The sequence below is a fragment of the Molothrus ater genome, chromosome Z, assembly GCF_012460135.2.
Source record: "Molothrus ater isolate BHLD 08-10-18 breed brown headed cowbird chromosome Z, BPBGC_Mater_1.1, whole genome shotgun sequence".
Classification (NCBI taxonomy): Eukaryota; Metazoa; Chordata; class Aves; order Passeriformes; family Icteridae; genus Molothrus; species Molothrus ater.
In genome coordinates this window covers 15,458,003-15,530,091 of record NC_050511.2, presented here as the reverse complement: position 1 = coordinate 15,530,091, position 72,089 = coordinate 15,458,003, and the positions used below count along the sequence as shown (strand labels likewise).

General features: G+C 38.3%; 1 protein-coding gene across 1 annotated transcript; it reads left to right on the top strand.

Moving 5' to 3' along the window:
* Positions 1-29,727: 29,727 nt before the first annotated feature.
* Positions 29,728-71,626, top strand: LOC118699633 (uncharacterized). Its single transcript, XM_036403731.1, is given in 5 exon segments — positions 29,728-29,902; positions 30,146-30,166; positions 30,169-30,337; positions 59,951-59,959; positions 71,218-71,626. Coding segments are annotated over 5 exon segments (783 nt in total).
* Positions 71,627-72,089: the final 463 nt, after the last annotated feature.

Here is a 72,089-nt window from a genome sequence, read left to right as displayed (position 1 = left end):
TTAAACTAAGAAATTAATACCACAATATTACTCCAAGAATACTGGAGTCATATGTAAAATCAAGGACAATTTTCTGACAGGCTTTTGCTTGACTGTGACTACTGTTGAAAACATCATAGATTGCTATATTGTGTTTAACTATGCCAAGTAGTAGTTAAAAAAATAAAACTGCTTTTGTATCTATGCAAATAGAATTTAAAATGGAATATTATGCATCATAATATCAATGAAGACTGATGAAGAAATATTTTATTGTCTTAAATTACAACAGCATTTTCACACCTGTCATTTGGCTTTGGTAGTTTCTTGAGATTCTTCTTGAAGGCTTTGATTCATGATTCAAATTAAAATCAAGCTTCTTATACAGAACATAATTCAAAAAAACATATTTCTTGTTATCCTATGGTTTTCAGAAGATAACATGAGTTGTCACAGCTAGAATTTCACAGATTTAAACTCTGTTTTAAAAATATGCGGATGTGTCTTACACATGCTTGACCTATAAGGGAGCAGTAGTAGAAATTGTTCCAATGCAGTACCATCCATTGAGAAAGCTGTGTTCCTTTAAAGCACACAATTAAGTAAGGAAAAGAGAAGTAATATGAATCAGTAGAATTGTAGTTCTTCCATTGACATCATAAATGGCTCCTCTGAGTGTTTTGATGTTGTTTTGACATAGAAATCTTACTACCCATTGTCACTTTTTTCTATTTGCAGTTGTTTTGCGTAGTATCCTTTGTGTGCCAAATCATGGTAAAAGATTGGTTGGCATTATAAAAGCTAAAATTTTTTATCATCTCTTGTGCCTACCTGTCCATATCCATTAGGACCTGATCATACAGATGTTTACAAATATGAATCATTCTGTCTTATTCTTTGAGAATGTCTCACATGTGTAAATTTAAGTGACTGAAGACTGAAAGCTGAACTTGTATTAATGAAAAAAAGAAAAAAATCTTTCAAATTTTTTAAATCATCCTAATGATCTAAGTAAATTATGGTTCTTTTGTGGCCAATTCATTCTCTTACATATATATTGTATGTAACAACACCATTCTTCTGAATGGCTGACGAAGCAATTTGTCAAAGTCTTTGTATTCATTTTCCTTAAAATACTAAAATTTTAGAGACCTATTTACCAGGGACTTAAGTGGACTGTTACATGCACATTTATACATTTTCCTACAAAAACTGATACTTTCATGGATGCACGTCCCCCGTTTAGAGCAGTGCTGCATTACTGCCTGATACTTCATTGGTTATGGTGATGTAGAGTGGTTTATATAGCCTAATAGATTTCCAAATATTAGCAAAGCAATTACCATGGAGACACACAAACTTTACTTGAAAAGAACTTCTGGAGGTCCAGACTCCTGTGTGGAGCTGGACTACGATAATTTTCTCCATATGAATCTCAAAAAAACTTGACATTCTTCATTATTTTCTAAAATATTACTCTTCATTATTCTAAACAGACTTCATTGTTTTCCTGGTAAATTTTTTAGTGAAAAGTCCACCATTGCCCATTCTTCTTACTGTTTTCCTCTAGAAGAAGAGCTTGGTTCATCACTGGGAACATTCTGGGTAACAGTAAAATGCTATTAGCTGTCTCCTCAGTCTTCTCTTCACCAGACTAGTAATCCCAGTGGTTTAAACCCCCTCCTCTACAGGCCTTTAGCCACACTGGCTGCTCTCTGCTGGATTTTTTTCCATTTTTCAAAACACTTCTTGAACCAGTAGTCCCAAAAGTGGATTCATTATTCCTGGAGTGGCCTCACTGATGGTGAACACAGACCAACACCTGCCTTTATTCTGTTAGCTCATTCCTACTCTTTATCTATGCAATTTGCCATTGATTACCGTGCACATCCTTGTTCTACTGTAGCTGTGGATAGGGAACCAAACAACTCACAATTTTTTTCTAGAATCTGTTCTGTAGGCCTTCTCTAAATGAATCAACTGAATAACCCATCTCACCTTACCATCCCTCACCATGAAAAGTATGAAAGATAATGATTGAGTTTTATTCATAATTTGTGTTAAAATAATAGTCCTATAAAGCTGAAGTCCAAGGGGACTAATACATCATTTGGACTGACCTCCAATATGTCAGAGGCTAATAATTTTCACTCAGTGATATACTCTGGGCACTATCACCGGAATCTCCTTTTTAACAGGGCTGCTCCCTTGCAACTGGTTCATGAAGGTAAAAAAAGCCACACTTTCCTCAAAAAGAGGAGAGAGAAAGAAAAAAAAGAAAAAAAAAAGAAGAAAGGTACATCACTTGCAAATGAGGCCTTGCAAGTAGACAGTGAAAACTCCTGATAAAATGAACTCAAAGACCTTTTCCCATTCTGACTCTTCCTTTGAGGAAAGAGGATACAATCTACCTGAGAGACAATTGAAGAGAGATTCATAATGTCAGAATGCTGAAAAAAAGGAAACAGTGAGAGGCAAGCTCAGCTGACGGCTGGAGAATGAAAAAGGAGCAATTATCCCTGTTTGCTGTGAAACTAGGTATGAGCCAAAAAAATTTTATTCAGCTGAAGCATAATTTCTAATTATACTGAACAATTGCTTACATAAGTGGAAAAGAAATGAAGGAATAGTGTGTTATTTCACTAAAAATGACACAAGAAAACAGGGTCAAATATCAAGGTGAAGTTCTATATATAAATAAGCCAAAATATGGAGTATTTATAGAAACTATTTTTCTTGTTGTTACTAGACTAGTATTTTGTTTCCAGAAATAGAAACGCTTCATCATCACCAAATGAGAGAATGCCCTTGGGAAAAGACTAATTGTAGAACTATAAAATGTCATGACTTCATAGGGAAGCAATTAACTGGACTCAGGTGAATTTCTAATAAAATCCCGAACTTAACTTTTAAATATAACTTACATCCATCTAAACTGAGGCACCATTTCACTGAAAAGATGGGAAACCACCCAGGATGGACCATTAGAGACAAAAAAGTCAGTGTTAGATGTTTCTTTTTCCAGTGTTATTTTGTGAAATGAATTTTCACAATTGTCTTAGATGACTAAATTTAATATAAGCACTCTTTCCCCATATTTCAGTTGTGTCATACCTAAAGACCCATAGCTGCTTTACATTATTAGTTGCTTTAAAACAAAACTCATTATAGTTGGGGCCCGAACTGAGTATCCAAGGTGTTCTCACATTCAGCACATTTTACAAGCAATAAGCCACACTAAAAAGTAATGTTAATGATCTTTTAAGAGATTTCAGTTTTGCTAAACAATTATGTTTATTCATAGAATAACATATTTTTTCCGAATGTACCAAAGCATGTGTCTGTTTTTTTACAGATTCACAGGGCTTTAGCTGTGAAATAATAAAATAACTAGACGCACTTATTATCTTTTTCATGCAGAGACAGATTAGTCTGGCTTTTCTAAGAAACTGGCAGTCCTCACCACCAGCCAGGACACTGCTTTGATTTTCACTTGTGCACAGCTGCCTTTAAAAGTGACCTTGATGGAATATGACAGGTATGAAAGCATGAAGGAAAAGGCTCCAATGGTGATTTTTTAAAATTTTAAAGCTTAAAAGACAGAAGGAGAGAGAAGTCTGTGATTCAATCCTGACAGAGGCTGGATGTTACATCCCATGGCTGTACAGTTTCATGTGAAAGTGGCTAATGATCAGTACTGGGTTCCCTGTTAATTAAATCATATAGTAAAACTGAGTAAAACCACTTTGACTTATAAAACAATAGTTACAGACATTTAAAGATGTGAATCTATCTGAGTGTTTTGAACTTAGAAAAAACAATTTAGTTGTCAAAAGAATGAGTATATGTCATAGGACAGTCTAAAGACCAGACTGAAAGATTCTGTATCCTACAAAATGAGGTCATAAATATTTGAATGCTGTTATCATTCAAAGAAGAATGAGTAAAAAAATGCAGGCATGTCCTGCATATAAAATTATTGACAATTTGCATATCTAAACAAACTATAAGGTTCAGAGTCTGAGCTTTTCACATTTCATATATGGGTACATATATATTTATTTTAGTGTCTAACAACCACTTCTTTTTACAGGTAAGTAGACAGAAGAGTAGGGAAACAGCTGAACCCTCCAGGTTTGAACAAGAAAATGAACATGCTTTTCTTTTCCTTTTGCCATCTATGTCTGCCTCATCTGGTCAGCACCTTTTTAGCAAGTATTAAGAGTGATTTTCATGGAATAGACTGAAAGAGTGATCTACTTCCTTGTTACAATGATTGGTAAAAAACGGAATTTCCAAACTTCTCTGGACTGCAGATTTACATAATAGGCTGTGTTTCTATTTAACTGTACATAATGACTTGAAAGCTGATAATGACTGATAGCTGATAGTAGTATCAGAAAGTGTGTTCTGGTGGCAACAATCAGCCAGGAAATCTTTCTGCACAAACCATGCTAACAAGGATGAACTTGAGTAGTTACAGTTTCCATATTTAGTGCTGTCAGATTAAACAAGCAAACAATGCTGCAGCAACACCCTAGCACAGTTTTTTTTTTTTTGTGTGTGTAAATATATTACAGGTTTCAGAGCTTTGTTCCTAAAGCAGTGATTTTCAGGTTTTCAAAACTTTGAAAAATTCTACACAATAAAGGTTAAAATGGTATGTTAAACCAAATGTTTAAAAATATATTAGCATAGATGCTTAATGCTAGTTGAAATCTATTTCAGACAAGAACGCATCAACTTGTAAGCCTTGTACTAAGTCTTAAAGTATTAAAAAAAAAGCTTTTATCCATCTCATTGTCAGTTTGCAATGTTACTTCCAGGAAAACTTATAAAAATCTTGGATCCTGAGTACTTTCTGTAGATTTCTTATTTCTTTGAACATGCAAAAGAAATTAGCATCTGTCCCTTTCTGAAGACATGAAATTTTGTCTTTCATTCCCTAATTAATACAGAAAGTGTCAAAAAAATTGCTAACTTATCCCTTCCTTTAATTCACCTGCTAGACAAGCACTTCAAAGGCAATTAAAAGATGGGTAATTAGGCAATTTCTCAGGGCTTATGTGTTATGATATGAAGTAAATAATCAAAATTAAACAAAATTTGAAATTTGAAAGTGTGGCCAAAGAGCAATTATGATCAAAAAACTTTTTCTAGCTTTGAAAGTAACTGTTCCCCAGCTTTGCCTTAGTCTCACTGGTAGCAATATTTTAACATCCCAAAACCCAGAAATGATTGATTCTTAGTCTGAACTAGACTACCAATAACAATGCTTATGAACCATGATAGAGATTTGGAGAAAAAATCAGTGAACACATGATGAGGGCAGACTGTTAGTGACTCTCCTTTATTTATCATTGCACAGGAAGATTTCTAATAACTTTTCCATTTATATCTTTACAATGAAAAATAATTCCTAGCCTTGAATGTACAAACCTATAAACGTGCAAAACTCAACCATAACCCAGTAGCATGTTTTATGTATAGCAAAGCTGGTTTTGGCCAAGTGTCTAGTTTCGCACCTTTCCCTGTATTTTATTTTATTCCTTCTCTATCTATGCACAGTGGCATTCACGAGAACTAATTCACTTGACAATAGAGAAGGAGACAAACAAAAATAGTCATTTTAACATTCTAGCATTTCCCCGAAATATTTCTGAAAGAATCACAATAACTATGTCATTATATATACAAAATACATGATTGTATGGGGCGCTAGAAAGGTTTTCCTGGCATGCGTATGTACTGACCTACATAATTCATGAATGGTGAAGAATAGGACCATTATATGCAGCAAAATGAAGACAGCATTGAATAATACCAAACTTCACAAGATGTCTGCAGCAAGCTTAGCTTTTCAGTGAATCAAATAGATTTTATTCAAAGCTTAGAAAGTACAAGGTCAAACAGTTTATTAAAATGGAGATATAATAAATAGATAGATTCATGCCCCGTACTGAAATTCATGCGAACTTCATTGGGTTAAGTGGTAGGTCCAGCTGTGTGAAAAATATCAGCATTTGGCCCCTTGCCACAAGTCATTTTAGTAACATCTCTATTATTTTTCCAAAGGCTGCCACGGCAGTTCACAATGCAAAGCCAAATGATCCACCTCTTCCACTTCATGTTGTGCACCAGATGTTGATACTTTTGTAGACACTAAGTGCCCTTTATTCCATAAGGATATACTTTTACAGCAATGTGGCCCTTAGTGATCTTTCCTGTTGTGCATCTATTTACTCCAGATAATGTCTAAAGAATCAAACTTCCTAATTTACTTCTTAGATAACAAATTGCTGTACTTTGGTGCCTGCAGCTGAAGAGTCTGCCTGTGTGAAGACATTAATAACAGGTTAGTAAAAAACCTAAGTCAATTACTGTGTTTGAAAAACCAGGGTCCAGATGTATTTCTCTTTAGTGTACCTTTACATTCTAGCAGAATAAAGTTGGATATTTAAAAATGGTTTGGGTGAAAACCATGCCATTTTAGTTGTCATCCCAAAATATTTGTCTGTCAACAGGCAGAATCTCAGTCAGCAGCAAATCATAAACTATATCAAATAAGCTTGTTTAGCAGTTTGAATTATGCTTAACTTTACTGTACAGATTTTTGTAGTGGGTTCACAACAGAACTGAAGAATGTCAAATTGACACTACAGATAGTGGGAAGTCTTACACTCTGTATAAACAGGGAGTTATTTAATAACTGCTGAAGTACATGTAGGGGTGTGCTGGGAAGAAAACCATTTTCATTAATAGAGGAAGGAAAAAGCCTTATGTTAATTCAAAACCAGACTCCAAATAAAACAGTGAATTTCAAAAGAAATTCAGAAAGAAAGATTCGATGGGTCTTAGAGCTCCTAAAAACCAAGCAAAAAGTTTGGTTGTAAGAATATCTTTGGTTAGGATGCTCGTCTAAGACCCTTTGTTAAAACATGAAAAATGTTGTTGCCAGGCTGATGTAAAAACAGACCTGAACTAATATTTGTTTACTTTATATGCAATAACCCTTTACATTCACTCGTTTATTTTCTAAAAAAATATCTTCTTGATGCCTTGAGAGGCTACCTAGAACAGAGGCTAGGCAGTTTTAAAGGAATAAAGTAGGTATTTATTAAAAAGGCTACACCTTGGGCAGTACAAGAGCCTGGCCAACGATACACCTAAGATGGATGAAATGCCACGAGTTTTCACACTTTTATAAGTTTGATCCATTTGCATATTGAGGTTAATTGTTAATTGTCCAGGACAATTTACTGGGAGATTATGAAATCCCATCCTCCCAGATTGTTCTCCTCAATTTGCTGTTTATACTTTGTGGCCCTGAAGCTGAAATAGTGTTCTTGGTTCTCAAGCTGGAAAAGGATTATTCTGTCTGACTAAACTGTGACGAGAACTTGCCAGCACTTTATATGAAGTTCAGAGTTACACACTAATGCAGTACAGTGTATGGAAAACATGAGAGCTAAATCTTAAGGTATCATTCTGCATATGACAAATGAGTAGTTGTATGTGCTCAGGTTTTGCTTTGTCAACCACAATTCAAGGTAACAGAATAATAGTTACCAGCAAGCATTCCTTGACTTAAATGCAGCAAATTCAGATGCTGGGAAAGCTGAGACACCATAACGAGTTCCTTAGCTCCTCTGTCTGTCTTCTGCTCTTAGACAGTGAGAGTTTCTTTGAGGTGGGTGGGCCAAGTGCAGGCAAAGCACGTGCCAGAGTTAATTAACAAAGGGCAGAAATGTTTTGAAAAGACAATTTATGAAATTAATGGCTTTCTAGCATGCAGTAAGGTACTGGGGTACATGACTGAACTACAAGAGTCATAGGAAGAATATCATAGTAACAGTCCTTGTGAATCTTTCCCCCCACTATTTCTAAGCAAAGTAGGTTTTATTTTTTGAATAATCTGATCAATTTTTATATAAAGACTTCAGAAAACAATGGATGATTTTACCCTAATGAATGATTTTCACATCAAATCATTATCATCAAAAGTGGAAAAATGTATGTAACCAAATTAGAGAGATATGATCTTCACAGGTAAGATCTAAAGGATCTGTTACATATTGCAATATTCTACTATTCAATGAAACAGAATTAAATTCTCTTTTGTGGAAGTGTACCTGGGAGAAAATCATATATCATGGATCTGAAAACATCAGATAGAGAGGTTGTGGCAATGAAGGCAAAAATTTCCACTTAGAATTTGTGTAAATTAACATTCATCTACCAGAAAGTTCTCGGTGTGGCTTCAGAAGATCAGAAATTCTTCATAGCAATGTTAAAATCATCTCGAAGAAGTAAGCATTTATTTTAGAAATATAGAGCTTAGCTCATAGGTACATGAACAAGGTATGCTTCAGACTGCTGGAAACAAAAGACTCCAGCTTGTAGTTGTACTACTCTTCCTAGCTTTAGCAAAGTGACAATTAAGTGCAGACTATGGGTGCAAATAAAAAGTTCCCTAGAAATAAATAAAGTACATGGCCCTAAAAGTAAAATGGTACCTTGTATTCATTAACAAAATTCTCTATTATCACTCAGCTGCATAGAGAGTATTTTTTATAGTGGTAGGGTCAGAAGATCCAGCATTCCAAAGGTGATACATCTGTGAACGCCTTTCAAGCACTCAGATAAAGCATGCAACAAGCCTTCTAACATGACCACAAGTCTATTTTCTTTCTATCCCTAACTTGTTTTATTATCAGAGCAGGTGTGTTATAACAATTAGAGCTTCTGATGCAACCTTATCTCAGAGAAATAAGCAAATAGAGCAACTATGCTATTAATTCAAAGATATTTTTTCTCTCTTAGAAGAACCACCTGATAAGTCAAAGGAAAATGTGGCTGAATGCTTACACATTTCTCTGAACAGAGTGACAGAATTAGCACCAACCCTTTGAAGGTATTACTGTTATAGTAAGTGGGTTTTCTGTACCTTCCTTTCTTTTGTGGGTCTGGAAGAGCACTTTGACATTTCACCATATGCACAGTGTATTATGTGTCAAGGAACTAGTGGATATAACAACAGTTTTAGCTCATTTTGTTTTTCATAAGAAAGAAAGCTTTGCTGTGATGCTGGTTCCTTTTATACATATTTACTCCTATATTATTTTATTCTCCTTTTACCTAGGAACAAAACCTTAATTTCATATCTCAGTGAAAATTAATTCGTTGGCATCACTAGCCTAGAAAGCCCTCTGGGGCCAGCTATTTTCAGCGCTGCCATTTTACAAGCATTGCAATCACAGATATATGACTAGGTAAACTGATAAATTGTGGTAGATGTAAGAAGATTGAATATTTTTTGTTCTTTACATGTCACATATATTTTGCACAAATATTGTCTCATCTTTCTTTGTTTCTACTCTTCATCACTGTAGAACTGATTAATTAATTGATTGATTGATTGTGTTAATTCACAGCAATTTTTTTTATTTATAGCAATATTCATTGTCCATTGTCTTGCCAGGATCAGCAAAACAGCCCTATAAAAAGTAGAAATCCTGGCAGGAACTATACTTCTCTGATAATTACTGGAATACTCCTATATGTCTGTCTTTCTTTTAGTGCAGATACTAGAGCTGTAAAATCACAAAAACTTTCAATCTGGGGATCTTGGGAAGGCATCTTGAACAACCTGTAGCCCAAAACATGGTCAATACTGATTCCAGGCCAGAATGTTTAGGACATTTTATAGTCCAGACTTAAAATTTTCAAAGATGGAGATTCCCCAGCCACTCTGGATATCTTGTTCCAAGATGTAAGATGATATGGCATTAACAGGATTCTGTGTGTGGTATTTGACAGGAGAATATAAATTCATTCATTCAAACCTGATTTCCTGGCTTCAGGAAATCTCCTTTCTGGCAGACTAAGGCCAGCAGTTTGTACTGATGTACTTCTGGTCACTGAATTCTGCAGGAATGATGAGCTCCATCATTAGAATACTTATTTTCTCCAACAAATGTCCATCAGGGCTAAAGGAGACAAGAAATACATTTCATTGCTTTCCATCCAGGATTTTTATTCTTACTGAAAATACTTACAAGATCATGGCTATACTATCTAAATAATTTCCTGTCTCTTCAAGACTACATAATCTTAGAATTGTTTGGAGTGGATCCATTCTTCTGTGTTTCTCTGAAATATGTCTGTGTGGGATAAAAAGGTTAGAACGCCACAAACACAGTTTATGCCTAATATCCAGGTGATATTGCTAACCTGAGTTTTAGTTTTACTACAGGCAGAGTGCAATGTGTCTGGAGACTACCTTGCTTGGAAACAAAGTAAAAAATTAAGAACTTTAGCAGCTGTTTCTCTAACACTGATTTAATCTACATTACATTAGGAATTCACTGAATGGTTTGACTGATGAACCTGCACATCCTGAGCTCCACCTATAGCAAGTGAAAACACCACTAAAAAATTGTCCAGATTTATGTAGGCTTAGAAATTACCTTTGGAAGGTAAGTGTGATTATTGTTCAAAACTAGGAAACCCTGTTGAGGGCCATGAATGAACACTGCAATTGAATCAGTTTTTACCTTTTGCCATCAAGTCAAGAGCCATCTTCTGTGTTGCAGCAGCAGTGTTGGAGATGATAATGCATAATTTTTCAGGAGAAAGTTGCTTTTTTGCAGTGGAAGATGTACACTTCAAAGAACTCAGCCTCTAAATTCAAGTCGAAATTTCCTGAGTATTAGGTTCTCAGACAAGTACAGCTGGTTGGTTTATTGGAACAAAATGTTTTACATCAGTGCAGTAAATAAACATGACAAGTTTGTTTCAGCTGATCCAAAACAAAATTTTTTTTTGAATTTGTTCATGGAGAAAATTGTCAAAACTGAGTCTAAACTGCAAGTCGAACAAAAATGATCGATTTATTTAGACATCTGATTCAGCAAGGCTTCAGCCTAGATTTTTGAGCACAGTTCTGTTGTAATCACTAATAGTTGTTATAAATCAGATCTGAGGCCCTACTTAGTAAATCTCAGGTTGTGTACACAGAAAAGCAAGAGTATGCCCAGCAGCCATGTGTGACCATGCATCCGCTTTATGCGCAGGATATCTGTGTGTCAGAAATAGCAACTGGCTGTAGTCATGCGGGGGAGGGTTTCCATCAAAGGCCATCCTCTCTCCACTTTTTCTGAATCCTTTGAACATAGCTTCCAACCTGCACAGCAGAAGCAGCTCAAAGGCACCAGCTCTATTTCACTTAAAACCAATCTTTTTCCTCAGAACATTGACATGTAAAATATATGTCAAAAGTATTTTGCAAGTAGCAGTCAGTATACAACAGCACAAAATTTGAAACTTAAGATCAACATGTATCTCTCGATCAGGACATCACCTCCCATATTAAGACAAAAAAGGCTCCTTCTTTGACATGTCGTTGATGAAAATGAGCATTACCAGTATGTATGTGTTTTTAAAGAGCCACATACCCATCCGTTCCCCAGAAAATTAAAATCCAGTTAATCAAAACATTTTAGTGAGTAGCCAGTTTACACACTAAAGAAAAGTGATGATAATATTAAACTGGTAAATGAATAGAATAGAATAGAATAGAATAGAATAGAATAGAATAGAATAGAATAGAATAGGAGTGAATATTGGTCTCTCTGTTGATTTTTGTTTCATACCATGAGAAATCTCAGGAACACATTTGAACATCAATAAACCAAAAAATCCTCAAGGATAAAAAATACCCTTATATGTTCTAATACCTGGTACTTCCTCCAGGAGATAAACCAATAAAAGATAATTTTTTTTCATTCACACCATTTCATTTCATTTCATTTCATTTCATTTCATTTCATTTCATTTCATTTCATTTCATTTCATTCCTTTCTGATTTTGTGTCCTTAATAGCCAAAGCAATGCAAATTAATTTCTTGTTCCTTTCTATATCTAGATAAATTAAGTAGTTTTTATTTTTCTCATAAGTATATAAATTTCCCGTATTGAAATAGGCACTAAAGAGGGGAATACTCTAGATTTAACTGGAATAAAAAATAAATCTCTTTCTCTTTGCAGCACACAAAACAAAACAAAAAGGAAAAAGAGAGAGAGTTCAACCTAGTAAAGTCCCTTTCTATAACTATGGTGCACTGATGCACTTCTGGTTTTCTGTATTGTGATCCTCCTGAAAATAGAAACTTTATGTTTAATTGATTTATTTGTAATGATTCTGGCTTAGGGAAGAGACTCTTTGAAGCTGATTGATTACTGCAACAAGCTTAAGATTTCATACCACAAGAAACCTTTTTGTACTAATAAACAGTGGGACAATAAAGCTCTGGGGCATGGTGTTTCCCTTCACATTAAAGTGAGGATTTGCAACATAAGTATGTGAGGGACATAGTTTATGTGCTCCCAAGAAGCAGACATAATGAACTATTTCTTTTAATGGCAGATTATCCCTGTTTCTATTTCCTGGAGTGAAGACCTCGCAAATTGATGTATCTGTCCTCTGAGGTTTTCAGAGAGGCATTATGGCATTTTAAAATATTAATATGAGAGTACATTTAGCTGAAAGTAGCTAGCCTGGTAGTCTCTTGTGGCTGCCATACAGGTCACCAGAGACCTCCTGTCTCTCAAGGCAAATGATTTACTCTAAGTGTATCATTAAGATATACTTTTTTTGAATTTATGATAGTGCTTTCTTACAAAGTTATACCTTTTCTATAAAATTTTAAGCATTTTTATGCTATTTTCTCCCTTCACTCACTGTTCCTTAAAAACCTGGTCAGTGTCACGGGCAAATTGAAACTGCCACCCCCTGCACTGCAGTAGTGGGTCTGTGTTGAACACTGATTAGCTAGGACTGGATGTCACATCTTGTTATAACTTTACATAGCTGAAAAATTTCCTAGGAGATTTGAAAAGAACTGCAATTATTCCTCCAATGTAAAAAAAAAAAAGAAGGAGAAGAAGGAGAAAGAAAGAGAGGGAAAGAGAGAAGAAGAGAGAAAAAGAAAGAGAGGAAGAGAGGAAGAGACAAAGAGACAAAGAGAGAAAAGGAATGAGAGAATGAAAGAGTGAGAAAAGGAATGAGAGGGAGAAAGAAAGAGACAAAGTAGAGAGAGAAAGAGGGAAGGAAATAAAGAAAGAGAGAGAGAAAGAAAGGGAGAAAAGAGACAGGGAGAAAGAAAGAGTGGGAGAAAAAATAGAGAGAGAAAGACAGAAGGAAAGAAAGAGAAAGAAAAAGAGAAAGAGAAAGAGAAAGAGAAAGAGAAAGAGAAAGAGAAAGAGAAAGAGAAAGAGAAAGAGAAAGAGAAAGAGAAAGAGAAAGGGAGAAAAGAGAGAGGGAGAAAGAAAAGAAAGAAAGAAAGAAAGAAAGAAAGAAAGAAAGAAAGAAAGAAAGAAAGAAAGAAAGAAAGAAAGAAAGAAAGAAAGAAAGAAAGAAAGAAAGAATCTCAAATGTAATAAATTTCTAGATTAAAGAAATGGAAAAGTAGTAATTAAAGACATAGCAACATATCAGCTGAAAAAGTTTCCTCTAATGGGAAATATGGTTGCCTATTTCACATTTTCTTCTCCATGATATATAATATTAAGGGTGAGTCTGTGACCTTCAGAACTTCTAGAGGAGTATCATCCGCTCAGCTTAGAGTTATTAAAAAAAAGGAAAGCAGACAATTTATATTTGCTGAAATTGTATTGGGTTTGGTACTTTCCCCTTCATGTATCAACACACACAGATTTTGTCTTTTTACAAGTGGCAGAGTGTGATCCTTCCCACATATCTGTTCTTAGAAGATCATAGATATGGTTAAGGAGATGAAGGCTTCTCAAAGAGGTGGTTTTCTGAAAAGCAATCCAAGGCTAGCTTGGATTTAGTTTAACACTAAAATCAGTGTTAAGCTCCAGCAGTGTAGGATCATGACCCAGAATATTAGAGGTTAATTTAAATACTGGTCTTTGTTTTCTGTCTTGATTTATTTAATCCTAAACTGATTAAAGTAACATACTATTATAATGTAATAGCTGAAATGTAGTTTTTCTACATTTATAGTACTACATTTGAAGCATACCTGCTAGATTTCTCCTCTCTGTTGTTAGTCTGTTTTGGTTCAGTCATCCACAGAAGGAGAAAAATACAGAGTTTACATCTGAATTTGGTCCAAAACTGAAGCCTCAGAGAGAACGGCATAATGCTTGAATATACAATGCATTTCCAAGAAAATCATCAAAAGATAAATTAAATAATAATTTTAAATCTTTAAATTCTAGCACAGTTGAAAACCATGTTCAGAACCTGGGACAGACACTGAAATTTTTGAGAAAGAGCACAGCCCCCACAACTTTATGTCAGCTGATGCTTTGGTCCCAGGTATGTGTGCCACAGTGTTATTGCCCATTTCTTTAAGCACTAGTATCCTCTACAACATGTGCATCAGAGAGCAGCAGATGGGCCTCTGCTAAAGGCAGAAGACCCTGGGGTGTCTGCATGCGGGAAAAATGTGTCCATGTGGCTTCCAAGCAAGACATTAGATAGCTGCCACCTGCTCCTCCACACCACTGCCTGGGTTAGCTCCGTGCTGCAGAGCAGGATGCAGAGGGAGGTGGGGAATAGGTACAGCCAGCCATCCCAGATGATGCGCTCCCTTTCCAAAGCTGTGGGATTTTAGATAGCTGTACAGCCACTGCCAAAAGGCAACATCAACTCAGAATCCCCTGTTCAGCCCTGGGGAGCTTGCCATGGGCACAGCTGTGGACGCATGCTCGGCCCTGCTGGGCACCCGCGGCAGAGGTGGCGCAGCACAAGCAGCCTGAGTCTTGCAGAGTGGCAGCTTGTGAGTCCATGTGCTGGTTTCCTGATGGTTTTCCCAGCTGGAAAACCCACCTGTGCTTGGCTCTGTGTGCTTTTTCCTCTGTACATAAGGCAGATTGTGTTGCACTTCGCATCTGCAGAGGAAAACTGGGTAAATTTTTGGAACTGCCTGTTTTGAGCTCTAAGACATGGTCAATGTTCATTTCAAGTTAATCTACACAAAGGTGCTTCCACTTTTCTGTTGTCAGCTTTACATTCATGTGTGTAAGCAGTATGATAAAATTTGCAAACATAAAATAACAGTATGATACTATTTGCAAATAGAAAATAATTATTTTTTTAACACTTAGCTATCAATTTTGACATTTTGAATTTTTGACAGAATTCCTACCAAAAAGTGGAATATTGTCTAAAAATCATGTCCACAAGAAGAGAAAAAAAAAATAGGTATTTATAAAACAGACTTTTGGCCTAATTATAAATTTTTGAGGCTTTTCTATTTTTTTAAGAATTGCATGTTCTTTTTTTTTGCTTTTGGTTTCACATTATTTTGACCCTTATAACTTGCAAAGAAACAAATATTTTCCATTTTCTACATGACAAAACATATTTAAGAAACAAAAAACACTTCTCAGAGGGAGGACGGTAGAAGAGGTAGAAGAAAAATACAAGGAAAATAAGAAGCTTAAAAGTCCTCAAAAAAGGATGGAATACTGATTAATGAATAAACTCTTCATACATTCATCCTTATCTAAGTTATCAAATAAAGCAAAAATTATGAACTCTCTAGACTTACACAGAATGATTTTCTAGTTTTCTAATTCTTGAGCAATTCCATTGATAAAAAAACATATTTCAGATGGTTAAATAGCATTTTAGATAAGTGCTTTACGAGTGCCTTTAGAGAAACTGTAAGAGACAGAATACTTCACTTTTGAGATTTTTTTATACATAATTACATTTGCCTAGACACATCTATATTTCTGTGTTAATTCAAATGGTTGGAAAATACCAGCAAGGAACATAAATGTAATAGAAAGTCCTGAATAACACAGACAACCCTACTCTTTCATTCACACTTATTCTGTTTTTTCTTGAAACTATTCTGAGAATGGTATTATTAAATGTATCTTAAGCAGCATAATTCCATTTTATATTACTAGAGAATTCACATCACAGGAAGTGCAAAGACTGATGGGTACTCTTGTGATTCTTTTCCTCCATTTTTCATGTACATATTTTTGGTGGGTTTTCTTTTTTCTTTCATGATGTTCTGTTCCAAATGTGGCTAACTATATATGTATGTATATAGTTATATAAACTTATAAATATAAATAAGGGTACATAAAGGATTATATAAATAAGGGTACGGAACCTGATGATGTTGCTGCTCAGTGAATCACAAAATTATTCTGTTGGCAAATAGTAAAAATAATTTCTCTTTCTGTATTTCAGCTATGTCAATTGTGAGTACAAATACCCATATTTAACATCACATTTGAATTGCAGGAAGAAGAAGACAGCTTAAGAAGGCTCCTTAAATATGATATGAGGAAAAGTAACAGTGATAGCTTCTGCAATGATAAGTATGAGTGCTCCACTTGCAGAACAGATAATACAGGGATCTTGTCAACTGTAGCCTGTGGGACAGCAACTTCAGAGCACAGCCAGTCTCTTCTCATTATGGTGAGGGAGCACTTGTATCTTCTGCCCATCGAGTGTTTAGAGTGCATACTAAGTGATATTGAAAGGTTTTTTATCAGCAATCAGTTCAAAAAAAGTTAAGCACTTTACTTTCCTAATAATTAATCTTAAATGCATCCTTAAATTTAACTCTAGCCAGAAGATTGAATGCTATCTTGGAAAAAAAGAAAAAGTTAAAACTGAAAAAAAGGAAAAAGGTAAAACCAGTGCAATGGGAACTAAAGGGACTATTAAAACTTGGTTTTGCTGTTTATTTGCCTCATACTTTCAAAATATTGGCCAAAAAGCTTACAAGTAACATATTTAATATATGTTACTGATTCTTCTGTCATGTTTTGATGCAAAATAAGAGAAAATGCACTGACCACAACTAAATCTAGACCAGATTTTGATTGATATATTTGTAATAATAGACCCAATATTTGAGAATATTTAACAGGACCAGTTACAATTTTAAAATAGGTACATAACTGTCTCATAGGCCATGCATATGTAACATATTTAATAACATATTTAATATTCATAAGTATAAGCATAAGTAACATATTTAATATTTAAGAAGAAAAAGCAAATAATTTTTTCTTTCATTTACAAGGGGAATTATGCCTATGTACATGTAAAAACTCTTTACTTTTCATCAAATCCCTATTAGTGACTTTTGTTTATCAAAGGAATAGTGATGTTCAGTATCTGTAAGCAAGACTTCTCCTTCAATATGAGTCTTATCTTGAATCTGCCTTTGATGGTTTAGCCCATAAAAGATGGTGCTATTGTAGAGCTTCTTGACATTCCTCAGGTGGAGCAGCCAGCTTCCTCTGGACTTTCAGGGAGCTCTACATGTTCACCTTAGAGCTAATCCTGCTCTATAGATGACATCAGCCATGTCTGTACTTACAGACTTGGACTATTATAATGGGAATATTGTATGTTTCATAAGTCATCTTTGGTCCATTCTTGCATTATTTGTTAGTGTTCCATCAGTGACATGAGCATAATTCCTCTACTGGAATGGTAAGAGCCCAAAGCTCCAGAGTGGTTTCAATATTCAGGTGGTTTAGGGCTGGATTCATCACCTAGTTTTAGTTATCTTAAGCTGATATAATCAGTATAAGACATCCGTTTGTGCTCTTTCATAGTCAGTGCGGGGACTCAAGCATCTGAAGAGCAATCTATCCATGTAACTTTGACACTGACATGAAATATGAAACTCTGTCCAGGCATATCCATTTGATTTCTCTGATGACTGTAGAAGAAAGCAAAACTACCTTAGAACAACTTGCAGGAACTGAAGTAGGATGAAGGTGAGTCTTGCCTATCACAAAGACGTTTTTTGAGCATAAACACTTACTTTTGGATTCTCATGACCGTGTTTCAATTGCCAGTTTTTTCTTCCTTTAAAAAAATCCCTGGAAAATATAAACCAACACTACATGTTGAAGTGAGATTGACAGTGACTGAAACAAAAAGGAATATGTTGGTATAGGTTCTACTAGTGCAAAATTAAACAATTTTTGTAAAATTACAAATTTAAACATCCTTTATAGATAAGGAGACATGAAATGCATGGCCTATGAGACAGTTACGTACCTATTTTTAAAATTGTAACTGGTCCTGTTAAATATTCTCAAATGTTGGGTCTATTATTACAAATATATCAATCAAAATCTGGTCTAGATTTAGTTGTGGTCAGTGCATTTTCTCTTATTTTGCACCAAAACATGACAGAAGAATCAGTAAATCTCAATACTATGCACCTACGTAGTCTCATATTGTGCAAAATGAAATTTCTCAATATAGCTGCTTGGAGTTCTTATTTATGATATAAGGACTTTTCTCATTATATATGTAAAATTAATGTTTAATGTTATGAGATAGTGAAAATTTTGATATGGGTTTATCGAATTCAGGATCCGTCGCACTTAAGCACTTGACATATCTTTTCTATGCAAATTATCTGAGAGGAACATAAGTCATTTTTAATAAATGTGGGGAAAGGGTCTGAGGTGAAATGAGGTTGGTGGTTGGGGCTCAGATTCTAATAAGATAAATTAAGGCTACTCACTCAGCTAACACTCAGTGCAGTTGTCAGCACTCCTGGTTTTAAAAAGGAAAGAAGATCGAAGAAAAGATTTAAAGATGAATGAGCCATGTGGGCTAAAAGCCCCTCTCCTTTCAGTGGGTAGTGATTCTACAGGGTCAAAGTTGAGGAGTGATGGGAAGAGTATTAAGAAATCTAGCAATTTAGAATGGAGATATATTCTCAAAGACATGAATTATATCTTCAGAAGGTATAAATTTGGATTCAAAAGGGCTACTTTTTCTGGACATTAGCAGAGAAAGTGGCCTGATCCTTGAACCTAAGTCCGGGTTTTCAATTTTCCAATAAGTTTCCAAATTTTGATGGAGAGCAATTAACTTGTGTAGTCCTGTATCCCATTCTCACACAGTCTTCCACATCACTTCAGAGAGCTACATACATGATAGCACCATACAACAGGATCTTAAATTTTCAGATTGCATATTTGATAAATTACACCACTGAAACCAGAGTGTTAATTCTCTACAGTGATGTTTATAGAGTAGCTGGTATAACATATATAGAGCACTGTAAATAGGTCAGGTTTTATTGTTTATTTTAACAAATGGATAGGGTTGCATTAGCATTGCAGAAAATGTATAAATATTGATTTGAAAACCTGGTGTGCACAATAGAAGAGCAACCCTTGTAACCCTTTTAGAGAAACCCAGCCATAAATAAAGTTCATCTCCATTTTTCAACAAAACAATTAATACATAATTCATCCCAAAAGTATTATCATGCCTATTGGTACCAACGGCAACTAAAGGATTCTAACACTGCTAACACTACTCTGTGAAGACTATATTTATTTGTATATCTGAAGAAAGGACATAATAGTATGTACTGCAACAGCATTTTATTTGTGGTAGGATCTATAAGGGTAATTTTTAACAGCTCTGCATGGGCTGAGTGCTAAAGGATGCAGCTGACAAATGTTTGTATTATTCTGACCATGTGAAAACAAAATCAATAAATGCATTTTTGGAACTAAGGAGACAGTTATGTATTGTCTTAGGTCATGTCTTGTTCATTTAATTTATATCTTCCTGTATGCAAAAAGCTCTCTACAAAAATATTACTGGTATACAGCTGTATATAATTAGAGCCTTTTTTTTTATTAAGTAAACTTTACCTAAGTAGGATATTAACTGACTACAGCACATATGTATTCACAATAACCAAAACTAACCAAAACTTTAGGAGATTCATTTCATTTTAGATGGACACCAGACATTATCTAAGCATTCTGCTCTGGGAGTTGGGTTTGAAATCTCACAATCAGGACTTCTAGATATATTTCCAGTACCCTCCTGCTCTACCAGGACTGAAAGCAAGAAAGAAGTAGCAAGCATCTCATTATATAGTGTGAATAAAAGAGGAAAAGGGTACAGGGAATTTTTTCAAAGCTTGCTCCCAGCCATGAGATGGATCTAACCTCAGGTACCTGTCATATCACAGCCCAGGGGAGAACAATGAAGAGAACAGCATCCACATTAGTAAATCTTCAGGGCCAGCAACTGCCTTCTACATATGGATGGCAACATGTCTTGGTTGGAAGATAAAAACAACAGAGAAATATCAAAAGATAAAAATTGGATTCAGCTAGGGCTAAAAGCAAAACACTCTAATTATTGGATGTCCTAACATCATTTGCAATAGCTTGGATACCATTTTAAAAATAGTAAAATGTTTGTGAAAATAGACATTTTGATACCATTTAAAAACAGAAAACTTTGATGCCAAAAGCCCCACTAAAGTTTTAAACTGACAAATTTCTTCACTGAAAGAACACTTTGTTTTACTGAAAAATATTAGCAGAACAATTCTTTTAGAAAGCCTTTTTGACTTTGTTGGACAAAGGTTTCAGTACCTGACTGTATTTTATCTTCTGTTCATTTTATGACTAAAAGTTCACATGCAGAGCAAGTAAATCAGAATTTTCTTTTCAACCATCACAAAACAGAAGAGAACAACATTTGCCGTTCAGTGAACCTCAAAGTGTCAAACTGGCTATAATAGGAGGGTTTACTCTGCATTCACCAAACTCTAAAAAACTGTATGCTCCGTTTTAATGGATATTCTTTATACTTTCATACCATACACAGATTTGAGAAGACATGTACAAAGGACAGATGATTCCCTTGTAAAATCTATAAATTTAATAAAAAGTCCCATTTTGACATATTTAGGGTGAAGAGATGTTAACACACTTCTATGCAAGCACATACAAAAAATCTCACATTCTGAATAATTAACTAAAGAAGAAGTAAAAATCACATGTACTAGCAAGAGAATTTGATGTAGTTACAGGTTTAGATTAAAATTCATAGAGTTTTAGCATGATTGAAGTGTTGAAAAGTTGACACAGAAATGTGAGTTAATTTTTGGAAATTAATCTTAACTTTATCCTTCTCAGTTTATATTTTGAGAAGATATCCTTAAAAATAGTACAAACTAAAAAAGTAGTTGGATGTCAACTCTTTGTTTATTTAGGAGCATAACCATTAGATTTGGCTTGAATTCATGGAGGTCTACAAGCCTGAATGTTGAAGAAGAATTGGACAAGTAAGCTGCTTCTATATGGCAAATTGTGTGAATATTTGAAGGGTAGCTGTCTGGCATCTGAGATCATTCCAAGCCTAGGGTAATAAAACTTCAGTGACATGAGGAATTTTATTTTAGATTACTTTATTTATTCTTACCTCTATCTCTAATACTTGAACTTCAGTGGTTTGTAGTGTAAAAATAAATAGTGCAATTTCCTGCATATGTGTGGTATATCCTAAGTAAAGATTTTTTTAAAGTTCTGAAGGCTCCTCTTTTATTAATTTAATAATTTAATTTTTTGAGGTATTTTAAAAAAGAACAATAAATGTCATAAGTAAACCAAATATATGGGCACCTAACATGTAATGCAAGATAGATGTATGTGTTTTAAAAATTTTCTGTGGGATGGCGTGAGATTATTTGCTTTTATCCTATGATGAAATGAATAATAAATATCTTTGAAACATGGGATGCTTTAATTTTATATATAAATAAAGGCAGAAGAATTTTACCCAAGACTATAATTTCAGAGAGGAATTAAATGAATCAAGAGGGAAATGAAAATAAATATGATGAGAAAACGGTCATGACTCAGTAAGAATTTTAAAAGTTTAAAAATTTCATTTTATTTGAAGAATCTAAAAACGACTTTTCCTGGATGAGAGCTTCTCTTGGAGAGATATCTGAATTCTCACCACATATTCTACTTCTTGATTTTGGAAGAGGTCTTCTAGATATATATCTGAAGGAAAATTATATAAATAAAATACAATAGCATTTTTCTCACCACAGGGTGGTCTTTCCTATACAAAGCACTCTGTTCATTACCAGCACTGTTCCCCTCCTTTTAAATTGATTTTTAAATGTTTCTAACTTCTGCTAAAGTGATATAATTTTCCCTGAGATGCTGTACCTTCAGTTTTCTTATCTATACTGCCTAAATAGTGGTATGAGAGACAAACAGTTTTAAAAACAGTGTTCTTTCCTACCAGAACAGCAACCACTGCTGAAATTGTTCTGCACCCTCATGCATAGACCAGTTCAGTGATTTGATGTTCTCAGTCCTTGTGGTGATGGTGTAGGAGGAAATTCAGTGCTCTGAAAACCCAACTCAGGCAATCTGATTTCCTAGATAAATTTTAAAACACGTGTTCTCCATATAAACATGACTTTTACCTTTTGTGAAGCAGTGACTGGATAGTCCCCTTCTTCTTCAGAGAGGCACAGACATATGATTCCTCTGTTCCCATTCCAGAAACCAGTGCTGAATTTCTCTATGGCAGAAATTTCAAATACTGCATTTATTTTCCCATAAACACTTTATTTACCTGAAATTTCACTGGACTTCTAGTACAGAAATTTTTTAGAAAGAAGCCAAATATTCAGAATTACTTTTTATTTCTTGTAGGATTTTTATACTGAACACATCAAGATGTCCTGCAAGTTATTACAGCTTAATCTTCTGTGTTTGAATAATATTCACAGTTTGCAACAGAAAAAAAATTATCCTCGTCCAATTTTGATAAGAAATATCAATTTGATGTTATTCTAAAGTCCAACCTAGAAGTAAAAGAACAAAACTGAGAAAATATGTAATTAAAAAAAGATATATTCTCATGTTTCAAGGTCTGTCAGGTATGAAAAAGACTCTTTGGAGATGTGATTTGAATGATCTAAATCTCATCTTGAGGGAACATGGGAATATTTTACTACAGAGAATGATGCAAAGAGATAGCTAAATGACATTATTGGTCTTCTCATCTAAATTTTCTCTTTCTTTAAATGGACATTTCTATCCAGCCATCTCTGTGAGAGTTTTTTGTGATTAAGATAAAAGTTTATCCTCATATTTGTTCCTGGCCATTCACAATGAAACCAGGATACTGTTAGACAATATATAGGCAGTTTCTGTGAAGCCATTGTAGGGGATATGACATCAAAAAGTAACTTAACCAGTAAGGTTAAGCTAAAACTGAAACTAAAATTTAGCTGGAAATTTTCAGATGAAAGTATTTCTTATACAACACATCACAGAATCAGAACTAAATGTAAATGCTCCAATAAGTGTGTATGAAATTTCTGGACAGCAGCTCTTCAGGTACAATGAAATCTCATGGAGTGATTTGAATTGTTGACATTTTTATAGTCAAAGGAAATATTTGCATGTGTGTGTGTACACAGTTTTCCCATTACAGTCAATAACAACAGCTACTTTTTATGTGACTGCAATCATCTCTGTCTATGTGTTTAGTATTTTTGTCAGTAATCTATCTTCTCCCAAGCAGAAAAGAGAAATAAGCTAACCAAAATATCCCAAAATTATAAGCATGAAAAATATCACATTAAACCATGAAACATTAAGGACTATTAATGTAGTTGATTTAGGGTTCCAGTTCAGTAGGCTTTTACTTTTTGTTTAGCAAATTGCAGAAGATATATTTAAATACTAAGTTTCCTCTTCAAAAAATAACTTAAATTGGCTATTAAGAAAAAAATTATTCCAGTATAATTTGAAATCTGTGTTACCTAGTACTCAGATTCACTATAGAAGGATAACTAATACAACTTTCTGTTAATCATTTTTCAAAATTCTCATATAGGTACTGTGTCTCCTGTATAGATGTCACATAAAAGGAACATATGCACTCTTCGAGGTAGATTCTCTTTTTATTATTTTTAATCTCTGAACAGTTTCTGAATTTGCAGTGACTGCATTCTTTTGTAATTGAAAGGTTCCTAAAGATTTATCCTGTCAGCTTCAATCTTCCTTTTGGAAGCATTACCATCATAACTTAAAATAACATTTCCTCAGTGATTTTCTCTAGTAAGAGCCTGTGTGCATGTCAAATCAAGTATGTCAAAGCAGGTTTCCATAGGATAAATTTCAGTCATTTTCAGCATCTCCAAAAAGGTGCTCATACAGACTTTGCTATTATTAATGCACTTCAATAATGAAAACAGAGATATGGCCATAAAGATTTCTTATATGTTGTACAAAACATAAATGAGTGGATGAAGTACTATTTCCTTCATCTACTGGAAATAAATAGAAAACAGCAGTGGGTGTAATGACTACATACTGATTTAGAAAACAACATTAATAGCTTGCATGCATAAAATTTTGCATAAATAAATGAGTAACAAAAGAGTGGGTGACTGAATTTCGAACTACCCTGCAGCCCAGAAACATAAATGAAGAAAATGGAAATGGGTTAATGGGACAAATACATATGAACAAATTTAAAATTCATTCCAAAATTTAGCATAAATAATTTTAATTTTATCTGGAACTCTAATGATGTTCGAATATACATTCAAGCAGGAGAACCATTTTTACATTTTGCAATAAGCCATTACATTACATTGCAAAGAGAGCAATGGAGACACCACTTCTTCGGAATTCCTGGTGCTTTTCTGCATTACACTGTAAGTATTTTACACTGGGTTTCCTAAATTATGACTATCTATGCAGGAGTCAGTATGACACAACATTTCATTTCATATTCTGAAACAAAATTTAAAATGATCATAAACCAAAAATAGGTCGTATATACTTGAAATTGTTGAGAAACAGTAGTTAAAAAGAATTATCTGAAGGGCTTTATATTTACGTAGTAAGTTAAATGTATGATGAGGGAAGAACCCTCCCAGCTGTTCCTGTTTCACAATGTGAATATTGAATAATCTGACATTTCTTTGTTTGGATCATGAAGTTTGAATAATTAAACAATAGGTCGTTTGAGCTCTGTTGTGTCATCAACTAATTACTACATTTATGCTTGTCAATAGCAAACCCACAGTAGTATTTTAAATTCCATTTATTGTGCTTTAGCTTAATGCTTACTGTTACTTTTCCTCCACATTTTTTCCCATCATGAAAATTAACCCACAATATATCTTTCTGGAAAGAAAATAAACAGCTCTCTTGCCAAGCCTTTCATTACACTGTTGCTTTCCATTATGAATTGTGGTCTAACAGTAGCCTAGTAAAAAGCCGGGGCCTTTGAAGTGTTGTGCTAATTTGATTAATACGTAGTTACATCCTGTTATGATGCACTTTGCCTTATGCATTTTAAATGGAAAATGCAGAGTGGATTACATTTGTGTTAAAAACACAGCATACTAAATGAACAGCATTGAAAGTGGTCTATAATAACAAGAACTGCAACCACTTTAAACATGTAAAAGGTTATTGCTCGCAAGTTAATGATAATTGTACCAAAATACATGATTTTATAACAATTAAAAGGTCAATATAAATACTAGTGAGATTCACACAGCTGCAGTGGAAAATGCTTGATTTAAATTCCATGAATAAAACAAAATAAAATATTCAGAAAAATCCTCTGAACTGTGTGTCCTTCCACTCATCCCCATAAATATTTTGGGACTTGAAGTCATGGTTAATTCACCTTCTGTCCTAAAAGAAAAAAATTTTATGTGCTTTCCCCTTCTGTTTACATGAAGACTTAAACTCAGCTTCCATGTTGGTTCATATAAATTTTCTGCCTCCTAAGAAAGGAGAAACACACTATTATACTGTGCTATTGCTTATATTTGATTTGGTTTTTTTCACTTATCTTTTCAATAAATTAAATATATTGTTTTATCATAATATTTTGGGATACCAATAATCACCTCAGAATAAGAATTAGATTTAACTTCAAGTCTACTGATAGCCAAAGATATAAGCAAATCTAACTTGGTGCTTCAAGTGTGCATCAATATGGTTTCATTATTCTTGCACCTACTAAATTTTCACCATGTTAGTACAGCAAAATTTTTTCCAGAGCCAGGAGGAAGCATCTCATCAGAACACTGTCCTCTTATTTACTCATGCTAAAACAGATAAAATGTCAACAACCAATGATGACCCCAAAAACCTAAGTATACTTTTAAAAATTACAGATATTGATTATGATTTGCACAGGAACTGCACACAGATTTGTTTCACTTTTTACAGCTCTGTTTGAAGACAGAAAGTAACCATTCTATTAACTCACTGTTTCAATATATTTCAGTTTTTGATGTCATTATGTTTCTTACTTGCCTAATCTTCGAAGCTAATCTGACACTTCTTTTTTTATATGTATTCTAGCTGGAAAAAAGAGGCACTGTGGACTACAGCATCCTTGTTATTGAAGAAGAAGTCCAGCAAAAGACAAAGAATTGAATTAAAAAGCATTAAATCACTGAGCAGTAAAATAAAATGTGGAGCTTATTTCTGCCTGTTGTATGGATTTGTTGGCAAATTCAAGGTGGCAGACACTTGTTATTCCATCTACCTCCCTCCAGGGAGAGACAGCATGTCTGCATGTGTTTCTAATTTATTTTTAAACAGTTTAATTAATGCTTCTTACCTATTCATTTGAAAAAAACATAGTCATAATGTTTAATTTGTGTTCCTGAAATCCAGTAGACTTTCTTTCTCTACTCAGTATAGACTTCTCTGCTCAGCTTTTATTTAGTCAGTAAATAATGCTGTCCAAACTTTTTTCTTAGAAAGTTTTCATGTGTTTGCAGTTTTCTTAAAGCTTATTCTATCTTGCACTAGTTGATCATTATACTGTTAACTGTTACTTAAACTCAGAAGAAATATTCACCATCATGTTTTAAATATTTTCTAAATTTTCTAATTTTTTCAGTTTTTCTTAGTAACATATTATGCAATGGTTATGGAAACCATTTATGGAGCACACCAAGAGAACACTTTTGAAAATATTTTTAATTCCAAATATTTATATAATGAAGCCCTAATCTGATCAGACTGCAACATCTGCAATAAAAATGCAGTGAAGTCAGCTGCAAAACCTTTCCCTTTGTCCACATGAGTTATTAGACCAGAATCAGATAGTACTATTGTCTCCTTTCCAATATGCATTTCATTGACAGTGTATATGGAAAAAACTCTAACCTATCTTCTGAAAAATCTTGGATGCAGCTCTACACCAAGAAACTGAAATTTGTCCCTTTTTTCTGGTTCTTCTTGTCACTACTTGGCAAACTTATAAATTATGTAATGTCCTTGTATAATGATACTTTTGAGCATTTCTTTTACACCTCATAGGTTTTAATATGATAAATCTGTCTTCCTAGTATACATCACAGATATGCTGGCAACACAGGTAAGTCTTTATATCATCATCAGTCAGTACTGTCACCTAAAGCTAATAAGGCCTACTGAAAATAATGTAGCTGTCTCAGATTCCAGTCTTTGATGAATAACTTTAAAGAGAAATACTAAGCGTAGGCTCTAGTTCACAATATGAATGAATTGAACACTTTTATAATAGCTTAATATAGTATAAAGCATTGTAAACCAAGACAAGTGCATTTTAAAATTTAACTGAGATTTTAATTTTTCATAAGATTTTGGAAAGGTATTTTAAGAAAGTCAATAAGCAAAATAATTCCAGATAGTTGAATTGCATTTTTAATTATGATAATCAGCAGCAGAGAGATCTGAACAGCAAAAGTTTATTCTTTTATACAGTCAAATCTTTATAAAACCATCTATCTTACCAAAAGTCACACTGATTTCTGACCTTGAATGAAAGAAGACAATGAGCTTAGTGTGAATAATAACCTGGGAAAAGATTCTCCTTCTCATAGCCTCCTGTTTCTTCTTCAAAGAAGATTCAGAATATGCCTGAAGAAATAGAGTTGAACTTGGAAATCATCAAAAGTATTCAAAAATCATCACAAATAACCTTGATAATATGAATTAAAGGAGAATGAAATCTTGTTGGTCAATGAAATTACTTGGAGAGTGATACCTGAAAACTATGAATATTTACCTAGGAAATAGTAGGTATAATCTTTATTATTTGTATTATAAGTCTGGATGTTATAATATCATCAATATTATTTTAAAGACATTCGGAAGTTCCACACAGAATAGAATAATAATATTTCTTGGATCTTAATCATATTCAATGCATAGCTACCAAGAAAATTTTCAATTTTGCTGAGGTTCTGAAAGAATTAAAGACCAGGTGCATCACAATACTCTATGTAACATCAGTGGATGCATTGCAGTTGCTTACATCTCAGAATTCTCAAACCAGAGCCTCTACAAGCTAGTCACTCTTGCCATTAATGCTTCTTCAACATTTTACCAGGAAAGACTTTTTGGATAAAAATGTGAAATTCTTTCTGAGACCCAGGACAATTTACTGTAACCAGATAAGGTCTTTAAGAAAAATTAATAATCCTTCATAATCAAAGACAGTGTGATTCTTTCATGATGGAATTTTTATTCTGAGCTGTTGAAATACAAATGCAAACAGTGCACAAATGCATTACACTCATTAAGGATTTCTAAGCTCAACCAGATCTGTCACCATACTATCCATACATCTGAAACTAAATCAAACCTTTACAGATTAAAGTTTGCCTACCTGATACATCCAATGCATAGCTTATTTTATCTGTAATTGAGTTAGACCCTACTGTTTATATCCAGACAGAGAGATTCTTGAATTCACTTTGAGTTGTGCTGCTTCAGTAGAGCTCTCTAGAAGTGTTGCAAAACTGCAAAATAGAAGTTTTATCTTTTTCTTCAATGACTTGGGTTGGCAGTTCCCTGTATGAAATGCTCATTACCAAGTAACACAGTTAATCTAGGATTTCCAACAGAAAACACCAGAAAGGTAGGCATGAAGATGAAAGTACTTTCAAACCCACACAGGGGAAAGGACTGACTTCATTTTTAAAACTATATATGAGCTATAAGTGAATATGAAAATTGGTCCTGAACTTTTTCTGATTATTTAAATACATAGTTTAATACTGAATCTTTTTTATTCCTGTCACTACAAATACAAGCTTAATATTTATCCCACATTGGTAAAAGGGAGAGTATAAAAGAACAAAGTACCAATCCTTCCCCTTTGTTGCTTTAAAAGGAATTTTGAAAAAATTCCTTTTAATTGAATCCCTGTTCATTGGACATGGGGGGAAACAGTGAAAAAGTATGAAGAAAACACAGAGAAAATGTCTTCTTTACCTCACTTTTCAATAGTAGGACCAACTGGGTTTTGAGTACTAGGCCTCCTAAGCTGGAAGGCAGGGACAGGGAGCAAATGAAGTTCCATAATCCAAGACTACACAGTCAGAGGTCTCCTACACCATCTAGACACACAGAGATCTATGGAACCAGATGAGATCCTCTCATGGCTACCGAGGGACCTGGTGGAAGTTCTCACTGAGCTTCTTCCCATTTATCAGCAGTCCTGGCTCACTGGGGAGCTCCAGTTGACCAGAGGTTGGCAAACATGACCCATCCACAAGAAGGACAGGGAGAATCAAGAGAACTGCAAGCCTGTCAGCCTGACCCTGGTACTGCAGCAAAGCTGGGGAGAGGTCATCTCCAGTGCCATCAAGTGACACATGCAGCACACCCAGGGGATCAGGCCCAGCCAGATGAGTTTATGAAAGGCAAGTCCTGCTGGGCTAACATGATCTCCCTCTATGACAGACTGACCAACTCAGTTTATGAGGAAGAGGCTGTGTATATTGTCTGCCTGGACATTTGTTAAGCTTCCAAAAATGTTTCCACAGCATTTTCATGGAGAAACTGCCTGCTCATGTCTTGGACAGATGCCATTTTCATTTGGTTAAAAACTCAATGGATGGCCGGGCCCAGAAAGTGGTGAATGCAGATAAATCCTGTTGGTGGCCAGACACCAGCAGGGCTCTGCAGGGCTCTGTACTGGGGACAGTCGTGTTTAATGTGTTTGCTGATGAGCTGGATGAGGGCATCAAGTGCACCCTCAGTCAGTTTGCAGGTGACACAAAGCTGGGTGAGAGTGTTGATCTGATGGAGGGCAGGAAGTCTCTGCAGAGGGATCTGGACAGGCTGGATCATGGGCTGAGGCCAATGGAGTGAGGTTCAACAAGGCCAAGTGCTGAGTCCTTCCTTTGGGTCACAACAGCCCCAGGCAGTGCCACAGGCTGGGGCAGAGTGGCTGGAAAGGACCTGGGGGTGCTGGTGACAGCAGCTGAACATGAGCCAGGCTGTGCCCAGGTGGCCAAGAAGGCCAATGGCATCCTGGCCTGGATCAGCAATGCTGTGGCCAGCAGGGCCAGGGCAGGGATTGTCCCCCTGTGCTGGGCCCTGCTGAGGCCACACCTCCAGTGCTGGGTCCAGCTCTGGGCCCTCACTGCAGGAAAGGCACTGAGGGGCTGGAGAGAGTCCAGAGAAGGGCAATGGAGCTGGGGCAGGGTCTGGAGCACAAGTGCTGTGAGTAAGAAAGCTGGGAGTGTTAAGCCAGGAGAAAAGGTGTATAGAGAGAGAACTTATATTTCTCTAGAAGTAGCTGAAAAGAGGTTGCAATGGCGGGTGGTGGGGGGTGGGGGGGTGGTGGTGATGGAGGGGTGGGGGGTTCAGTCTCTTCTCTCAGAAAACAAGTTGAGTCAGAGGAGATTCAGGCAGGATGCTAGAGGAAATTTCTTCATGGGAATTTTAACAGGCTGCCCAAAGGAGTGGTTGAGTCACCATCCCTAGGGGTATTTAAAAGATATGTAGATGTGGCACTTCGTAAGGTGGTTTAATGTTGACCTTGGCAGTGTTAGGTCAACAATTGGATTAGATGACTTCAGAGGTCTTTTCCAATCTAAATGATTCTGTGATTCTATGAATGTACCACTTGGCCCTCTAGCTCTTTATCAGCCTATAGTAATGTTTTTCTGCAGCAGTTTCCTGAACTGAGTCTATTCTCAAGCTTGTTTTCTTCTACTTCCATTATCAGACTACAGTAATGTTTTTCTGCAGCAGTTTCCTGGACTGAGTTTAGTCTCAAGACTGTTTTCTTCTACTTCCATTACCTGATACCAGTAGAGGAAACATAACCTTACTTCTGAAGCACCTCAATATTCGGCTAAGATCTTCAGAAAGTAGCATGATGACACAGCGTTTAAAAACAAACAAAATAAATTTTGAGACTCAGTCACATGTGTCTGCATTTCTCAGCTTGATTTAAATAGCAAGAAAATACAAATCCCCTATCCTTACATTTTAGAGATTAATATCTATAAAGCATTACACACACTATTTACTTACAATTCATAATAAATAAGGAAAGCTTTATGCTGAAAGTAAATTCAAGCACAAGGACTTAAGTAATCAAGTGTTTTAAATCACTCTGATTAATCACTAGAATATTTCAAAGGATCTGGTTTCTGCATATTTTGCAGAGAAAATGTCTTTTACTCAAACTAACTTCTCTACTTCTCTCTGGTCTATGTGTAATTCATGAACCTTTAAACATTATGGGATTATAGAGAGCTAAGCTGACATTTTTACTTTCACTTAGCAGTCTGAATAATTGGTACACTCCAAGCATTTTAAATACTAAAATAATCATTGCTTTGAATTCATCTTGTGATGTCATAGCAGCTTACGATTGACATAATAAATTTCAAGAATATGAAAGCTTGAAAAGAATGTTAAACATATCTTATGCTAATACATAACAATTAAATGATCTATAACTAGTAGTATATTCTGATGTTAACTTTAATGAAATGCTTTTTAAATGTATAATGTATTGTTATTGGCTTTCCACTTCAGGGCAAGAGGAGAATTCATTAATTTTTTTAGTGTGTTTTTCTCAGAATCACAAAGAAATATATAGGAAAAATTTCAAATTTACTTAATATCTTGAATAAATTGGAAGTTCAGGGATGAAAATTAAAAATTTTACTTTAAGTGTTGGAAACTGCCCTGGAAGCCAATCACAATCAAGTAACAAACAGCTGCAGCACGTGTCAGCTGCAATTTAACGTGAAAACTCAGCTGGCAATTCTTTCCTAAGAGAAATTGGAGTGGAGGACATATAGCCCCCCAACAGTCAGCACATGATGCACTTGATCCCATGGTTCAGAAAAGTACACAAGGCCATGCCTTAAAGGAGTAGATAAGATCTGTCACAAGCTACAAAATTTCTGGAATAACCCCCCACAATTTAGAGTACTACAACCACTTCTCTCCTAAGGGAGACTTCTTCTGGTTAGTGGAATTAGAATGGATTTAGTATGTTCAACAGATATTGAACAGAAGACATCCATCAAAACAGAAGACCAAAAGTTGAGTTTTGGTTTTGGATCTTGCTAAATTAGCTCTGAAATATTGCTGCCAGTTGAAGAGACATCAACAAAATAGGAATTAAGAAAAAAAGTAATTTTTTCCTTAGAAATAATTTTTTCTATATTAGCTTGTACGGAGCCATGTTTTTTGTGTTGGAATGTGTGGAACATATTGGGATGATTTTGTTATTGCTAAACAGGTCTTAGACAGAGTCAAGGCCACCTGTTCCTTATCCCCTCCCACCACTGAGCAGGATGGGGAAGTGAGGACACAGTGAGGACAGCTGACCCAGCTGGCCACAGGGACATGATGTACCATGAGACGTCCTGCTTGGTACAGAAAGCTGAAGGAAGGAGGAGAAAGGATGGGACAATCACAGGGACCACTGTTACATGTGATGAAGCCCTGCTGTCCTGAGGATGGCTGACACCTCCCTGCCCATGGGAAGCATTGAATGAATCCCTTGCTTTGCTCTGTATGTGTTCACAGCTTTTGCTTCCCTATTAAAATGTCCATATCTCCACCTGTGAGTTCTCTCAGGTTTGCTCTTCTGCTTCTCCTCCTCATCTGCTGTGGGAGCATGAATGAGTGGCTGTGTGTTGTCAGCTTGGATTAAACCATGACAGCAGAAATCATACTGCCCTTCATAGATACCAAGACGGTTATTGAACACCAACACATTGAGTCAGGAGAAAAGTCCCATTGTCCTTCTGAAAAAAACCTTAATTTTTTTAGGAAAAAAAAGTAGCTTAAAAAGAAAGAGTAAGAGAGGTTGCTTTTCCTAGGCACAAACCACACAGAGATAGTATTTGTATGCAAAAATAGTAAGATATTTCTTTTGGACTGATTCCCATCTGCTGCTGCCAGTGTTCTCTCCTGTCATTTATATGATGTTCTCCCCTGGTCAGAAACAGTAACAGGGAGAGGTTTCATTAAGTGTGGAATTTTTTGAAAGGAAGGCAGAAATGAGAACAAACTGCTTTGTATTAGTAGTCTTTTGCTAGAAGAGGGTCTGTAGCTCATAAAGTCTCAGAAGTTTCTCTTTCACCTCCAAATTCAGGTACATTCTTGATCTTCCTATTGACAGTTCATTTCTCCTCTCTGGCTTTTATATACTAGGGTTGGAGTTCTTTCTATATGGTTACAAAGAATGTTAAAATTTAGTGGTAAAGTATTTAGGATTCCAGTGTCAAAATCCTTGTCAAAAATGGAATGCAACTAAGAGATCCCTGACAACGCATAAACAGCATCAGTAGAAGGTGATCGGATCTGATAACTGTTTCAAGATAAACCTCACAGAAAATAGAACAAGAATAGTATGAAATTCTGGTTTATATTACAGTAGTACAGAAAATCTCTTTTACATTACAGTAGCACCAAACATTCACAAGGAAGACTGACATATTCTTGCTTTGAATACCCTACAATCACTCAGCACAGAAAGGATTTTCTTGGAAAATAGCTTGCTCTAACTCAGAAGAAGCATCCTTTACTTATTCATCTATAATATATGTAAGGATAAAAAAAAAAAAAAATCAGTTAAGCTTTTGAAGCTGCACCACAGTAAGCAGTGTAATTGTTGATTGTCTTCAGCTTGGTAATGGATTACACAGGAAACAGATCTGGAATATACATACAACCACACAACTGCCAAGCAATGATCATCATACAAGCATGATTAAGCTGCAGTTCCAAGTAAATATGGCAGTGACAAAAACTCCCATGATAGCAGTCTATAAACAAGACAAGTTCTCCACTGCAGAAGAAGAGGTTTTACATTTTCTAAAATGAGTGAACAAAGATTTCCATGTGGATAATTACTGCAAGGCTGACTGGAGTTTATGCAAAATAAATCACTCAAAAATGCCTGTCACCTGGCATGATGAAAGGAAATATGAAAATTGAATTAGTCATAAATGTAATTTTATCACAGCATCTAAGAGCAAAAGTACTGAATTATTTTTAATGCACAATTGTTTTGTTGATTGTTTTAATTGCTAAGGAACTCAGAGATCTGCAAGATGGCTTCTGCAGAAGGAATACTGTGGTATGTCATTAACTACAACATCAAATTAAAGTGTTCCACAAGATTCACTTATAGCTAAAGTGCCTATATTAATTTTTTCTATATTGCCGTCAGTGTATTGTTTCTTCCTATAAGTGGAGAAACAATTAAAGAATTGATTGAAAGGGACACATCCATCTCCTGTCATCGCTGATGCTTAAAACTCTAGAAAAACAAAAATATTTATGGGAATCCTTTGCTACTAAAGGGAAAAAAATTGTTATATTTTCTTTTTTTTTTTCACCATTTTAAAAACATGAAATGAAATTTAAAATATTTTCAAATGCATATTAAAATTTAAAAGTTTTCATTCACAAATTATAGTGACAACTCTACCAGGTAGACTTTTTTTTAAAATTAATGGATAATGAAAATTATTCCTTGCTAGTTGTTGAGTTATCTCATTCTTTCTATTTAAAATTTTCTGTTTATTTTAATTTCAAGTCCTTTTTTCCCCATCTGTCAAGATAGTTTCAAAGTCTTAGAGGGTATATCTTTATGTCCACCTTAAAGAAATGAAAATTCTGAGATATAGAACAAAAAAATTATTTATTTATTTATTTATTTATTTATATATACCTTTCAATTAAAACAGAATCAGAGGAACAAACTCCAAAATGTTTTCCAACACACCAAAAATTACTTTAGTATTTTATCTGGATAGTGGCCTGTTGAAAAGCTTAGTACTTTAAGGGTGAGTGCTAAGGCACTTCTCACAGATGAAAATGGCATCTCTCTCAGTAAAAAGGTCTTTTTTTTTTTTTTTTATGACACAGTCTTAAAATTAGAATAGTCTGGTGTGTGATTAAATTTATAACATAATGCATTTTGCTGAAGGATAAATTATTGATGACACTATCCTTAGTCATAAATGTAAATCTATTCCAAAAAATACATCACAGCAAAGCTGAAAAAGGGAATGAAAGTTCAGTTTTATTTATTACCTCTCATATACTTTCGAATTATTTTCCATCAAACAAATTACTGAAGGCCAATACTGCTGCTTCATCTAAAAGAATCCAAACTTTCCAGAAAAAAAGTAACATTAATGAAAGCTTGAAACATGACAAAAACCTGGATGAAGACTGAGGAATTTTAAGATGAGTGTAACATATTGTTAAATTCCATGGGCTGTTTGACCTTTCTTCCACCAACGAGTATGATGTGAATATGTGTAATGATGCCTTGTCATGCTGTAGTTCCAGAGATGTATTAAAACTTATGGAGTATGTTATGAACACTTTAGATTCATCAATATAAATAAAGTATTTATTTTCCTTTAGCAAACATATTCAGATAGGTGAGATTTAAAATGCAAATAATAGGTCTAATTTAAAATGCAAATAATTTTATTAACTCCTTTCTGGGAAAAAAAAACCCAAAACCAACCAAACTTAATTATATAGAATCTACTCAGCTGTGGTATGTCACATCTAGATTGTACATTCAAAGACAGTAGAAATTTACTTTTAGGGTAGAAATACATGAAGTTTTGTTAGCATGCCCCTTAAAGTACTGTGCCTGTGTCATCCTTTTGATGAAAGAACAATAGAAGCTTGATGTTTTTGTACCTCCCATTCACAGTATGTTTGAAAAATAACACAAAAAACAATTAATAATTAGATTTTATAAACAAGGTAATTAATTGCTTTGTCTTTTGGAGTCAGCATGAGCAGCAATCTTGCCTACTGCCCTATGAGCAGTATATCTATTTTTTGCTGCCTTTTGTGAAAAATTAGATGGCAAAGTAGCAACCTTACTCCAGTATGAGTTATTTGCAGTGTTGCTGCAAAATAATAAGAGCTTGCAACAAAGCAATACAAACACAGCATGAGATTTTATGAGTACTGAATCTTGATGGAGGAAGATAAACAAGTCATGAAAAATGTCCCAAAGGACTGAATGTTTTTCAGTGGTTTTTTTTCCCAAATGTGGAATGAAATCCTAAAGCATTTGTTTCTAAAATCTCTGCTATAAACTCTCCCTTCCCTATAATCTCGTCGGCTCTGGGGCAACAGAATCTCTAAGGTCAACCTTTCTGCTAACTACAACGCTTATATTTCTCCTCTATTTCTTGGCAGTAGAAAGGAATGGATGATTTATTTTTAGTGAGTTGCTCAACCCAGCACAAGGAACTCGGTAAGTGACTTTTTTTTTTAACTGTCAGGATTGCCAGCAATAGCACTGCTCACAGTAGTATTAACTGCATCTATAAACCCCAGCACCACTTCTCTTGGCTCAGCCACAGTCGTATGTTCTTCAAATTTCTTTCTGATATTTCAGGCTCTCTTTTCCACAACATGATGAGTAATGTGTGAGATAAACTGGCATGTGTTATGAGACTAGCACAGCATGCATGGGTGAATTAGTTGCATTATCACTATAAATGACAAAAAAGTTTTCTGACCCATAACATATGTTTGGGTGAGAGGAGAAAGATGCAAGAGAAAGCAGTAATGACATGATACTGCTACTCCATCTTAAAACAGATGTTTCTTTTAATCAAACAAGAATAGTAACCACAAAACAAAAAGTTGTTTAGAGTTCCTTATTCTTTCCTTAAAAAAAAGTTTATTTGGGAAATTAGAACATTTTAAAGAAGTCTCTCCTCTGTTCCCAGGCTGATCAATTTAAATTTTCACTCTACCTTAAGTGGAATTTATTTGCTTAAATCTCTCCAGCGTTGACTGAAGAATTAATACTACAGTGTCCTATCAGAAGTCTCTCCACAAATAAATCATCAAACACAAAATAAAAATCTGTAAAATCAAAAACAATATTAAAGCAAAACACAGAGAATTATGTGCTGTTTTCTTTCAGCAATGTTATGAAGAGATCCCATTAAAAAGTTTTGTGAGCATACAGATGATTTTTAACACTCAGCTGTCTAAAATAGTAGTCCATAAAAAGGAAATAGAAAGTAAGCTTTGTTGTCTATGGAAATCACTCTTTAAAAGGTTCTTTCAATTACAATATATTGAAGCAGGTCTGCAAATGCTGACTGCAGTACTAAGTTCATTTTACAACCAAGACATGAAAGCTGGAAGTGTAGATCCCAGGCAGATGAGAATGGCAACAGCATTTGTTAAATCATCAGGAAGGCGCCTTTGTGCTCTCTTTCTTTCTGTCTTGCACATTTCAGGAAGTTATACACAAACAGTTTGAAAATTCTTTCATTATCATTATTCCAACCTCCTCAAAATACTCTTTCGCTACATTCCCTTAATGGGGCATGATGGAAATCAAGCTCCTGTTCCCCTGGGCTACTCTGGCTGTGGGAGATGCCACAGTGCAGGGCCACAGCAACCTCCCTCTGCACGTGGGGTGGGTCACAGCCCACAGGAGCCTCTCAGTCTACAAGGGGTAGCTGGGCGTGGGTGGAAATGCAGCTGCTTCAGAGAGATGTGCAACACCCAGTTTCCCCGCCCTCCCTCTGCTCCTCTGCTCTGCCCTTGTGCCACCTTTGGTTTCCTGCTTTAGCTAAGAGTCACTCGGGATGGGCTCTTCTCTTTGGGGTCCTGCATGCTTACACCTCAGCAGCTGCGCTTCTGCACGCTGGTAGTGCTGAGCACACAAGCAGAGGTGTCCTCTTGGCTTTGCTACTGTGACAGGACACTGTGACGTCTCTGAAAGCAGCAGCCTGCGCTCAGTGGGACCCCAGCGACCCCCCGACCCCTCCAGCTCTGGGGGTCCCACTTGTCACACGGGTGGAGCCACGGCTGTGCACCAGGGCAGGCAGGGGCTGTGCACGCAGTGAGGCACTGTGAAAGGTGAGGAAGGTGATGCTTCACTGGGGGCAGAGTTTCCAGCGAGCAGTTCGTGGAGTTGCTTCTTATTGGCAGAGGTTTGCTGAGTCCACGTGGGATTCCTGACATTTCCTCATTTCCTCCCACCAGGTCTGAGGTTCAAGTAAATAAATAAACTGTAAATGACAAGGAGAAAGACCAGGAGAGGGTTCCGGCTGTCATCATGCAAATCCAGAATGCTTTTGACTGCAGCTATATTCCATTTATATCAACAAATTAAAACACAAAGTCACATTTGTAAAAAAAATTAAAAAGATGTTCTGTCAGAAAATTATTCACAAAACTATCATTGTTTATGTTATATTCTTTCTTTACATATTTACAGTATGATCTCAGCAAAGTGATTCCTGTGTAAGTTAAAAAGAGAATTTTTCAATTCTTTTTGTGGCACCAATGAAGGGTAAAAAGGAAGGTACATACTTGTCATGCAGGTATAACTCCATTACCTCCCTGTCTCATTGTACAGCAAGGCAATCTATCCACACATTAATTATTTACATTGAAAGACTCCTTCATGTACAAACAAATGCTCTGTAATAAAGTTGGATGAAAAATGTTACTTATATTTTGGCATCACAATAACTGGCCTATCTCCACTATTACTGACACAAGAAGTGCAAACAAACTTCAGCTGGTAGATCTAAACACCAGACAAGGTCTGATTCTGACACAGCAAGCTAATCAGCTTCAACCCTCTGTTTAGTAAAATAACTTTCTGGTTACCTGGACAGTTAAACTTGCTAATATATATGAAGAAAATTTAGGTTACTTATTTTGATATTCAGTTCATTTCAATATCCCCATATAGTCATATTGTCTAAATGTATGCTGTGCTACTACATCAAAGAATTTAAAATTTTTTGCAGAGTTTTTGCATCCAAAAAGATACTTTTTTTTGTGAAATATTTCATTTTCTGGGTATTCCCATTGGAAACATAAGCCATGAAACAGCAGCTTCAATACATTCCTGTATTTAAATTGCTCTTGTCAGACTTCAGAGTCAATACCCACAAATAAAGAGTGGAGACTTAATTCATCCAGTCCACATGAACTTCTGCTTTCAGCTTTGAGGTCTCAAATGTAGGTTTTTCATGACTGAACCATTCCTGTGGGTTCCCATGTGGACAAGAGTTCACCCTCTGTTTTTGTTTCAGGCATGGTGATAAGCAACAGACAGTTTAGGTAACCTGCCATTTGCAGTCTTGATCTAAGTGGACCCCAATTCCTCCTCTGGAGCTTTAATGCTTATTTACATTAAGGTACTTTTCATGAAAAATAATATCTTGTGTAGGGCAAATATGTTTAATGTTTACTGCATTTATTACATAGTAACTATTCTCCTTAAAAAAATATTTACCTCAATCTGAAAGCCCTCCTCATTTTAAAATAACACTAAGCTAGTTTACATAGAGACTTTACAATCACATTATTTTTCAATAACTTATTTTCATTGATCGGTGTAACAGTTTGACATGTTATTTATGGGCTACTGTGATGAATCACATCCGTTTCCAAGGTAAAGTAAGCAAATTCTCTGTTTATAGGATTAAAGTTGAAGGTCAAACTTTGATTATATTTTCTATTCTACTACAGCAATATAAAGCAAGGCCTTTAGACTTCAGAATTGGCAACCAGTCATATGAGATGCTTTTATACTTAAAAATTGACCACAAATTTTGATTAAATCACAATTAACATCTGAGAGGCAGGAAACCTAGCAGTTAACTGCAATAGACTCAGAGAGGAATTTATTTTGTGTTTTGAATATGCTTTTTTTTTTTTTTACCTTGCAAAGAGGATTTATTTATTTTTAATCTTTTTTAAGAAAAGAGTTTTTATTTACTGGAGTGTGAGAGCTGATAAAACACTAGCCTTCAATGCTTATGGTGCCTTGTGGTATTTATCTAATTCACTGGCCCACTGCTGTTGAACTCTACCACTGTATATTTATCAGTTGGCCATTGGCAGGTGCAAGTGAAATTTTCTTTGTCGAGAAATGTAATGCATAAACAACATTTAACCCCTTTTTTTAGCAACACATTGTTAAAGTCTCAGCTGGGGTCTCAGAGCTGCTGAAGCACTGGCAACCTTAAATTGTAAAGGAAGTTGTTGTGCAATGCAATAATTAATTACCCAGATGCTCTCCGCTCCAGTCAAAAGCAATGCCCAGCACACTTACACAGCCAAAGGGAGAGGGCATAGATGATGGAAACATTTGTGTTAAAAGATAAACGTATGCAGATCAGAATCCCATCCAAAATATCCCTACCAAATTATTTCAAAAAGGAACAGGAAAGGGAAGATGGTGAAGTACATGCTTTCACTGAGCTGTGGAAAGGTTGTTTCAGAGGTTTCTTGATACAACATGAGTATTGTTGCATTTAGATTAGAGGTACTGACCTTGCTTCATCACCCAGCTTTACAAACCTGTCTCTATGCTGTATGTCTTTTTTGTCTTGCAAGGATTTATGTCAAATCATTTGTTATCACGTACATTGTTGTGCCAAGATTTGCAAATCCTGGCTTGTGACTGCAGCTGTTCTTTTAGGTCAGGATTATGGAATATTTTTGGTACATGCAGTAGAAACAGACATGACTCTCCCTTCAAACTAAACTCTTCTTCAGAGAGATCTGAATTATACTTAGAGGTTACTACACAGGGAGGTTTTGCTCTGTCCTTTTTAAGCAAGGGAAGAAGAATCCACTCACACAGGGGCATCCTGATTCACGGAACTTTCTAATGCTAGGTCTGTCCAGGGACCTGTCCCAGTACTAAAAGTGAACTGGTAGAGCTTAGGAAGAACAGGTTTGTACGGAAGGACAGAAACATAAACCATGCTGTGGCACCATGAGGAAGGAGGCTGTGTGAAAATCTCTGTACATTACTGTTACAGGCATAAATCTAGAAATCTCTCTACTTCTTCTTCGGGAACCCATATTGGCCCTTTTTAGCTCTCCTGGCACATTTCAATGGATGAAAAGGATTGAATTGACAAAGGAGACTGAGCTACCTCCTGGATGTTGTAGCTTTAACTGTATGGATTGAGGTGTGGATGAGGATGAGCTGAAAGAATATTAGGGAAGTCTGTCAGAGCTGACTGCCTTCAGGATGTCAAGACTGGATGCAGAGCTCTCACAGAGTCCCAGAGAGCTGATCAGAGACAGTTTTTTATAGTTTTGTGACTCAAAGTGTGCCTTTTAGGGCAGGCTTAGGCCTGAGCAATAGGAGATACATAAACACCCCAGCCCAGAAAAAGTCTCAGGAAGCACAAACTCTGGAACAGTTTAGTTCAGAGACACAATTTGTGCTAGAGCCCATGCCCAAAAATTGCTACATACTCTCATGCCATTTTACTTGAAATGGCATTTGTGAAATGGCATTGGTGAAATGGCAATTTCACAAAAAGACAGAATGAAGGTTATACCTGTTTCCTTCCCTGATTACTTGCAGGCTTAGATAGGGGAAAATTTACACCCAAAAGTGAGGGTTTTGATAAGAGAGCAACTGAACCCCACACAACTCCTAATAAGCACTCTGTGGATGCCTCCTGCCATCAGCTATGCATTAGTTTAGCATGGCTTGAGCCAAAGTTTATGCAGCTTGAACAAGATGAAAAGTGGAGCCCCTGCTCCTTTTTATTCTCAGGGAGAGATATGGATGTCACACACGGCCTTGTCCTTACTGAAGAAAATTTTGCATTCTCTTCAGCAATTCAGTCTTTATCTCTGAGTTTCTGCACCCACACCAATTAAATGATTCCATCTTTAGCACTAAAGAATTTGTCTTGTAAAATAGGTCCTCAGCTTTGAAGTTTAGTACAATTAAAATAAAATACTGCAAATTAGGAATGCAGTGAATCAGTTATTACACAAATGCATTCTATTAATGATTTAGGACTACTCTCATGAGCAAGAATTCTCAGGACTGGATTCTATACTCATTAAGGGAGAGCCTGGTTTTACTGCTAACTTGCAAACACCAGATGGAACACAACAGGATCCTTACACAGCATAAAGGTGAGCAAATATATAATTTCTTACAGGATCAGAGTCCTCCCAAAGCAACGCTTGTACTTCACTGATTTCTACCAACAAGGATTAAGCTGTGCAGTTTTCTTGTGTGCTGTAACTTTTGACAACAATAAAATGTTCCCTATTGCCATATGACACAGCCAGGTCCAGATGTGCTATTTTGGTTTGAGATGGTTAAACTTTTTTTTGTTACTATGGATATTATCTACTGAATGGTTTACTTACAGCCTCAAGGCTGTCATCGCGTACTGTTTAATTTATAGAGCTGGTCCAAATCTCTGTGGAAAAAAAAGTCACCAATATTTCTCACAACTTTCTTTGATTTATTTTTCAGTGTCAACCAAGACATAACATTTATTATGATTCACCTTAGCATGATGACATTTCATTATTCTTACTGAAGAAGATGTTCCTGAAAAAAAAGAGATCAAAATCTCCTTAGCCTTGTGGATATCCCATAATAAATGAGGGGATCTGTTTTTCTTCAGTGCCTCAATAAGAAGAAGTGTTTATGTTTCAGGACCAAGCCCCCACAGAATATTTACAAAATTTGTTGCGAGGTGTTGAGACATAAATCTGAAGTTCAAAACCTACATCAAATACAAATGAAGACCTTTAAAATATAGAGTAAAACAAAAAGTCAGAGATAAAATGTAAATGTTTTTAAGAATTACTGAAATCCTTGTGTCTTCCCCATAAATAACACATAAAAATCATTTTATCAGATCAGATCATTTTATCATTTTATCAGTTGTTAACATCTTATAAATTAATTAAATTGCAGTGTGCTAAAATAAAAAAGCCAAACATTCTAGAGTTACTATATATAGCCACCAAAGCCCATTACACTCTTCCTTGAGCAAGCAAGAGAGAAAGACTTAAAGTAGCATCTGCTTTACATAAGAAATTGTTATCAGAAGCTAAAACCCTGAATTGAAAGTTACTTTGAATTTCACGATGGTAAATGAATATGAATTTATTTTATTAAGGGAAAAATGTCTTCCAGAAATCTCATGGAAAACAACCCAGAGGAGGACATAGTTAAAAATAAGAATAACCAGATAATCTTGACTATAGTTCCTTAGAAAACAGCATCACCCTCATAATTTCAAAATAGCACTTGTTTTATCTCATTCCATGATCTATAAGGCATGCTAGAATTTAATTGCTTCTGGAAAGATTTAGAAAAGTGTCCTGATATATTTATATATAACTGATATTTGTCAAAGCATGCATATTTATTTTTCTTTGTATTTTTGTTTATTAACATTAAGTAATTTATATTTAAATATATACTGAAACAGAATAAATCTCATATTAAGCATTGTATGCAGAAGGAAGCAGAGTCTTGGAGGCATTTGTATTCTGGTCTCAGACTACTTCCCAAGTCATACAAAGGTAGATGTCATAGGGTTCATAAAAAGGTCTCTACTCTGATACTAGCTCTGAGGACAGCATCTGTGGGAACACACGTGAAAGATTATGTGCTTTAAAAATGTGCAGCCTTGCTTGAATGCTAGGACACGAGCAGCTATACAATATCAAGCTCTTATAAAATAGTTTGTGATGGCTGAGGAAATGTATTCTACAAAACAAACTTTTCATTGCTGCAATCAAGTTCATGCATCAGTGTGAGGTGTCAGTGCATCACACAGCTCAGAAGCATAAAGCTGTTTTGTTTCCCCACCTGCATGCTTTCTTAGTCAACCTTGCACTGGAAATGCCCTTTTCTTGCTTCTACCCAGAGTTATACTTCTCTCTCATTCTCCCACCTGCACATGGAACACCAAATGACTGCCTATTCCTTTGGATTTTAGACTAGGGCCAGGGATTCTGCTAGCTATATCTTCACAGTGGGGGCTATTTAGTGACTTTATGCAGCTGAACTACTGTCATAAATATAGGCCATTTTTTCACTAGGTAATTTTTAGCCATGATGTTCCCTGTTTCAGCTGCCAGTGCACTACACAAACACACATGTCAGCACAGAGCAGAGGAGAAGTGCAAGGCTGTGAATAAAAGGCTGAAAGAATGGACAGGAAAGAATTTTCATGGCAGCAGCAGCTTCAATTTGCATCTTATTACAGGCTCACTCAATCTTCCTCTAACAGTCCTTTGCTCAGGTCTGTATACCCCCAGTTGTGGCTTCTAGTGTCTACAGCTATTCCATAACTAGACACTTAATTGTGCCTTTCATTTCACCAGAAGGAAAGAGTTTTAACCCATCTCCTGGTCTTAACACATCCTGCAGTTTGCCCACAGTTCAAAGGTTCATGTGGTATCTGTCTTAATCACTGCTAGGGCAATGGGGAAGCTCTACAGTGAATAGAGAAGTTGGTTTTAATTAAAGAAATAAGTATTTCGTTGTCTCAGCCAATCTGAAGGTTTTTTTATCAGGAGAAAACATTGAACATGTCCCTCTTCTTGTTGTGTAAGTCAAGGCTGGAGTCACAAAATGGGAACTGTGCATTCTACACATCAGGACTGCACAGGTAGGAGCAGCAAAACCCTGGAAACATCAGGTATCTGGGGTAGATAGAAGGTGGTAGGTCAGTCTTGTAACACAGATGGGTTAGGAGGGTTACAACAATCCAGGAAGAAAAGAAAGCAATAGTGTATCCAAAAGCTACATCTAGAGCTTGGAAGTGAAAAACTGAAACTGGTCAAGGAGCTCAAACTGTGGAGTACTGATGGCAGAAGGAAGAAGTGATGGCTGTGTGAAGGCAGGTGGGAGAAGGACTGGTGTGGGGGTGGCCCTGGAGCCCCTCCCCACAAGCTGGGGCCAAGCAGCGAAGCTCTGCTGTGCTGGAGCCGAGGGGCTCCCCCTGCACAGAGCACAGAGCACAGAGCTCTCTGGCTCTCAGCACACACATCTCTGCACCTGACTCCCTTGTGCTGTACAGATTGGCTCTAAGACTCTTTTACGTCACTCTGGGAATGAAATACAAGTAAATCCAGATTAAGGCTTTTTCCTACAGCCAGTGTGGGATAAAGCTTTACTTTCCTCAATATGCACACACTCATGCACCACGTATGCACACACCAGCTTGAGTTACCCTCTTTTTACAGATTCAAGCCCAGCCTTAGACAAGGGACCCTGTTGTAAGCATATATGCCTCGTTATTCTCTGATCAACAATGCATGCAACTTTTTCTGTAATTTATGACATAGTTGAATTTGGCCTACATATGTCATTAGCATCGGGTTCATTTCTTCTAACTCCACTTTTGTCCAAAGATCTTTGATAACAGCATAAATCGTTGCCAAAGCTTAATGCTAATCTCCTGAATTTTGAAAGCACAACAGGCAAAGTCAACCCCTGAATATGTCTGAGACATAAGCATTCAAGATACAAACATTTGCAGAAAATAACAAACAAAGCCGTGTTATTTCTACAGTCAAATAATAGCACTAGTACTGAACAGAGAACAATTTAAGAGAACAAAAACGTAGTGAGATTAAAAATATACCTGATTAAATGGGACTTTTTGTTTTGCCAAATGCCTGGGCTTTTGTTAGAAACAGATAATTCATTTCAATTGTGTGGGTTGAAATTTGTGGGAATGAAACCAGCAGAAAGTGTAGGACATGATTTTTGCAATGGGTGGCCAAGCAGTTACTTATATGCAGTGCTGCCACAATCAAGACTTGGTTTCTATTTGCTGATGAGTGAATTCCAAGCTGAGGGAGGCATGGGAAATTTGCAATGATCTCACTTGGGTGCCCCTCATTCTCCTGCCAAAACTCAGGAATACCTAAAACAAAATTTACTTAAAAACAAGTTCTTCCTTTTTAGCACAGATCATGATGTTCCAAATAAATGGCTGTGTCCTACTGCTAAGTATGATGCCACATCCCCTCGTCATCCTTTCCCCATTTAGACACACAGTGAAATTAAAATTGCATTTAGACCAATGCACACAAAGCCAGACCTATTTTCAGAATTACACTGCAAAAATTAAGAATTTAATTGCTCAGCAAAGCAAGCTTCTCACTCTGTTATTTATTTCTCCTTTTAGTTGATGAAGATACAATCTCCTGCAAACATTCAGATGAATATATCCAAACAGTGAAATCAAGATCCAGGAAAGAGAACTGAAAAGCTATCCCTGGTGACAAGTAATAGTAAGCAGGTAAAAGGAGTTCAGACAAGACAGCAAAGATCATGTTTTTAGCTACTATAACCATCACAAAGTATTGATACACCTTTTCACTAAGTAAATAATAAAAATCTTGGCTTTCATAGTGTTTCACATGGCCTGCCTAGTAGGGGGTGGAGAAACACTGCCTAGCATCCCAGACAACTCCTCTAGGCTCAGAGCTGTCCTCCACTTGTGCCATGCCACAATCTGTGAGAAATGCCCACTCACTCCCTGATGTTAACAGGAGTACAAACCCCAGCCCAGTCCCCTTCTCACCTCTGTGTGTGGCACAAGGTGCACTAATTTCTAAGCACCATTGATCCCAGGCTCAAGCATTATGGCAGCAGCTGAGCAGCCCAAACTATAAATTATCCCTTTGCAATGGCTGGTGAAATAGGGCTTGATTCTCACATCACTTACACAGCAGGCTTGCACCAGTGGAACTGCATGGATTTTTACTGAGGTATATTCAATTCATTCCAATGTAAGCAAGAAGCAGCAGTTACTTTCCAAGTCAAGGGGTTGCTCTGGCAGAGCAATATGAGTAAGGGTGCATCAGCTACCTAAGAGTGCCTTGCCCACAGCAATGTTAAATGCTACCCATGCCATCTGCTTTGCATTCTTCACAAGTCTTCAAATCTTATTTTAAAAAAGGATACAAAGAATTACCATCAAGAATCTATCTCCATTAGCTGGTCAGTCCCTTTCTAACACACTCCAGCCATGATTACCAACAGGTTACACCTTGTGGTGTATAAAGACAGCCCTGTTGAGGTTTACCTGGTTGGTTTATAGGCAATCAAATGTAGATGCTGATAATACCCATCCATCTCAGTCCTTCACTCTTCCCTCCTGGCACTAGTAGAGTTACTGATATGATATGTTGGCACAATTGGCTGTTTAAGCAATATTTGCTGAGAAGCAGTTCAAAGGACCTATGTGGTGTATCTGTGTGCACGTGCAGAAGAGACTGAAAGATCATCCTGCAGGGGTAAGAATGCAGACCATGTCATTTCTTCTTGAATCTGTTCTCTTCCTTCTCTATGTTGAGATTTTCTTAGGTCTCCCAGTCCCTTTGTTCTTAGCCATGGTAGCCTGGGGAATACAAAATATTTAAGAGACAAGAGGGAATGGTGTGAGAAAAATTATCTCTTCCAAAGAATTACTGGAAAATACTGCTTGGTAAAAGAAAAATATATCAAGTTCCCCTGCCTTCTCTCTGATCCATATTTTTCATCATATCCTTTCTTCCGGTAAGACATCCTTTTTTCTCTCTGTCTTTCCTCTTGCATTTCTCTATATTTTTTCCTAAGCTTTACCTCAGGTATTTTATCTAATCTGTGACATTTTAGGTCGTACCACTTTACTTAAAGCTGAGGTGCAGTGATGTTCTTAGCACCAGAGTCACAAGGAAAAAAACCAAAACAGAAGATAGGGTTTCCAACTTACAAAAGAAACACCAAGCAGGGACCAGCATTCTGATTCCAGGTTTGACTAGTGTGTGGCCCTTCAGGGTTTGGTCTCTGACATAATCATCTAGAACAGCTGTAATAATATCTAAAAGACAATCTGCCAATTAATTATTCTCTTAAAGCCACTCCACTTGTCCATAACTACTCTGGAATTTGTGTATTATATGCTGCTGGTCTTCAGCTAATAGAAGCAAAAAACCTCTTCTTTCATGATGAGAAAATTCATCTAAGTAGAGGATCCTGCAGCCTGGCTTGGTCACATCTGCAGGCAATTGCATGTAGGTACTCTCTGTGTTGGTAACTTAAAATTACCCTTCCTCAATAGTGGTTTCTGCTCTTGATATTTTGATATTCAATATCATATTCATTTTCTCAGCCCCAGAGTTTCCAGTACAAGGCATGTGCCATTCTGAAGTGTCAGGGATGTAAGGAGGAATTTGAGCACTTCACAAAAGAGTTTTAAAATGGGTATTATTCTACATCAGAGTGGGTACATTTTGGAATTCACTACATGCTCATATGGAATGTATTAGACATATTTTTCAAAAACTGCACTGTATAAATAAAGCCTAGTAAGAATAATGGAAAATACTAGGAAAAAATGCTTGCTGTCCACTGCAGGGTAAAAATCCAGGATTGTATTAAATAGTAGATGTGTATGTTTTTACCATTCTCTTCCTATAAATTGAATATTAAATTTATTTCAATATATTACTTTAAGTATGTCTTAAAACTTAGAAATATATATGGTTAAAAAACTCCAATGGAATATTATGAAACACTAAAATGGAGGAAATCCATTTAGGGCACCTCATGTTAATCTATATACATAATTCATATGAAGTTTAGGGATCCAGAAAACAAGATCCAAGACACTGTGATCATCTTTCTCACTACAGAAGCACAAATTTGTGCTAAAATTCTCTAATGTTTTGAACTGCACGTGCACATAGTAGCAACACGCTATGATCCCCTAACTGTCGCTGTCTCCTACTGGCCAGCCTCTGAATATATCCAACATCCACCTGGCATAAAACCCTCTCTTCCAGAACAAAGAATGACCTGGATGATGCAAGCTATTTGTTTTATTAGGAACATCAGAGAGTTAATAAGAAAATAGTAACTCGAGAGTGTGTCACAACACAACTATGCAACCATCAGAAATACAAGAATGAAATGAACATAGGACCTGAGGTAGGACAGAATTTGTTCTTCTAAGACTATTTGGATTCCCATGTTAAGTTTATGAACTTTTGTTATGAAAATAAGTGGTGAAGATTATGGAAAATAAAGATTGTTAGGAGCTGGAGAATGTTTTTGGGTTTTTTTCCTTGTTTAAATGACAAATATTCAGAGATGAATGGGTGGCAAACGAAGACTTTATACAGGCCTCATTATATACCTTCTTCAATGGTGGTAGTTCCTAATTCTAACATCAGCTCTCTGCCCCAACTATGTCTAATTAAGAAGCTGATGCAGACTAGATTGTTACTATTAAAATTTGGGATATTTTAATTTATAACAGATTTGGTGCCTGATATATACACATGAAAGATTAGTAAAATTTGATCACCTGGGCAAGAAAAGTTTATAAGAAAGGTTTTAATGTCTTTTCAAGAAACTCCCAGCCAGTCAAACAAACAAACAAACAAAAAAACAAAAAAAAAAACAAAAACAAAAACAAAAACAAAAACAAAAACAAAAACAAAAACAAAAACAAAAACAAACCCACCAGTGTAGTTTCTCAGAGATAGATATTATACTGGTGTGCTACAAATCATGAAACTGCTGCACAATACTCTGGTGTGTGCACTGTGCGTGAATGAGCGACAGAGAGACTTTTTGGCCTTTGCCATGTTATTCCCACAGTGTTACAAGGGGGAAACTCGGGAGCTGTTAGATGTTATCTCTCTGCAAGATGACTGTCACGTAGAAATGTGAACGCTACAAATTCACTGCTGTGAATTTTAAGCAGGGCATCAATTTTCTGTAATTCATGAGTTGGATGCTAGTCAGCCTTTGAGTCATGCTTCGGGTAGCTCCTACCGGGTGGTAAAACAGCTTGTGAAGAGTCAGGCACAAGGCTGAGCCTGATAGTACTCGAGAGCCCCACGGCAGCCCCTGGCAGCGTCCCTGGCAGAGCTGCCGGCAGTGACACTCCTCTGCGGCCGGCTGAACTCCAGCTGCAGTGTTGTTTTCAGCTGGGCTGAGGCATGTTGTAATGCCTGGAGGTACAAACTGCAGGCATTTTCCCTGCACTGGAGAGCTAGAGAGACGCACTTCACTTTGAAGGCTACAGTCACGGTTAAGCAAGGATTGTAAGGCATAGATATGGTGCGTGTGGGCAGGAGATACTTGCTTAGGTGCATGGAGTTCACAAGTGTACGTTTCTGTATAAATTGCCTGCTATTATGATCGAGGAAAGCTTTTAAATTATTCGACTCGACAAGCAAACTAGAGGGAAAATATCTATTAACCCACCCAAAATCAGAGTGCATCCTGGCGCGGCGGCCCCGGTAGCTGCCCGCCCGCCTGCCAGCGAGGGGAGCCCGGCGCTGTGTGACCCTGCCCGGTTCAGCCGGCCGCTGCCTCTGCCGGAGTTATAACCCATTCATGCCTTCTGCTTCGGGCTCAGAGGCGTGCGTGGGTGTGATGTCTAAAATTATGCAGACTGGGATTTTTTTTATACACTAGTTTGAATGACTGGTGCAATGGGTAGGAGGGAACAATAGGACTTTGCGGTGCGAGGTGATATGCAGTGGAATAGGATTAAGGAGGACAATAATTATATGGAAGAATCTTGTTTCCTAACCTCCTACGTGATAAGGTGTAAAGCGTAATTGTAAATTACAATTAGCCGGAGAATAAAGGTTTCCTCGGGAGCGGGGTGGAATTTCATCGCGGTGTATTGATGAATATTAAACCCGAGCGGCTTGATCGCCACCGCCGAGCTGCGGCTCTGCCCTTCAGCGTCGTTTTGCGGAGGGTCTGAGCCGCTGCTGCCGGGAAGAGGGAGAGCAGCCGGGGCCGGGGCTGCGCGGGGCTCGCAGGGCGCGGAGGGGCCCGGGCTCGGGCTCGGCCGCTGGCAGGAGAGGGGCAGCGGCTAATCGGATTGGGTAGACTCCCGTAATCCCAGCCCGATCGGCGGTGGTGTCCCTCTCTCTCCAATATCACTAATGTCACTTCTATTAGCTGCATTAGACAGATGTTCAAAAGCTCCCTCTCGCTCGCTCGCTAAATCTGATCCCCCTGTAATACTTTCACTGGTATTAAATCCACATGCACCCACTCTTATTCCCTCCCCCCGCCACCCCTCCTCTCCCCACCCCCGTCATCCCTTTTACTTTCCTGAGTGGACCCTGGCTCCGTTTGATCGTCTTTTCCAGGGCAAAACGAGATCCTCTGGCGAGCAGACAATGGGATTGCCCTCCCTCCCCATATGGTTGTCTCCCACTGAACCCTGTTTTCTTCACAACCAAAAAAAAAAAAAGGGTAACAAACCCAAGCAAACAAGCAAACACACAGAGAGAAAGTCCAGCCAAACTAATACTGCCTGGGATGTCACTGCTGCTGGATCTGATTTGATTTGATTTTCAAATCAGAGGATTTGATTCCACGTTCATAAAAGAGAGAATTGTGAGACTTACCTCTTCGATGCAGGATTGCAATTATTGTTGGGATGCTCTAGATCTCCCTATATAAAAGCACAGATGGATAAACAGACACACATTTGTTTAGATAGATCAGATACACATTTTCGGCAGGTGCGTCTTCCCAGTTTGTTTATCCCGACCGACATGTCTTTTCTCTAACTCTTCTTTTTTAAAAAAAGGTTAGGGAACATCCAGCCGAACGGGCTTTTAACTTCATTTTCTTGCTCTGGATCAATGTTCCTTGACACTCTTTCCTGCTTCACTTCTACTGCTCTTCCTTACTTTTTGCAGTCCTTTTTCGTTGTATTCGCCTTTCCCTCTTACAGGGTCACAATCCTCTTTGTAACTGTATGTTTTATTCCACACACACTCCCTCCAGGTGTCCTTTTGTTGTTTTCTCCGACTAACCCGCAGAAATGAAACACATATGCAACTCTGTCTCCTTGCATTTTCAGATGTTTCTCTCACTATTGTCTGCTACAGCTCATTGAAAGTGCAAAGTGAAAACAGATGTATAAAAGATAAAAAAATATACACGCACGAAGTCCATGGAGCAGAGAATAAATCTGGTAAATCCCAGCAGAGAGAAAGAGGGAGAAAGAGAAAGAGAAAGAAAGAGAGAGAGAAAGAGAGAAAAGGGGAGAGAGAGAAAGAGAGAAAGAGAGAGCGAGAGAAAGAAAGAAAGAAAGAAAGAAAGAAAGAAAGAAAGAAAGAAAGAAAGAAAGAAAGAAAGAAAGAAAGAAAAAGAAAGAAAGAAAGAAAGAAAGAAAGAAAGAAAGAAATGCACCTCAGCTTCTTAATTAGCACAACAGGGCATTTTCATGAGATTTGATCATTTCCTTCTGCCCGGACAAGAAGAAATCAATGGGGTAGGAATCTATAAATCAGTCAGCATGTCAGGACAAATCAAAATAATGCTTCTATTATTTCAATCAATAAACCATTTTTATACCTAACATCTGATCTACACAGTGTGTTTGTGTTGGAAATTTGCAGATCCGCTTTGCACAAAAACAAACTATTAACATAAGTGTCAATCACATTTTTAACTGTTTGAAATGGCCGGAGATTTCAACGCGGGGCTGACTGAAAAATTCCGAGAGAAACAGAAATGCGCGGAGGGGCGGATCGCGATGAAAACACTTCCGAAAGTTTGTTGCTTCTTTATTGTTTGCCTTCCTCCCTTTCCTCTACTCCTGCCTCATCCCTGAGCTCTGCGACCGGCTGAGCCGAGAGGGCCAGGTGGGGAGGAGGAGACGTGGGTGGGGAAGCGGGGAGGGCACGCAGGACCCCACCGGGTTCTTGCCCCGGAGCCCGCAGGGGTCCGGCTGTGCCCCGCAGGTGCAGCAATCGCCAGCAATGCCCAGGCCAGCGCCGAGCCCCGGGCAGCTCGGGCAGACGGGAGGGAGGATATTGGCTGCCGGAGGGAAGAGCAGCCTCACACTCCCTGGCCCGCTCCCTTCGGGCCGGCTCTGCTCAGCGACTCCTCCGCTACCTGTCTGGAAACCCCTCCAGCTCCAGACAAGGATGGGAAAGGTGCCAGATGGGTTTCCTCTACATCTTGCTGTACAGTGCTTCGCCTTGCTTGTTTGCAAATCCACCAAATAATTCATGCCAAACAACCATTTAGAAACCATTTTCTTTGTTTCTTTGAAACCCTACTGTACAGCTCCATCTGCCTGATATAAATGAATAATCCTTCTTGATACCATTCCTAATCCATTTCTTTACAGTCGAATTGGAAGGGGGGGGTGGAGATGGGATTAATCATCTTTAAAAATGGAAACACCCAAACAGCCACAGATCCGGCGTATTTATTGCTTCAAATTAAACAGATGTCCCCTCACCCAACCCTCTCCCTTGTGGCTGGATTTAGGACAAACAGGGGCATTTCTCAGAACCAAAATCCCATGCAAAATTCTTTGGAGTTCAGAGCCTGGACTCTTTTTTTCCAGGGCTAAGTAGCATCAGGCATTACTCATATGTCTCGATCAATCCTTCATTAGACAAGAGGAGGAAGACGAAGCAGAAAAGCGAGGAGGAGATTTTGGCCTGTCGGAGGGAGTAGTCCCTCGCTGCCCTGGGTGTCCATCCCTGCAGCTCCTCACTTCCCTCCCCTGCCCAGTCCCTCCTGGTTTGTTCCTTGTTGCCGCATTACAGCGGGCACGGGGCGATCATCTCTAATTCATTGTTTGTTTGGGAGGGAGAGAAGAGTAGAGAGCGAGGGGAAGAGCGAGTAGCAACTGGAAAGGTTACAGATTATGTTGTTTTGTGTTGGTTTGTTTTTGGGTTTTTATACCCCAGGAAGGATAAACAGGATGGGGAGTGTTTGATGGATTCTCTTTTCCCTTCTTCTTCTTCCTTTTCATTTATTCTTTCTCAATGTGCTAATATTTTTTCGCTGTAAGGATGACTTGTGTGCGCCCCTGACAAGGCATATCGGAACAAAGAACGTTTTCACCTCTTCTCTTGGACAATCAGCGCCTGCTCACACCAAGCACCTTTGCTCTGCCCCTACTCCAACACCCCTCGGGTTTTGTTTTTCTTCTCTTCTTTTTTTTTTTTTAATTTAAATTTCTTAATCAAATTTCTTCATTCCCTCCTTGATATTTTCATGGATGTTCTACTTCCCGTCTTCCCTCTCATTTCCAGATCAAACGAATCCTGCCTATCTTCCCGAGCTGGCGGGGGTCGGGGGATTAAGATATTATTAGAAAGCCATATTCCCACACTCAAAAAGGAAGAGAAAGGGAAGAATCTCGGGATTTAACGCAAAACGTTGAGGAGATCGGTGGACACCGGCGGGCAGCCCCGGCCGGCGCACGGCGACCTCGGCCCCCACGGGCGGCCGCTGCTGCGGGGGCCCCGCTGCCCCCGGCCGCTGTTCACACCGGCACCAGCCCCGCTGCCACCGGGCTACCACGGGGCTAACGCGGGGCTACCACCGGGCCTAGCACGGGGCTAACGCGGAGCTACCACGGGGCTAACGCGGGGCTACCACCGGGCCTAGCACGGGGCTAACGCGGAGCTACCACGGGGCTAACGCGGGGCTACCACCGGGCCTAGCACGGGGCTATCACCGGGCTACCGCCGGGCTATCACTGGGCTAGCACCGGGCTATCACTGGGCTAGCACCGGGCTAACACGGGGCTAGCACCGGGCTATCACTGGGCTAGCACCGGGCTAACACGGGGCTAACACGGGGCTAACACGGGGCTAGCACGGGGCTAGCACGGGGCTAGCACGGGGCTAGCACCGGGCTAACATGGGGCTAACACGGGGCTAGCACGCACCCGGCCGGCGGGGCTGGGACGGCGGGAATGGCGGGCACTCCCTGCCCCTGTGGCCGTGGGCTTTTCCTCCTCTGCGCCCGTGCCCGCCGCCCGCGCGTTTGGGCAGCGCAGATTTAGGTCCTCTCCTTGAAACAGCAACAAAGGGGGAGACAGAAGACTGACAGCAGATGCTTACACTTTTAAAAGTCAGAGATGGTACAAGTACATTCTCGGCCGAAGAAAAGAATCAGCGATAATTAATGGATTAAGTTGTTGCCGTTGTTATTGTTATTGTTGTTGTTGTTGTTGCTGTTATCGGAGTGGTTGTCCGGTTCCGAGACGAGACCTAAACATTTTTTTCAGTTTCATAATTTCAAACAGAGTTAAGTGCTGGATCATCAGTTTTTCCCTTTGTCTGCCCCGGTTGTAAATAATGGCTTTAAGATTAGCTAATTATGGCGCATTAATCACTGATAGAGAGGAAATAAATCAAAGCTGAGTTAGAATTTTCAAACTCACTAGTAGAGAGGTGCATAGCAACTCTATCTGCAGGAGATAGGTGCTGTTTAAATTACTGAGGCTATAGAGTAAACCACATCCACGTCACTTTAAATAATGAAGATTTTATTTATACATACCAGTTGTGCCATTAAGTGGAGGTTTGGGGAAATTTTTTCAGTCTGGTTTTGTAAAAAAGTGCTGTAGTCTGAAGCCAGCAACGTTGACATGTCGTATTAACAAACTTCTTGTAATAAAAGCAGAATATAGAGGAGACAAACAGAAAGATGTGAGAGAGGGAGAAGAGATGAAAATAAAAGTCCTGTCAAAAAGACCCCTTATTATTTTTCCCTGTTACTAGCTTACACAGAACTCTGTATTATATATGTATTTAACATATATATTTACAGAAACTAACATTCATGTCAGTTACCGTATTTTTAAGAATTTCCCTAGCCCTCACATCCTCCAGTCCTCCCGACAGCACAGCGATTTTTGTGGTCATGTCTTCTCAGTATTTTGAAACATTTATCTTCGGGGGTGGGAGTTAGATAAGTATATGCCAGAAAGCAACAAGCCACCTTCTAGGGGAAGAAATCGTGTAGGTCTTCAGAAAAAGTAGAGTCTGCAGACGAAAATTCGGAGCCCCAGCCAGAACACCTACAAACCCCCCACAGACACGGGCGGACACACACACACACGCGCACCAAAAAGCGCTTCTCCAGCTGTAAAGAGGCAGAGACCGCCCCCGCCCGGGTTTTCCCCAGCCCGCCACCATCCATCCCCTTGCCCTCCATCCCCTTGCCCTCGCCCCTGCCGCCCCGGGCCGTACCTTCGCCGGGCGAAGCTGCGGCCGCTCTCCGCGGCGGGCTCTCGGCCCGGGGCTGCCCGACAAGCGGGGCTGCGGAGCCTCCACAGCGCGGCCACCGCTGCCACGAGCAGGTGGCCAAAGCCCCGAGCACCGAGCCCACCGGATGACACCGCCTCCCCCCGCCTTTTAGTCAGGAACCTTGTAATTAATTTCAAGTTACTCCGCATACCGTATCATTAAAAACAGTCCGGGGAACGGCGTCAGCCCCCGGGAGCGGGGGATGGGGAAGGGGAGGGCGATTTGCATACAGCTTTGTCTTTACCGCGGGCTGCTCGGGCCCAGGTTACACCGCTAATCGCACCACACTACCCAGCGCCTCGCCCTCCACCGCGGCCCTGAGGCCGGTTTCCCCGAGCAGCTCCGGGCTGTGCCCCCGCCGCGGAGCCCCCGCGGTCAGTCAGGCCGCGCCGCGGTGCCCGGGCGGAGCGCCGTGCCCGGGGCGGGCGGCGGAGCAGCAGCGCGGCCCCGCGGCGGCGGCGGGCACAGCCCGGCACAGCCCGGCCCGGCACAGCCCGGCTCAGCCCGTCCCGCGGGGTCCTGCTGCCACCTGGCGGGCCGCCGCCGAGCGCCGCCGGCTGCGCGCCCCTCCCGCTCCCCGGGGAGCTTCTGCTGCCGCCCCCGGCCCGGACCGAGGCTGGGGCGTGATTTAGAGGGCGGTCGCAGGGCTCCTGAGGGCAGCCTGTCTCTGTGGAGAAGGTCCAGGAGGCCCTGCGCAGCGGTGTAGACAAAAGAGAGGGACCGAGGGAAAAAGGCGACAGCCTCTGCTGCCGGAGGTGTAGTGCAAGCTATTTTCTTCTGCCTCCGTTTTCGGTGACCAGATTTGGCACATCGTGCTTGCTACCAAGTGAGCGTTTGTCCAAGGCAGTGTTTTCTCCTTCATGGTTTTGGAGGAACGCACATCATCGCATTATGAAATGAAGCTGTGATGAAGGGCAGAGATCAGGATAGGGACAAGAGCAGAGGAAACATCACCCCTACTGCCTCAGCACCCAAACAGTCCTCTCTTGAGTAATCTGATGTATGATGATTGCAGAGTAAGAGGACTAAAAAGACATGAATTTTCAGTAGAATAGTCCTTCCTTTCAAAATTTTGCTTAAGACTTGTGCTGAATGAGTTGAGACTAACTTCAATATTAACTAATATCTAAAATGAACAAAATACAACTTTTCTTTTAAGGAAACAATCTTCTGCATGCCTTCAGTATCTGTACTAGTCTGAGATTAGTTATTTCTACTTCTTACATCTTTCCCTGAGCTGGTCCCTTCAGAAGAACTAGTTGTAGACCACAGCCAAGCCAGGGGTCTATCTGTGCATAAGCTCATCCCAATCTGTTGTGTCCAATGAGTACCGGGATAGAATTCCTCAGCAATTACCAATACAGGACCTGAACATGAGCCCATTTTATGAGACATTTAAGCTAATAAGGAGTCACTGGTCACTTCAAGCAGAACCCAAGATGGGTATCTGGTAAATCACTGTGTTTAAACTACACCTCACCTGCCAGACACATTGCTGTGCAACTGTGCAGATCCTGATGGCAACCAGGTCTCAAGGGATCCCAGGCCACAACTGGTATCCTAAGGACATTTGCAGCACAATCTTGTGATTGTCTTGCCTAATAATTAGTTTGATATGGTTAGTTATCATTAGCTTGGCGTAATCCAACCTGAGAAGGTTTTTTTTCTGTGGCAGAACAAAAAGCCATAATTCTTACTTCCATTACTGTGTAAGCAAATGACACAACCCATTCTGACTGATGGTATATCTGAAGTACTCACTAGCCACCAATCCACCGTAGAAATCCAGTGGACTTTGAGTTTAGCCCATGCCTTCCTCTGCTAGGTAAATATATTTGTGTCCTTTCATTAACTCTTTGCTAAAATCTTAGATGAGGGATTCATACATAAATAGGGACAAAGCATGCTCATAACATTTATATTTATTTCCAGATACTATTAGAAATCCATGGGTCATGGGGACTTATGGATCAAATATTCTTACATTGAAGTACTGCAAAATTTGTATCTGACATGTAAATTGCACACAGAGCCATACTGACTGTCAATAAGTTACCAAGATGAGTGCAAATGACATTCTGTGCTTCAAAGACTGATAGCTCTTTTATCCATCCTGTTGCATCCCTCATCATCCCTTTTTAAATAAAGAATTTTATTGACCCTAGAAATTCCACACAGATTCTTTCCACAGGCAAGACAAGGATCCCAGCTGACAAAACAATGAGGTGAATGTTTTCTTCATTATTATTGCAGAAGTCTAGGAAATTTTGAATGTATTCCTTGATTCTTGGAATGTATCACTGCGGGAATCGCTCCTAATCACGTTTAAATTGGAGTAATTTATTAGACTCATTGGGGACTAGGAACTGGGAAGTCAATGGCACTAGGGCAATTGCCCCTGCTCAGAATGTGGCTATATGAACTAGAAACATCTGTAACAAAATTAATTAGCTACAGAAATTTCACTTGTCATTTCCCAGCAATCAAATGAAATGTAAAACAGACCCTTTTTTTTTTCTTTCCATCACTACTTCTTCTTTTCCTTCTATTGAAACTGCTGAAAAAAAAATTACACTATGAAATTATTTGTATGATCATTTCATCAGTTCCCTAGGAGAAAAAGAAAAAAAGAGTATATATAATATATATGTGCCTATCACACATATATGCACATATACATTTATGTGTCTATATAAAATTTGTTTGTAAATGTATAAAAGTTATATAATATATTAATCCATTTAGGCCATGGGTAAATTGTTAATTAAAGTGACCGGATTGTTAACTATTAGATATTATAATAGAGATGAAATATTTACAGTAAAAGCTGTTGCTACCACGTCTACCACAACTATAATGGAAGTAACAAACTTTTTTTCCATGCTTTGGATTATACATCCTTGGTTTATTCATTAATTCACAAATAAAATATTAATAAAATCTCTAAAAAACACCTTTCACATGTATACTAACAACCGTAATAACCATTAATATGTCTCTTTGGTTTCATATCTGTTGCAATCTGAAATACCTCACAAATTCAGCAGCTGGAGAGCTGATGTTTTGTATGCTATTCCAGCAGAAATTAATTCAGCCAACACACCTGCTGAATTCAAGTGCAAGCTTGTGCCTCACCTGCTCTCTTTACACTTGGATTGCCCATATCACTGACATTTCCACTCTGCAACATTTCTCTTTTAGCCACTAATTTTTATCAAGATGTCTCAAAAGTCCACTAGCATTAGCATTTTCAACATCACTTCTATGTCCCCAGGGCTTAGTTACACCTTGTGCTCTGTGGCAGAAGAGGCTATTACATCGTTTACTTTTATCCAGGCTCTTTTTTTATCCTGGGAAAGAGGGTTGTGGGAGAATCCTCACAGGGGTTCCTACCCCCTTTCCATTGCTGTCTTGTCAGTTCTGCTCCTGAGACAATTCCCTGAACAAGACTTAGAGAGAGCAGATCATGAAGAGACAATCTTTCCACAGGTGGGGGCAGAAGCTAAGTGAAGCAGGATAACCACAACTGAACAGGGAGGAAGTGACAAGAGCACTCTTATAATGGAGAGACGGAGAAGGATGTGGTTTCATAAAAATCAAGAGTGCTTGGGATTAGGCCAGTTAGAAAGAAGCAGTGTGCACGCAAGCCCAGGGCATCTGCTCTCCATGAAATATTCAAAGATGAGGAGAAAAGAAAAAGCTTCCTTTACCAAGAAGCAAAGCTATTCTGCATAAAATATCAAACCTCAGCTTAGTACATGGCAGTGTCTGCATTTGTATCCTCCAACAGTACTATGGGCATTTCATTACATTACGAAGTTTCTGAGGCAAGTGCCACCTGTGTTTGTGCAGGTGTGGAGCGTTTGGGGGTAACAAAACAGGTACTTATTTCAGGTTTCAGGATAAAAGACATCAAAAGCTGCAAAAGTCTTAGGCCCTATGCGTAGTGTCATAACTGCATGAAAAACACCTTCTTTGAGAATCACTTGATCGCCTGTAGTTAATTATCATAATTGACATATGAAGTCTCTTGTGTCTTCATGGGCTTTTTTGTGCTTTCTCTTTTTGACAGTGTTGGGGCAGATCTTGGCCTTTCTTGTAATTCCAAATCTAGAGTCAATAACTAAGGAGAACTATGAAGTGGGGAATTACACAAGGTAATAGGGATCCCTGTCATGTGGCATTTGCTCAGGTAGGGTATTTCTCCAGATATAACAATTACATCATAGAAGTTCTATTTTTAGCTTCCTTATGAAGTTTAAATAGGCCCAAACAAAATGAGTGCATTTTCCATATGAATAAATAACAAAGCAAAGCAAAACAACAACAGCAACAAAAAAATTAGATTACAGAATTCTTAAAAAGTCAAAATATTCCTGTTTTATTGCTGTATGCCCAGTGACATACTTCTCAACCAGCAGGATAACTGAGACACAGGTAGAATAAAATGAGAAAAAGACCAGTTTTTTGTTGTCTAGATGTTTCCATGAAGAGGATCAATTATGTAACTCTAAATTTGCATATAAATTAAACCATTAATAGCTGCAACATGCTTGTGATGGAGATTACTGCTGTATAAAAGAGTTGCTGTGCAAAGAAGGAAACCCATGGTACCTCCACTGACTGCAGCTTTTTCATAGACTGTCTTAACACTGAATTACCTGTGAGGTAAGGCTTGGTTTGTTTTATGCATTTATGAGCAGGATCTTATGAACCCAAGAGAAAATTCAGTTACTACAAATTTGTCTCTAGGAGGAAGACAGGAGAGAGCTGACAGCATCACTGCTGAGTCAGTAAGTAATGTCTGTGCTTTGGTCCCAGTTACAGATAGACCAGGGGCTAAAATTGCACAGGACACTCTGACTGTCCTAGTGTTTGTCCACAGGACATTTTTCATCTTGTGCTGAATTTCACAGCACTCCAACATTTGCAGAGAGCTGCTTTAAGGCTAAGCGAGTCCTCCCCTCACAAAAAGTACATAAAAACAGCAGACCTAGTGAAACTCCCACAAAGTGTAAAAAAACCATGCCTAAATACAGTTTGTATTCATCAGCCTTAAATGTGGAGTAATCATTAAGAGTGCCTGTTAAAGCTGTTTAGTGCAGAGTGGTTATGGTGTTTTAAAAAAAACCAAAAACTTACAATTTTTCTTCTTAGTAACTCTTCCAACTAATACAAATTGATTCCGTATGTTGTATTTCCAAGCAACCATTTTCCTGGAAGGAAAAGTGCTGTTCCTTTGGGTCAAGTCACTGAATGTGCATTTCAAGGTAAATTATTATAGAATAACCTGTACTAGAATACTATCCTTGAAGAAAGTAACTAAAAGGGCTGCAAAATGGTATATCTGAGTGGAAAACTTTCCAGTACTCTTGAACAGTATAAATTCAAGTCAAAGTCTATGCAGGACATTAAAAAGCACCAACAGGAGAAGGCAGTGCTCAGGAATCATAGTCCAGAAACAAAATTTCGACTACAGAGAGCACTGAGACCAAGCAGCATCTTTAAAAGCAACATGTTAAAATATTCAGATTGTGAAGTACCATATATATCCCAGATAAAAGGTTTTTATGAGTACAAACAGAATATTATTGTAAAAATTTGACCACAGGATACACCCAGCTGTGAGTGGTAAATAGCTAATAAGCTTTGTTTGGAAGTGATGTACCCTGGGCAATCTCCAGAATATCTGAAAGAACTGACAACCCCATCACCATTTCCACCATGAATAGAAATACAAATAGGTGCAGCACTTTCTTTCTGCTTGCCTAGATGTCTGCATTCTACTAGATGTCAACTAGATTGCCTAGATGTCAACTCAGCCTAAGAGCCAACTCAGTCTTCCTTATACCTTAAGACTTCATATAGCCAGCATCAACATTATCTTCTCCAGACAAACAGCCACCATTGAAACATAATTGAATTCTAGTTACCTTATTTTAAGAGTCTGTCTCACCAATAACAATCCTAAGGACAACTCCTTTAATATTTCTTTCATCCCTTTCAAAGTACAAAAGGGATGTTCTCACACAAAGTGGTGCTCTAAGAAATTGCAGAATAAATAATGTGTGGTTAGTGTTTTAGCTTGTGACCATCCCAGAGCTGAGTGCTGAAGCCTTTGAGTCAGACATAAAACACCCCTGACATCAGCATTTCACTTTGATCCTCCACCCATCCGCTTGGCACGTGTGAGGCTCATTACAAGGCACCTAGTGTTCCTGGATTTGGCATGAGACCAAGCTGGTCTGTATTGACAAGACTGACAGACTTTAGGACATGTAAAGAAACCGAGAGAGTGAGAATTAGCCTCCTAAACCTGAGGATCAGGATCACTTTCCTTTGTGACATTCCCAAGGTTAAAAAGGAGGCAGGTGAGGAAAAAGGGAACTGAGCCCAGGCAGCACAGCCCTGGTCAGCTGAGGGGAGAACATGGAAACAAGCTGCCTGCAAGGGACTGTGGGGAGAAAATCAAACCTGGGCCTCTGCTGAAGGCAGAGTACATGAGACCCTGGTATTAAGTCAGTAACAGTCAGGGAGAGTGCCAGGGTTTGGCTGGAAGGAGAACTGTGTTTCTCCTTTCCTTGTTGCTTGGCGCCAGTCTGGAACTCCCCATCCTGTATACAAAATCTCTGGTTGCACCACCCTATTCCTCCATTGCTGACCCACCTTGCCTGGCCACTGGGACCAACTGAAATTCATTTTCCTGTATGCTTGCGCCTGAGCAGAATCTTAATTCTGAGGGACACATAACTTGCCTACATAGGAACTTTGCAGACCTGATCCAGGAAGTGAATTCCTGCCCCTATTCTTTCTCCATCTTTTTGTGAGGTAAAATAAGTACACCAACTCTAATAGAACTGACCAAAGGGATATTCCAAAGATATGACATCATGGTCAGTATTTATAGCAGAGGGAAGAAGAGGAAAGGAGGGGACATTTGGAGTGTTGGAGTATGCCTTCCCAAGCTGACTGTGGTGGGGCCTGACTATCCTGAAGATGGCTGAATGCCCACCCAAACATGGGAAGTGGTGAATCAATTCCTTGCTTTGCTTTCCTTGTGTGTGCAGCTTTTGCCTGCTACATTAACTGTCTTTAGCTGAACCACAAATTTTCCAGCTTTTACCCCTCTGATTCTCTTCCCCAGCCCAGTGGTGGGAGACTGAGTGATTGTGTGGGCCTTCGTTGCTGGCTGGGGGTAAACCCCACCACCTGTCAAACAGTTGACAATTTGTCATGCTTCATTGGGATTTTAATAAATGCAAAGAAGGCAAAAAAGTGTCTTGGGTAGAGTCAGAAATTGATCCAAACATTGAAACTTTTCCTATCCCAACACATTGCAGAGAACTCTTGCCATTTTTGTTTTGTTTTGGGAGGTTTTTATCCTTTGTATTTTTTGAAGACCAAGCTATAAACCTCAAAACAAGATTCTTCTCTGCGTATGAGCCATGAGGATCCTCAGTCGGGATATTTGGTTCTAGGTTTTGGGTCATCCAATTACAACATTCTTGAGGCTGTTCAAAGCAGCAGCACCTCCAAACCTCCCACTGAGAGTAATTTTCACAAGTGGGATAGGCACCTGCTTAAAAGATGTTGGTTAACATCCACTGGGTTCAAAATTTTCCACTGTTAAGGGTTTTTTATTATCTGCTAAGGAGTGATGTTGGCAGCATTTTCTTTTTATGTCACTAGACGAGCAGTAGTAATGATTTAAAAGCCAGGAGCTTTGAATTATTGCTTAAGGTTCTTGATTAGCTAGGTACTGTATTCTCCTTACATTTGTCTACAAGAAAAGATGCATTTATGGGAAGTTTTCCAGATGTCTCTTCATTAAAGTGAAGAGGTCACATTTTATTTGCTGCTAAACAAAACAGTACATTACATTGCAGATTATTGTACCTAAGTGTGTGTGCTTGGATGATACTTTACAGAAAGCAAATCAAGTACAGAACTATAATTTTTTTCTTCTTGAGAGCCATCTTGGCTCAGAAAATACCTTTTCTCTCCAAATGGTAAAGGATTTGTCAAACACTTCTAATCTTGCCTTCTCTGTACCATAATTTCAAATGCTTTCTGCCAACTTTTAAAACATAAATCAAAGGATAGCAGGAGAAATTTTGCCTAGTAAAGGCCTGGAAACAAATTTCTACTGGATTGGAGTTTTACAGGACATATTTGTGCTTGTAATGTTTGACTTACACGTGTGTATCTGCCTCTTGAGCATAACAGCTGCAGCTGTATGTCCAGAATGCAATTACACAGTCTGAAATCTGTGACTTAAAGAATGAATCACACTTCTGAAGTTAAAAAATAGAATTGTCTCCTTTGACACAAATAAAAGTTGTACATGGACCTCTCTCATCTCATCTTTTAGGAATCTTAGATGGTATAGCTTCACTCTGCAGAAACAATTAAAGATTACAGGATAGGTAGCAATCAAAAAAACTACTGAACTGCAAGAGGACTGGTACCTTGACCCAAAGGAACAGATGGAATAGTCTGATGGAATAGTAATCATGCTGGTTTGAAAGTAAACCATCAGGAGAAATGAGTCCCACACATTACCTCTGAGAGAGATTTCAGAGTTAAAATTTAATAGAAAAATTACAATAAATGCAATCCATAGGTGGGGTCTACTTTTCTCCAGACCTTCTTCCTGGTCTCCTGAGCCAGGGATTCCTTAGGACTGGCCACATCAGTGAAGACTGAAGCAAAATGAGTGTTCAGTCTTCTCTGCAACCTCTGCTCCTTTCAGTAGCAGGCCAATATTTTTCATAGGCACAATTTCCATTTTCCTTTAGTTATTAGTATATTTGAATAAGCCCTTGCCCTCTCTCAAAAGATACAGAATACAAACCTTTCTCTTTCCAACAGTTTTTGTGTAAGGTTTTTAGTTTCTACCCATATATCTCTTTGGCAAAACAACATGAAAGGAAGCACACATGCTGGTTAACCAAAACAGTTTTGCTTTTTAAGATAGGCTTATGTGCCAAAAAGCAAGAGGAAGGACTAGAGTGCTGGAGAGACTACATTAAACATTCAACCAATAACTTCTGTTTTATGAATAAATACCTCAACCATGTGAAGTATTATTTAATTTAATGTCAATTCAAGATGCAGCAATGCTTACAGTGATGAATGAGACTTCCATCTCAGTAGCACTGGAAAGTTCTAGTTCCTGACAGATTTTTATGTAGCTTAATAAGGAGATTTCTCTGTGGTCTCTGCCTTACTACCAATATCAGAGTCATGGGGTTCCTGTAATTCCACCCACTTACTAATAATGTTATTTAACCTGAAAATAACTGAATACGTAATGCAATTCACAGTAATTTTTCCAGAGGTGTAATTTTTTTCTGAGGTGATTTTGGTGGCTATAAAAACCTAGGAAGTCAAGTGAAATGGTAGCAAGGTGCAGGATTGCTACTGACATGGGTTTTACCTTCCAAAAGGGAACCACCTGTCGGTCTTGTACTCTTGGGGCTGCTAAAGCTGAGCTGCTTGGTACAGTGGAAGTTCAAAATCCTTTGAAAAATCAGTGATGAAACCATGGTTTTTGTGAGTTTGAGTACTTGGGGGACTTAAAATGATACACTAAAGAGGACTACAGACTCTTTTTCTTATGGAGATCTTCTGTTACATATGCAACTGGAAGCTTAGCAGCAACTAAGGTTCAGATTGCATCCTGTTAACTTCAGTTCTGGGTACCAGAAAATAACCACTACCTGTATCATGCACTACAGTTCTCATGCACCTAATCACAACACTCCTGGTTACTTCTTTCTGTTCCATTCTTTCCTGCATGCACCTTCCCCTACGTGCCAAGTTCACTCTACAGTCTCCTATTTCAATTACCCCAGTTTAAGGAAATGTCATGTTGTGCTGGAGTTTAAGAATAGAAGGGGCTCATCAGTCAACATTTTTATAGAGTGCTAATCATCCCTGCAGTGTCCTGATTTAGTACTCTGGATTTTGACCTCTGCCTTGGTCAATCACTGAGCAGTTCTATTCATCACCTACCTATTCTTATGGATTTGTTTCCATCATGGACACCTAGATTAAAAATAAGGAAAAAGAGGACAAAAATCATAAAAATTTATATCACCAATGAAAAGTATTCTACACAAACTGAATTTAATAAATTTAGAAGCTTATGTTAACCTATGTAAAAAAAGAGAACATATTCCCCCCCAAAAAGATCACCTGGATTATGAATAAATATATAGTATGAATAGATGATGTAATCTGGTTTTATAAAATAGGTTTGTTTCTGAAAAAAAAATCCCTACTTATTAGAAAGAATGGTTTTCTTTCTTCAGAGGCATTAATAGATGGAAAAATTATATTTTTTATGTATTGACATCCTGTACAGAAATGCACTTTGCATACAGAACTTTAGTTCTTATCCCTACTCATTGTTCCTGTGATTAAGAACCAGCAGAGTTACTCTGATTACAGCTTAAGTTATTTCCAGTGTCAAAGAACACCTACTCATATTATAAAAAACAATTTTATAAATATGTTCGACAAAAGCGTTGAGATTCTGATACACAAATGCTCTCGCATTCTTTTGTGAATATCTCACCTACTTTTGACAAGAAATAATAAGTATGCTTAATAAATAAGTACATATGAGGCAAGAATATACAGAGCCATATATACGTAAAAAGTATATGGAAGAAGACCACGGATTCAGAAACTACATTCCACCCCATTTCTCCATAGTTACAGCCTCCCACCAAGTATCATTTTCCCTAGTTAACCTCAGTTTGGTAGCTGCCCTGAGGAGATCTGATATTCATGTAACATGGGAAGACTTTTCCTTCTTTAGTGAATCTTGTTCTGTCTTATCAGACTGTATCATGATTATTGGGAGCACCTGGAAACAGGAGCATTTTCCTCCCTAATGGATTGCTGACAGTAAATTGGTTCATTCTTACTGGCCTCTACATCCCGGCCATATTTGAAGGAAAAAAAACTTGATTGGATTACAACAAGAAACAGAGATTTCAAAGAATTTGCTCACTTCTGAGAAAAATACTTGTCATACTGTGCAGATCTTGCATCTTTGGCCATAGCCCAAGTGTACCCTAGCTCTGAGTTAGCTGTCTTAGAAGCCTGAGGGTGTCTGCCCAGGCCAAAGTTAGTGTCTATAAAGTCAAGAATACTGTCCTGCAGGGCAACATCCTTTTGAGTAAGGCAAATATTTTAAATGAATGAGGGCAAATTCACAAATGAAAATATATCTGCTCTGAAGGGGCGTGGATTTCTGTCCTATATTTAATTCAAAAATATGGAAAAAGAAAGACAATTACCTTACTGAAGAAAATAAGAGGAGAAAAATCAGAACACAACCTGGTCAGGCCTAGTGGTATTATGAAACATAACACACTTTACCTATTCACCAAATCCTAATATGAATCTAGTTTGAAAGGGTTATCTAGATGTGGTAGTTCATGTCTTGCCTGAAGCTGGGATAACTTGAAAGTACAATGAGATTCTTCAGGATCTTGTACATTCAAGTACTGAATCTCTTCATGGGTGGAGATTCCTATGAGGGACCTAACATTCTAGTTCACATTTCCTTTTTCCTTACAAAAAAAAATATTCATTGAAATACTCTGGCATTGAGCTTCTCCTAAGTACCTTTTTTTCAAAAGATTTCATTTTAGCTTTTTTATCAGAGGCCTCACAAATGTTCACTTTGTGCCTATGAAACTTAGTAGTGTAGAAGTCTGTGAACTGACTGCACGTTCTACCTCATTGTCCACCAGGGTGTGCAACCCCTGACCTTGGCTTGGTAGCTCATCCCAGTTTTTAAATAGTTCTTTATCCCAAGGAACAAGGGTCATTTTTAATGTAAAGAACAATTGTTCCAAACAGGAATAATTATATTCCTCCTTGAGGAAGAAAAAAATGTGGTAGCTGTCCTCATTCCACAAATATTACTGTGCTGAAATCTTTACGCAAGAACTTCCACTACTTTTTGTAAGGTAGCTCTCAATGGCTAAGTAATTTCACATCTTTCTCCATTTCAGTGTGCTAGTAGGTGTTTGCAAAACCCAGTCATTTGTACTGAAGATTGCTAAAATTTCTTTTTCCTTGGTGTCTGGAGCTGCGGAAGACAGGTAGGAAGCGGAACACTGAGAGGTTGTGCTCAAGAGAGGCACCACAATTCTAAGCCTAAAGGAAGCCCAGTACAAAAGCAGTGTCAGTGAGAAGAAACTGGATGTTCATCCAGGATTTCAGGGCACACTGCAGAGGTGCTGCTACTGCTCTGGGACATTAGAAACCTAAGAATGTTGTAGGGCACTCAGTGATATTTAAAAAGAAAGGGGTGGCACAAAACTCTCCTGGTGTTCCCTGCAAGCTGTGACAGCTGTGCTGTTTCCCAGGATGCCACAGAGCTGTAACAGAAAGAATGCAGCATGATGCTGCTCTGTGTTGCTGATTTATATTCTAGAATGAAATATTTTAATTAAATTATTGTGTAATTAAAATATGATAATTTTCAGTAAACAGAGTAATTGGACATTAGAGGAGGAAAATGAACTGTGACTGGGGCAGCAGTTCAGTACTGCAGGAAAATTGCAGTAAGCCTAATGAGGTGCTAAAAAGGAAAGTGAAAGCAATCCCAGCTAGATAGTTGATTTAAAAACGCAGTTGCTTTAGGGCTTTCATGTAAAATGTATCAACCTCATTTTTATCTACAGCACTTTATCTATTATTGTCAACCACTGTCATGACAGTGTGAGCTTCACCAAATGAACACAAAGACAAGGGGAAGTCGAAGTTAATTTAAAATGCACTATTTTAAAAAAATTAAAACCTTATTTAAGCCCTGGTCAAGTATTGACTCTCTTTTACTGTAACAGTCCTGAAAGTAACATGAAAAATGGAAATAAACTTTGAAAGGCCTTGCTATTTCATAAACAAAATATGTATATACAGGGTGTCCTCTAACATGGCTGTTTAACCCAGAGATATGCATAATACTAAATATTCACCAAAATAAATGCATTTGCACACTGCCTATATGCCTATTATGCATATCTTTGCACTTATAATATATAGGGCATTTATAAGGAGCACTGGCTTAAATGCTGTAAGGCATTCTAGATTTCAACATTTAGCTCCACTCCATATATAATTTATTTCTTTATATCTGCACTGTTATCTGTTGGCTAATTTTAAAATAGGCTTTCTCAAACAATTATATTCATTACTCCAGTGTGATCACTGAAATCATGCTACACTCATGAACAAGCAAAGCACATATGTATATACTTAATTGTGCCTAGTAGCAAGTAGATTCATTGAGGTCCTGTGTGGCTAGAGCTGGACACAGCAAGGAGCATTCCACAGGATCTTTCCAAACTTTTGCTATTCTTCTTTGAGGAGGTGTATGACAGCCAAGAGAATGAAGGAGGTACATGGTCTGTAACTCAAAAAAAGAAATTTTGAGGAAGGGGGGTTGTCTGCAAATAGAAAGCGAGATGGGAGGTGCATTATACTCATTTACTATATCTTGAATAAAAAATAAAATCAAGGCACGTGTCTGCACATTTTTCACCCTCTGTGTATGGGACATCCTGTGTCCTATTCAGATGCCCTCTGAACAGAGAGAAGCTGTGAGACAAGCAGAGAAGAAGGAAAACACAATTCTTATCTCGCTTGTTGTGCCTGTGTTGTGCTAAAGTAGAATGCAGTTTGGAGATTGTTTACCCAAAGTGAGGATGTTTTGTTCCCTTGGCCTATCAGGCCTATCAAGAAGAGTGTGTGTGTGTGTGGGACTGTCATGGGACAGTCACGAGAGACTCAGAGATGAGTGCAGTGTGAGCAGTTGTGAGCAAGAGTGAGTGCATGGCAGATTCAGTTTAGATAAAATGTACATAGTATAGTATAATAAAGTTATTCTTTAGCCTTCTGATGATAGAGTCAGATGCATCATTCTCTCTCCCCTTCGTCCGAGTCACCATTGATTTACCATAACATCCCCTGCTGTTGTGGTGTGATGTAACAGCCTGTCCATCCCGGTTCTTTCCCCAGGTGTGCCAGTCACCTCTCCCTTCCCTCCCCTTGCCCCCTGCTGACTGCTGTCCATCAATCCTGGCATTCCAGAAGGGGTGTCGTGTGATTGGCAAAGTTCAAAAGATGCCTCAGCCCTGGGGAACATTGGGCCATCCAGGTGTCATTTGTCCCCTGAGACTCCCCCCCTTACCTGGTCGGCGGGATCCCTACCCCTTCCCTCCCCCTCTCCCGGGGTTCAAAGGCACAGCAACCACGCGGTTCTCTGTTCTGTTGGAGCTGTTCCTGCATTCAGAGGCCTGTGTGCCAGGAATAAAGCTCTGGATCAAAACCCTCCAGCAGAACCCGACTCCTTTTCCTTCACCTTGCCTTGAAGCCTCTCCACCAGAGGTAAACCTGAGCTCCTGCATGCCTGGACTTGTCCCAAGTGCCCAGCTGCAGCACCCAGCCAGCCAAAGGTGTCTCTGAGGTGAAACCGCCACAGCTGCCGCCTTTGGTCAAGCAGCAAGGGCCAGACGAACCCAGGCACGTTCCATCCGGCTATATTGGTATTTAACTCCAATACCCTGTAAATTTTTTTTTTTTTTTTAATTAAAAGGAGGGACCAGCAAACTGTCACTCTATTGTAAAGCCAGAGCAAGTCTGACAAAGTATAACATGTGAACCAACCAAGGGAAAGAGTGAGTGAATTTGGAAAGATTATAGAGTTAACAACAAATCATCTCAACCGCCCTTGCCCGCGGGAGTAAGCTCCTCCTTGGGCAGGCAGAGCTGGCTCGGCAGCGCAGCCGGCACCGCTGCGGGGCGGTGAGAGCCCAGCACCACCGTGAGCGGCAGCCCCGAGTGCTCCCAGAGACACTGCTCCCAGAAACTGGTACAGCTGCTCCTCGCTCTCAGAACCCCTCTGTCACCGCCTCCCTTCGGAACCAGCAAGTTTTTCTCAGGCAAACTGTACAACCATACTGAAGGATTTATAATAGTTTCTGATTTTATCATGAGGAACTCCCAAACTAAACGTAACTTCCAACTTGTAATTTAAAAAACCCCAGCCGAACAAATGAACAACAACAAAAAGGTTTCTTTCAGCCTGCATAAAAGCTCCTGACACCTACGACTCAAAGAACCAGAGAACACAGTGACCTGGGGGGTTTAGAAAATAAGTCAAATGAGGAACAGCCATCAAATGAGGGAGCTGGGAGTGTTTATGCTGGAAGAAAGAAGGCTCAGGGGAGACTTTATCACTCTCCACGACTGCCTGAAAGGAGGCTGTGGCCACGTGGGGTTGGCCTCTTCTGCAGCAACCACTGACAGGACAAAAGGACATGGCCTCAAGCTGTGCCAGGGGAGGTTCAGTTTGATCTTCAGGAAGATTTTCTTTTCCAAAAGTCTTGAAGAGCATTGGAATGGACTGCCCATGGAAGTGGTGAAATCACCATACCTGGATATATTTGAGAAAAGACTAGACATGGCGCTAAGTGCTAAGGGCTACACTTTAGTTGACAAGTTGATGAAAATTCGAAGGTGGGACTCATTGATCTTGGAGGTCTTTTTCAGCCTTAATGCTTCTATGATTCTAAGACTCTAAGGATCTTGTTCTGGACTCTCCATGACCCAAGTGCTCTCTACTGGCAGGAGACCTAGAACTAGCTAAGCACCTAGAACACCATGCACTGGATTTATGACATTAGTGAAGCTACTTGAACTTAGCTGGGGGTTTGGAAAATGTTTCTTATTCTCTGTCATGCCTTCAGTAGGAAGATGCTAAAATGCATTAAAAAAATTAGGTCAAAATGTCCAGCTCACTTCTAAAAATAAACTGTAAGATAAAATTTGCAAAGTCAAAGGGAGAATTTAAAAAGCCTCCAGGCACACCAAAGTACACAGTGGGTTCAAGAGAGGAAAGTCAGACTTGGATCCCAACTTCTTTTGAATTTCTTTTAATTGTTTTTATTTATGCTATTAAGGTGCCTAGATACAGCTGAAAGCTTTGTTTACTTAGCATCCAGCTCCCACCTGGAATTCAACATGATTCCTACCTGCAGACAGCA